Source organism: Phyllobates terribilis, unplaced genomic scaffold, assembly GCF_046119375.1.
Source record: "Phyllobates terribilis strain yellow unplaced genomic scaffold, ASM4611937v1 Scaffold_3__8_contigs__length_932513732, whole genome shotgun sequence".
Taxonomy (NCBI): domain Eukaryota; kingdom Metazoa; phylum Chordata; class Amphibia; order Anura; family Dendrobatidae; genus Phyllobates; species Phyllobates terribilis.
In genome coordinates, this window is record NW_027362763.1 from 864,340,355 (window position 1) to 864,412,443 (window position 72,089).

The window sequence follows — 72,089 nt, forward strand, 5'->3', positions numbered from 1 at the left end:
TATCAAGCGCTTTGCAAACTCTGGCAAGTGTATTAGCAGGTAGAAATCTGAGGGCATTATGGAGTATATGTCCCACTGCTAATTTCAATTAAAGTAGGATGATTTAGCCTTTGACAGCGACACTATCAGCATGCTGCTTAGTCCACCGTCTCCTCCCCAATAACAGTTAATTTTGTACAAAGCGGAATTTTCAATCCGACAATGACGCATTTTTCTATTCTGCCCCAATGACCCCTGATCCACAGCGCCCTGGGGCCTAAGGGACATAGTACACCAGAAAAACTTCTTCCAGTTGATATTTTTGAAGACATGAATAGTCAGCCTTTGTGCTCGAAGACATGGTGTGGAGGAGATGGACAATATGATTCTAATGCCAATCTGTGTGGCAGGCTGTACAAACCGAGGTGGTAGGGACACTGTCAGTGGTAGTAGAAATCTGAGCCAGAACACACTTCAGAGGAGTAGGAATCAGGTGGGGGCAAGGATTGCTGGCCAGTTCACACACAGAGGCATCTGTCAGCCGAATCATGAATGACAATGGATATAATGATAATGTTGCTGATGATTCAGAGTTGGAAAAAACTTGAGAACCAGACAGGGGTGGTGAGGAGTTGAGGTCATCAGAGGAGGTGGTTACTGGCATTGGCAACCTGTGTCAAAAACATCCTCTTGGGCCATATCAGCTTTTCCTGTTATCAGCTTTGGAGCACACGTGCTTTTGGTGGACGTGGCTCTACAGCACCTAAAAGGTCTGGTTGCATTGGTGGTGAGTCAAATGTGTGGGCCTCTCGTGTGTGGGAGTTCTTTGTACGTTGCCACCACATGATTCTTTGGCACTCTGCAGACTATACAAGAAGAAAATAAGCCATGGACATCCCGGCTCTTATAGACTAGGGACTACAGCTCTCCATCAGCACATGAAGCAACATCACCTGCTCATTTGGCAAAGTCAAGCCAGCCAGTAATCAGAGCCAGCCTCAAGTTGTCTTTCTGTCAGCCAAACTGCACCCTTACGTAGCACCTGTTTGATGTCATCATCAGCACGATCATCATTGTCATCCTCCTCTATTGCAAGTCAAACTCAAAGTGCACCTCCTTCTCTGTCGAAATGGAAAATATCCATCACCGACCGTGTGGTGAGGAAACAACCATACTCTCTGTAACGGGTCTGGGAGGAGGAACCTCTGAGCAACTATACAAAGGGGCAGTCCTTGTAAGGAAGCGGGTGGCTCCCAGGGAAGGTGGGCAGGTAGTCACGGCAAGTGACAGGGACAGTCTCTGGGTAGAAGGGCAGGAAGTCACGGCAAGTGACGGGGACAGTCTCTTGACAGGCGGATGGTCACAGCAAGTGACAGCAGGGTAAGAGTCTCTAGACGGGCAGGTGGTCACGGCAAGTGACAGTCTCTAGATAGGCTAGCAGGCAGGTAGCAGGTGAGTGCTCCCAGGTGAGCGGGCAAGAGTCTCTGGACAGGCAGGTGGTCACGGCAAGTGACGGCAGAGCCTTCAGGTAGGCTAGCAGGCAGGTAGCAGGTGAGCGCTCCCAGGTGAGTGGGCAAGAGTCTCAGAACAGGCAGGTGGTCACGGCAAGTGACGGCAGAGCCTCCAGGTAGGCTAGCAGGCAGGTAGCAGGTGAGCGCTCCCAGGTGAGCGGGCAAGAGTCTCTGGACAGGCAGGTGGTCACAGCAAGTGACGGCAGAGCCTCCAGGTAGGCTAGCAGGCAGGTAGCAGGTGAGCGCTCCCAGGTGAGCGGGCAAGAGTCTCTGGACAGGCAGGTGGACACAGCAAGTGACGGCAGAGCCTCCAGGTAGGCTAGCAGGCAGGTAGCAGGTGAGCGCTCCCAGGTGAGCGGGCATGAGTCTCTGGACAGGCAGGTGGTGACAGCAAGTGACGGCTAAGCCTCCAGGTAGGCTAGCAGGCAGGCAGGTATCAGGCAAGTATCTGGCAGGTACTTCCTGGTCCGCAGGCGGACTGATCCATAGACAGACTGGCAGGTGCTGGTAGGCAGACTGTCGGACCACAGGATAGCAAGCAGGTAAGCAGATATCAGGCAGGTATCAGACAGGAATCAAACAGGAATCTGGCAGGTGACTGGCAGTTAACTGGTAACGGGACCTGAGGGCTGAAGCAGAGTTGAAAGGCTTTGCAACAACATTGCTCGGGCACCTCCATTTTGGAGGAGGTGCCTTATATATAGTTACATAGTTACATAGTTAGTAAAGCCGAATAAAGACTTGCGTCCATCAAGTTCGACCTGTTAGTTCTGTAATTGCTAAAGTTGATCCAGAGGAGGGCAAAAACCCCAAATGATTTAGCCAATCTTCACCTGAGGAAAAATTCCCTCCCGACTCTGAAACCAGCAGTCAGAATAAATCCCTGTATCAACCTACTATTTTATTCTATTTTTAAGTATATGCAGAAATCTGCCTGGTATCTAGAAAAGCATCCAGTCCCCGCTTGAACTGGTTTAGTGAATCCGACATTACCGTCTCCTCACTCAGTGAATTCCATATTCTCACTGCTCTTACCGTAAAGAACCCCTTCCTATGCTGGTGCTGAAACCTTTTCTCTTCCAGTCTTAGTGAATGCCCTCTTGTTACCGTAATATCCCTCCTTTTGAACAAATCCCGGGCAAGGTCTCTATACTGTCCCCTAACATATTTGTACACATTTATTATGTCCCCCCTCAACCTTCTCTTTTCCAGGCTGAATAGTCCTAGTTTTGCCAACCTCTCTGGGTATTGCAGTCCCTCCATTCCCCTTATTAATTTTGTTGCCCTCCTTTGTACCTTTTCAAGCTCATTTATATCCTTTCTATATATTGGGGCCCATAACTGAGCACAGTATTCCAAGTGTGGTCTGACCAGTGCTTTGTACAGTGGAAGAACAATGTTCTCCTCCTTTGCAGCTATACCTCTTCTGATACATCCCATTACCCTGTTTGCCCTTACAGCAGCGGCCTGACTTTGGGCACTCCAATTTAGTTTGCTATCAATCAAGATGCCCAAGTCCTTCTCCATCTCTGAATTCCCCAATGATTTCCCATTCAGTGAGTACTGGTGACTTCCATTTTTCCTTCCCATATGTATGACCTTACATTTCTCCTCGTTAAACCTCATTTGCCATTTAATGCTCCACCTACCCAGCTTATCCGAATCCCTCTGTAGGTCTTCACTATCCTCTTTTGTATTAATTGTTTTACATAACTTTGTGTCATCTGCAAATATTGATATTTTACTATTTATCCCGTTGACTATGTCGTTAATAAAGATATTAAATAACATTGGGCCTAGTACAGACCCCTGTGGTACCCCACTAGTGACGCTTACCCAATCTGAGTATATTCCATTTATAACCACCCTCTGCCTTCTATCCTTTAGCCAGTTAGCTACCCACTTGCAGACATTTTCCCCCAGCCCCATCATTCTCATTTTGTATACCAACCTATTATGTGGCACGCTATCGAACGCTTTTGAGAAGTCGAGATACACGACATCCACTGGTTCCCCCTGATCTACTCGAGAGCTCACCTCCTCGTAGAAGTCAATCAGGTTAGTTTGGCAGGAGCGATTCCTCATGAATCCATGTTGGTTCGGGGTTAATAGATTATTAGCATCAAGATGCTCCATGATTGCCTCATTAATAAAGCCTTCAAAAATTTTGCCCACAACGGACGTCAGACTCACCGGCTGATAGTTTCCGGCGTCACTTTTCGCTCCCTTTTTGAATATTGGCACTACATTCGCCTGTCGCCAATCAAGTGGTACAGACCCAGTCTCAACAGAGTCCTTAAATATAAGATATAACGGTCTGTCTATCACATTACTTAGTTCCCTTAGTACCCGTGGGTGTATGCCATCAGGTCCTGGTGATTTGTTTATTTTAATGTTACTGAGGTGTTTCTGTACCCCAGCTTGGGTTAGATTTGTCATACTTAGTGGAGGATTAAGTTTGTCACTTCTCATTTCGCCTGTTAGTTCTTTTTCCTTTGTGAAAGTTGACGAAAAAAATTTATTTAATAGATTAGCTTTATCCTCATCTTTCTCTATGATTTTGCCTTCATCACTTTTTATCGGTCCAATATTATTCGATTTAATCCTTTTACTATTTATATACGTAAAGAACAGTTTGGGATTTGATCTACTTTCCTTAGCAATACGTCTCTCTGTTTCCTCCTTCGCTATTTTTATTTGTTTTTTACAGGTTCTCGTTTTTTCCTTGTAACACATTAGTGCCTCCTTGCTGTTTTCCTGTTTTAATCTCTTGAATGCCTCTTTTTTGCTATTTAACGCCCCTTTTACGTTCTTGTTCAACCATATTGGTTTCCTCTTATTTCTGGCCCTTTTATTCCCATACGGTATATACCTCTCGCACTGAGTATTCAGAATTCTTTTGAAGGTTTCCCATTTACTATTCGTATTTCCTTGATTAAGAACTTTGTCCCAGTCTATAAGTTGAAGGTTTTCTTTCAGCTGATCAAACTTCGCCCTCCTAAAGTTTAATGTTTTAGTTGTTCCCTTATTGATAACCCTACTGAAGGGCATTTTGAAATTGATAATATTATGATCGCTATTACCTAGGTGCCCCCCTATCTGTACCTCAGTTATTCTATCAGGCCTATTAGTCAATATTAAGTCCAACACTGCCTTCCCTCTCGTTGGTTCCTGCACTAGTTGGGAGAGATAATTATCCTTGATATTTGTCAAGAACCTTTTTCCTTTCTGCGATCTACAGGTTTCTGTTTCCCAGTCAATATCCGGGTAGTTGAAATCCCCCATTACAATCACTTCATTATGTTTTGCTACTTTGTCTATTTGTCCTAATAGCAGTTTCTCATTCTCCTCTGTTATATTGGGTGGCTTATAGCAGACCCCCAGTAATATTTTATTATTATTTTTAGTTCCCTCTATCTCTACCCACATGGACTCGACCCCCTCTTCTCCCTCTCCTATATCTTCCCTTAGTCTGGGCTTTAGACATGACTTTACATATAAGCAGACTCCTCCGCCCTTCCCCTGTTTCCGGTCCCTTCTAAATAAACTATAATCTGTTAAATTTACCGCCCAGTCGTAGCTATCGTCTAGCCAAGTCTCTGTTATACCTACGATGTCATACCTCTCCTCCGATATAAGCGCCCGCAGCTCATCCGCCTTATTGGTCAGGCTTCTTGCGTTGGTCAGCATGCAAGATAAAACTTTGGGGTTATTTAGCATCCTATTCTTCTCTAACGATCTAACTGTACTATCCCCACCCCCCTCTCCACCCTCATTATATTCACTTCTCCCCTTCCCCCTTGCTTGCCTCACATCCCACCTATTTCCTTGGTTTCCCCCCCCCGTCTCTAGTTTAAAAACTCCTCCAACCTATTAGCCATCTTCTTCCCCAGCACCGCTGCACCCTCCCCATTGAGGTGCAGCCCGTCCCTACGGTAGAGCCTGTAGCCGACAGCGAAGTCGGCCCAGTTCTCCATGAACCCAAACCCTTCTGCCTTGCACCAACTCTTTAGCCACTTATTCACCTCCCTAACCTCCTGTTGGCGCTCCTGTGTGGCTCGCGGGATTGGTAGTATTTCTGAGAAAACTACCTTGGAGGTCCTTGCCCTAAGCTTCCTACCTAGATCCCTGAAATCATTTTTAAGGAACCTCCATCTACCACTCACTTTGTCATTGGTGCCAATGTGGACCATGACCGCTGGGTCTTCGCCAGCCCCACCCAGTAACCTGTCAACCCGATCCGCGATGTGCCGGACTCGAGCGCCAGGGAGGCAGCACACTGTTCGGCGATCCCGGTCTTTGTGACAGATTGCCCTGTCTGTCCCCCTAATAATAGAGTCACCCACTACCAGGACCTGTCTAGCCTGCCCTACACTTCCCCCCTCCCCCTCATTACTGGAGCATACACTCCCCCGGCGGTCAGAGGATCTGTCGTGCTCCAATAATGCCGGTTCTGAACCAGCCTTCCTATACTTCTTCCCTCTATCCCTTCTAACTGTTACCCAGCTCCCTGCCTGTTCAGCCTGCGCTTCCCCACTAAGCTCCACCCCCAGTGTTGACCCATTGAGTGTCTGCTCGGTGAGCAGCAAACTCCGTTCCATGTTGTCGATGCTCCTCAGTACCGCTATCTGAGCACTTAGATCCAGGATTTGGGCTTCCAAGTGCACGATATGCTCACATCTCTCGCAGCAGTATGGATCCCTGGGCGGTAGCTCAGGGAATGCATACATTGCGCAAGATGTACACTGCACGGCTCCGGCCAACATGGACGTCATTCTAAATATGGGGATACAGTCAGTATATATGTACAAGTACAAAACACAATTATTTATATATAGGTGTATGGACGGGGATCAATTAGGGATGTGCAAGTGTATCGATTAGATATCGGCGCGGGATCAGTTAAGTATGGACGGGGGATCAATTAAGTATCAATTAAGTATGGACGGGGGATCAGCTGAGTGGGTCAGGTGGATTAATTAAGTGTGGACGGTGTGTCAATTAACTATGGACTGGGATCAATAAGTATGGACTGGGGAAATAATTAATTGTGGACTATATATGGCGAAGTCCTCCGGCCATTGGCCGGGGACTCCTTAGGACGGCGCGCGCGGCCCCTTTAAGAGAGGGGGAACGCGCGCGCCCTAAGCACAGATGCCAGGAAGCAGCGCGCGCTGCCAGCAGAGCGGGAGGAAGCCGCCGGGCACGGAGCGGAGAGGTGAGGGAAACGGCGTCCCTGCCTAGCAGGAGGCAGGGACACCGACGATACAGTACCCCCCCCTTAAGGCCCCCCCTTTTTTAGGCCGGAGAGAAATTTATCAAGGATGAGAGGGGCATGGATGTTCTCCTGGGGCTCCCATGTAGGAGTTAGGAATCCACAAATTGGCCGGGAGTTTCAATTTATAGGCCACCGGTTTGATCTGTTTGATAACTTCCAGTGGGCCGATGAACCGAGGCCCTAACTTGTAGGAAGGAATCTTGAGCCGGACATATTTGGACGAGAGCCAGACCTTATCTCCAGGACGGAATTGTGGTGGATCCAGACGTCTTTTGTCGGCCTGTTTTTTCATCCGTTCGGATGACTGAAGAAGTGCGGATCTGGTACTTTCCCAAATGGAGGAAAGTTCGTTAACGAGAGATTCCGCAGCTGGATTGTCCACCAAAGCGGAGACGGGAAACGGGATCCGAGGATGCTGACCGAAGACTACAAAAAACGGGGATTTGGAGGAAGATTCGCTCTCGTGATTATTGTAAGAAAATTTGGCCCACGGTAAAAGATCCACCCAGTCGGAATGGTGAGCATTAACAAAGTGCCGGAGGTAACTGGTTAAAATTTGGTTGATCCGTTCAACTTGGCCATTGGACTGTGGATGATAAGCAGAAGAAAAGTCCAAGGTGACCCCCAGCAGTTTACACATGGCTCGCCAGAAACGAGAGGTGAACTGAACCCCTCGGTCGGATACGATGTGGAGAGGAAGACCATGAAGACGGAAGACATGATGAATAAAGTCTTTAGCTAACTCTGATGCAGACGGGAGACCCGGCAGGGGAATAAAGTGAGCCATTTTGGAAAAGCGGTCAGCGACCACCCATATGACCGTACAACCGGCAGAGACAGGGAGGTCCGTAATAAAGTCCATAGCTATATGCTGCCACGGGGCAGCAGGTACAGGAAGAGGAAGGAGACCGCCGGCTGGCAGATGTCTCGGAACCTTGTTGCGGGCGCAGGACACACAGACTGAAACAAAGTCTATTACGTCCTTGTGCAGGGTAGGCCACCAGTAATGCAGTAAAATAAGCTGGAGGGTCTTTTCTGACCAGCGTGGCCAGCTAGCTTGGACGAGTGTCCCCAGTGTAGAACCTTCTCACGATCCGGAACAGATACGAACGTCTTACCGGGTGGAAGACGATATATATTCACGGGGGCCACCTGCATTACTTTGGCGGGGTCGATGATGTGTTTAGGCTCCTCCTCAAGATCAGAGACCAAAAAGGATTGGGATAAAGCATCAGCTTTGATGTTTTTGTCAGCCGGGCGAAAATGAAGAATAAAATTAAAGCGGGCGAAGAACAAGGACCACCGGGCTTGGCGCGGGTTAAGTCTCTGGGCACTCTGGAGGTAAGCCAAGTTCTTGTGGTCCGTGTAAATTATTACCGGGTGAAGAGCCCCCTCGAGCAGGTAACGCCACTCCTCCAGTGCCAGCTTAATGGCCAACAATTCTTGGTCTCCTATAGAATAATTGCGCTCAGAAGAGGAGAAGAGTTTGGAGAAGAAGCCGCAGGTTACCATTCTTCCGGAAGACGACTTTTGGGTGAGTACCGCTCCGGCTCCGGAGGAGGAAGCGTCCACTTCTAGGAAGAATTGTTTGTTGCCGTCCGGACGATTCAGCACAGGGGTGGAGGAAAAAGCTCGTTTCAAGGAAAGGAAGGCCTCCTCTGCTTCAGGCGGCCATTCTCTGGGATTAGCTCCCTTACGGGTGAGCGCCGAGATAGGGGCAGTCCGGGAAGAGAAGTGCGGAATGAAGAGGCGGTAGTAGTTGGCAAAGCCCAGGAACCGCTGAATAGCCTTCAACCTCTCTGGTCGGGGCCACTTCTGGATGGCAGACAGTTTCTCAGGGTCCATTTGTAGGCCGGTCTGAGTGATTATGTAGCCCAGAAACGGAAGCGAGGTCTGCTCAAAAAGGCACTTCTCATATTTTGCGTAGAGGTGGTTCTGCCTGAGCCTGAGCAGGACCTCACGAACGTCCCTCTGGTGAGTGAGAAGATCCGGAGAGAATACCAGGATGTCGTCCAGGTATACCATCACGCAGGAGTAGAGAAGGTCACGGAAGATGTCATTGACCAACTCTTGAAAGATGGCGGGAGCGTTACAGAGACCGAAGGGCATTACATGGTATTCATAGTGGCCGTCCCGGGTGTTGAATGCCGTCTTCCATTCATCCCCCTGATGGATACGGACCAGATTATACGCCCCACGGAGGTCCAGCTTGGTGAAGATTCTAGCCCCCCTCAGACGGTCAAATAATTCAGGAATGAGCGGAACGGGGTATTTATTCTTCACTGTGACCTGGTTAAGGCCTCTATAGTCTATACAGGGACGGAGTGAGCCGTCCTTCTTTTTGACGAAGAAGAAGCCTGCTCACGCCGGGGAGGTAGATTTCCGGATAAATCCCCGGGCCAGATTCTCCTCAATATATTCAGACATGGACCGGGTCTCAGCAGCGGACAAAGGGTAAATACGCCCACGGGGAGGAGTAGCGCCGGGCATCAGGTCAATTGGGCAGTCATATGGTCTATGAGGGGGTAATGTCTCTGCCTCTCTTTTATTAAAGACGTCCGCAAAAGACCAATAGGGAACCGGTAGGCCGGGTAGATTGGCTGGGGTAGGAGAAGGATGAGCAGGATGAACAGGAACTAAACAAGTCTTATGGCAGTCCTGTCCCCAGCGAAGAACTTCTCCGGTCTGCCAATCAAGCACGGGTGCGTGTTTCTGGAGCCAAGGTAGGCCAAGCAAGAGGGCGTGAGAGAGTCCAGGCAGAACATGAAAGAAGATGCTCTCAGAGTGCAGCATTCCCACCTACAAAGTTAAGGATTCGGTGATGAGTTGGATGGGATGAGGTAAGAGGCCCCCATCCACGGCGGTGACAGATAAGGGTACAGCCAGAGGTTTGGTGGGAATGCGGTATTTCTCTACCAGGGACTGAGAAATGAGATTTCCGGCAGCTCCAGAGTCAAGTTGAGCCAGTTCAAAATAACGGTTCTCCCCGCAGATGATAGAGACCGTCAGCATTAGAGATGGAGAGGGTTTATTTCTGTCTAGGGCGACCTCTCTGAGGGACCCTAGACACAGGCGTTTCCCGACCTCTCTGGGCAGGAACGGATCCGGTGCTCCTTACTGCCACAGTAGAAGCAGCTCCCCTCGGCACGGCGTAATTCTTGACGGGTCTTGACCATCTTGGTCTGGTCGACCTGCATAGGCTCGGGTGAGTGCGCCGGGGGAGTAACGGAGGAAGTGATGGGTCTCTGGAAGGTAGGGGCAAGGCGTGGAAACCTCCTCTCACGGGTGGCCTCTTTGGTGTGCTCCTGGAACCGGATGTCAATCCGAGTGGCAAGTGTAATTAAGTCGTCGAGAGTGGTAGGAATGTCCCGACCGGCGAGTTCATCTTTAATACGGCCGGACAGACCCTCCCAGAAGACGGACACCAGGGCGTCGTTATCCCAGGCAAGCTCCGAAGCAAGGGTACGGAACCATATGGCATATTGGCCCACGGTGAGACTTCCTTGGCGGAGGCGTAGCAGAGATGAGGCGGATGAGGTCCTCCGTCCTGGTTCGTCGAAGACCTTCCAGAAAGTCGTGAGAAAGGCTGGCAAGTTGGACACCAGGGGGTCTCCTCGCTCCCATAGAGGATTTAACCAAGCCAGCGCCTCTCCCGTGAGATGGGACATGATGAAGGCTACTTTGGCTCGGTCGGTGGAAAACTGGTGTGCCAACAGTTCGAAGTGCAGAGTACACAGGTTAATGAAGCCCCGTGCCTGTCCGGGATCTCCGCCAAAACGAGGCGGGGCGGTGAGGTGAGGACCGGGAAGAGTTACCATGGAATTGATGGGCAGCGGCGCTGCCGGGGTAGGAGTCGTGCGACTGGAAGCAGGTCCCGAAGAGGTAGTTAGTGTGTCCAGGCGGGAGTTAACACCATGCAGGTGGCTCAGGATGGACTCCCGTTGGGACCTCTGATGGGAAAGTTCATGACATAGGTCCGAGAGCGAGGGAGCCTGGGTGCCACCGGGTTCTAGGGCCCGAGCAAACTGTAACGGGTCTGGGAGGAAGAACCTCTGAGCAACTATACAAAGGGGCAGTCCTTGTAAGGAAGTGGGTGGCTCCCAGGGAAGGCGGGCAGGTAGTCACAGCAAGTGACAGGGACAGTCTCTGGGTAGAAGGGCAGGAAGTCACGGCAAGTGACGGGGACAGTCTCTTGACAGGCGGATGGTCACGGCAAGTGACAGCAGGGTAAGAGTCTCTAGACGGGCAGGTGGTCACGGCAAGTGACAGCAGGGAAGAGTCTCTAGATAGGCTAGCAGGCAGGTAGCAGGTGAGCGCTCCCAGGTGAGCGAGCAAGAGTCTCTGGACAGGCAGGTGGTCACGGCAAGTGACGGCAGAGCCTCCAGGTAGGCTAGCAGGCAGGTAGCAGGTAAGCGCTCCCAGGTGAGCGGGCAAGAGTCTCTGGACAGGCAGGTGGTCACAGCAAGTGACGGCAGAGCCTCCAGGTAGGCTAGCAGGCAGGTAGCAGGTGAGCGCTCCCAGGTGAGCGGGCAAGAGTCTCTGGACAGGCAGGTGGTCACAGCAAGTGACAGCTAAGACTCCAGGTAGGCTAGCAGGCAGGCAGGTATCAGGCAGGTATCTGGCAGGTATTTCCTGGTCCGCAGGCGGACTGATCCATAGACAGACTGGCAGGTGCTGGTAGGCAGACTGTCGGACCACAGGATAGCAAGCAGGTAAGCAGATATCAGGCAGGTATCAGACAGGAATCAAACAGGAATCTGGCAGGTGACTGGCAGGTAACTGGTAACGGGACCTGAGGGCTGAAGCAGAGTTGAAAGGCTTTGCAACAACATTGCTTGGGCACCTCCATTTTGGAGGAAGTGCCTTATATATGGTGAAGTCCTCCGGCCATTGGCCGGGGACTCCTTAGGACGGCGCGCACGGCCCCTTTAAGAGAGGGGGAGCGCGCGCGCGCGGCCTAAGCACAGAGGACGGGAAGCAGCGCGCGCTGCCAGCAGAGCGGGAGGAAGCCGCCGGGCACAGAGCGGAGAGGTGAGGGGAACGGCGTCCCTGCCTAGCAGGAGGCAGGGACGCCGACGCTACACTCTCCCAGTCATCCACTGGCTTGCAAATTAAACTTGCATCGGTTAAGTTGATGGTAATGTTATTGCTTCACTACCATTATTTCTCACAGAAAGGGTTGCCCGCGCTCCTTAATTTTTACTTCCAACCTTGTGAAAATACCATGTCTTCTTTCGTTTGCACCTGTTATGGATACCAATAGTATATGGAGATCTACAAAATGGCGATGGCTTCCTGCACCGCACCTATGCCATATGATTTTTAAGGAACTTACTTTATATTCTGCTTCTGAACATAAAAGGCAATAATTGCAGCTAACCAATTGTATTAAATATTACGCACCCTTGGAAATACTCTAAGAGACCTGCTATAAATGTTATGTACTTCCTCAATAAATTAGATGAACTTCTGTATTTGATCTGACTAGACTCAAATCATTAATTCTCTCTGTGTGCACACATTACTATACCTAATTTGGCAGTGGTAATAAAGAAGGATTTGCGCGTAACCATTGTGGTCAAAGCATCCAAATCATTTGGCGCCCAACGTGCAACGGCCAAAGCATCCAAATCATACCTCCTGTCTATAAACAATAGCAATACATGCATCTCCCCCTCCCCACAAACAGGATAATTTTTAGACTATTCATGCAATTTAGGTAGCTGAAAAAATCTGATACTGCAGTTTGTTGTTAAATATGCTGTTGGTTACCTCTTGTTACCATCCATTTTCACCTAGCCAGGTAGGTTGAAGTCATTTGGAGATTAAAAAGGCTGTGCTTGCATTACAAAGCTCAAAAGATTGATTCCACAGGGAACTCACAGTGTTCACAGTTATCTTCCAAGTAATTAAAGGTTTTTTAATAATGTGATTTCCCAAAATGTATTCTCCACAAATTAAAGTTTAGATGGATATTCAAAGAAGCCGGCAAATTTGAATTTCAAAAGATCTGATCATCTCTGCATACCACAGAAGAGAGCAGCAGGGCAGGATATCAAAGGACTTTAGCTATAGGACCTTCCATGATGTCACAGATGCGATTATTTCATGCCTGCAAGGATCTTCAAAGTGTGGGGAATGTGATAAGACAACTTCACACCTGGTAATGGACTACTTATGAGGTGCATACATGTAGTAGTGCTGAATGAGTCTGCATATCTATGCTGTAGAAAAGAAAAAAGAGGAAAAACCGAGATAGTGACCAGAGAATAAAAAATCATATTTTTATTGAGGGACAATTTAAATAAGGTATCTCACAATGAAACTACAAGTAGCAAAAAAGGGAACACATACATAGTAAGGGCATAAAATATATAGTTATATATGAATAAATACATCTGAATAAATGCAAAAATATTATATAATTATGAAAATATGTTGAAGGACCTGCTGTAAGTATAATATTACTCTGTATATGTCAATTGTTAAATAAGGTTACAATACAATTAGATATCTAATTTCAACAACAATTTTTTTTTCTCTCAAGATGTCACAACATAAGGCACCCATACATAAGATTATATCTTTAAAGAAAGGAAAAATGCAAAACATAAAATGCAATTGTGCAAATTCATAAAATATATAAATATATATACACTGCTCAAAAAACATAAAGGGAACACTCAAATAACACATCCTAGATCTGAATGAATGAAATATTCTCATTGAATACTTTGTTCTGTACAAAGTTGAATGTGCTGACAACAAAATCACAGAAAAATCATCAATGGAAATCAAATTTATTAACCAATGGAGGCCTGGAGTTGGCGTGACCCCCAAAATTAAAGTGGAAAAACACACTACAGGCTGATCCAACTTTGATGTAATGTCCTTAAAACAAGTCAAAATGAGGCTCAATATTGTGTGTGGCATCCACTTGCCTGTATGACCTCCCTACAACACCTGGGCATGCTCCTGATGAGGTTGCGGATGGTCTCCTGTGGGATCTCCTCCCAGACATGAACTAAAGCATCCGCCAACTCCTGGACAGTCTGTTGTGCAACGTTGGTGGATTTAGCGAGACATGATGTCCCAGAGGTGCTCAATTGGATTCAGGTCTGGGGAACGGGCGGGCCAGTCCATAGCTTCAATGCCTTCATCTTGCAGGAACTGCTGACACACTCCAGCCACATGAGGTGTGGCATTGTCCTGCATTAGGAGGAACCCAGGGCCAACCGCACCAGCATATGGTCTCACAAGGGGTCTGAGGATCTCATATCGGTACCTAATGGCAGTCAGGCTATCTCTGGCAAGCACATGGAGGGCTGTGCTGCCCTCCAAAGAAATGCCACCCCACACCATTACTGACCCACTGCCAAACCAGTCATGCTGAAGGATGTTGCAGGCAGCAGATCGCTCTCCATGGCGTCTCCAGACTCTGTCACGTCTGTCACATGTGCTCAGTGTGAACCTGCTTTCATCTGTGAAGAGCACAGGGCGCTAGTGGCGACTTTGCCAATCCTGGTGTTTTGTGGCAGATGCAAAGCGTCCTGCACGGTGTTGGACTGTGAGCACAACCCCCATCTGTGGACGTCGGGCCCTCATACCACCCTCATGGAGTTGGTTTCTCGCCGTTTGTGCAGACACATGCACATTTGTGGCCTGCTGGAGGTCATTTTGCAGGGCCCTGGCAGTGCTCCTCCTGTTTCTCCTTGCACAAAGGCGGAGGTAGCGGTCCTGCTGCTGGTGGGTTGTTGACCTCCTACGGCCCCCTCCACGTCTCCTGGTGTACTGGCCTGTCTCCCGGTAGCGCCTCCAGCCTCTGGGCACTACGCTGACAGACACAGCAAACCTTCTTGCCACAGCTTGCAATGATGTGCCATCCTGGATGAGCTGCACTACCTGAGCAACTTCTGTGGGTTGTAGAGTCCATCTCATGCTACCACGAGTGTGAAAGCACAACCAACATTCAAAAGTGACCAAAACATCAGCCAGAAAGCATTGGTACTGAGATGTGGTCTGTGGTCCTCACCTGCAGAACCACTCCTTTATTGAGTGTGTCTTGATAATTGCCAATAATTTCAATCTATTGTCTATTCCATTTGCACAACAGCATGTGAAATTGATTGTCAATCAGTGTTGCTTACTAACTGGACAGTTTGATTTCACAGAAGTTTGATTTACTTGGAGTAACATTCTGTTGTTTAAGTGTTCCCTTTATTTTTTGAGCAGTGTATATGAGTATTCACATGAAGCATAATGTGGATACTACACAGCTCAAAAAAATAAAGTAATTTTGACTTGTTTTAAGGACATTGTATATAAATTATCGATTAGTGATATATGTCATATCAAAGTATCACAGTATAAATATGCTTCGCAGTCTGACCATAAGGGACCATGTAAAATGCAATGTAGTGCAAGGGACCTAGGTAGAAAATGTCAAACTGGATGAAGACTGGTACAAAGTAATGTACAGTACTGAAAATTCAAGTAAGAAATTACAGACTACATTGATTTGAAACTGGATATCAAAATGGTATATACCTTACAGCAGGGTCTTCAGTACTTGTCCACCCTGATGCGCGTTTCAGCGTACCTTCATCTTCCCCTGTCACTATTGACCCTTTAACAAGCCTTGCAACATGACTTAGGATAAAAGCCAAACCAGAATCTCAATTTGAAGACATGGTGTTTCAGGGATATTGCCCCTTGTCAGTGCAAAGTATGAGATCTGATTTGGCTAGGTGAGAGGCTCTGGACTGATATTTCTCCTTGTGGAGAGTGACATACCAGCCCTGGCATGCCAATGTAAGTAAACTTATTTGCCGTGCAATGCTCCTCTGGGAAATTAGATATGCAAATTGCCTCTTCAGAGAAGCAGAGGAAGAGGATTAGAACTCTATAGCGTCACCTGTTTGAAGCAACCATCCTACAAAACACTGTGTTTACAAATTGAGATTTTGATTTGGCTTTTATACTAAGTTATATTGCAAGGCTCGTTAAAGGGTTCATAGTAACTTGTAGGATCGCTGTCTCCAACATATGGCGCTATAGAGTTCTAGTCCTCTTCCTCTCTGTAGAGGAAACTCGCATATTCAATTTCCCAGAGGAGCATTGCATGGCAAATAAGCCTCCTTACATTGGCATTCCAGGGCTGGTATGTCTCTCTCCGCAAGGAGAAACGTTACCCCTTAGACCTCAGTCCAGAGCCTCTCACCTAGCCAAATCTGAACTTATATTTTGCACTGATGAGGGGCAATACCCTGAAACACTGTGCCTGCAAATTGAGATTCTGATTTGGCTTTTATCCTAAGTCATATTGCAAGGCTCGTTAAAGGGTTGATAGTGACTTGCAAGATCGCTGCTTACAACACGTGGAGCTATAGAGTTATAGTCCTCTTCCTCTCTGAAGAAACAATTTGCATATTTAATTTACCAGAGGAGCATTGCATGACAAATAAGCCTCCTTAGATTGGAATGCCAGGGCTGGTATGTCACGCTGCACAAGGAGAAATGTTACCCGTTAGACCTTAGTCCAGAGCCTCTCTCCTAGCCAAATCAGATCTCATACTTTGCACTGATGAGTTGAAATAGCCCGAAACACTGTGTCTGCAAATTGAGATTCTGATTTGGCTTTTATTATAAGTAATATTGCAAGGCTCGTTAAAGAGTCGATAGTGATTTTTAGGATAACTGCAACAGGTGGCGCTATAGCGTTCTAGTCCTCTTCTTCCCTGAAGAGGCAATTTGCATATATGTTGTAGGTAGCATAGCTCTGTGTGTACCAGTGCTGTGTATGTACAATATATGTTCTATTAGGGCAGCAGAGGTGTGTGTGTGTTTGTGTAGATCTATTGATTGTGTACATAATGTAGATGCTGCAGAGCTGCGTGTGTATAGAAACACGAATAGGAGCTTGCTTTTATTTATCAACTCCTTAGAGTGTGAAAATTAGTGGTACATTGAACTATATACTTATTTAAACCACCCTGGTAGTTGAAATTAGTAGGAAACATGTTTTTCTGAGTTTATGATATCTAAACCTGGAATCAGTTTTATAGTAAGGTGCATCACAAAACTGAACCTATTTCAACTAAAATTTTGATCATTTAACCCCTTAATAGCCTATGACGTATTAGTACGCTATAGGCTATTACCCCCAGTTCAGCGCGGGCTCCGGCGCTGAGCCCGCACTGAACCAGGCACATGTCAGCTGATTCTTACAGCTGACATGTGCCCGCAACAGCCGCGGGTGGAATCGCTATCCACCCGCCGCTGTTAACCAGTTAAACGCCGCTGTCAATCTCTGACAGCAGCATTTAACAGCGCCGCGCCGGAAGCGCGTCACTTACACCGTCCAGCAGTGACCCTGTCACGTGATCTGCAGCATACCCCTGTGGTTGTCATGTCTCACTAGCTATGAGCGCCACCTAGTGGTCGGCGCTCATAGCACAGGAGCATTTCTCCTGCATACAGGCGATCTGCTTGTCGTCTGTATGCAGTAGAAACAATCAGGAAACTGCAGCTTCTAGTCTCCTATGGAGACTATTGAAGCATGCAGAAAGTGTAAAAAAAAGGTTTTAAAAATATAAAAAAAATCAAAAAAATATAAAAGTTTAAATCACCCCCCTTTCGCCCCATTCAAAATAAAATAATAAAAAAAAATTCCCACTTACACATATTTGGTATCGCCCCGTTCAGAATCGCCCAATCTATCAATATAAAAAAAGAATGAATCCGATCGGTAAACGGCGTAATGAGAAAAAAATTCTAAACACCAGAATTAAGTTTTTTTGGTCGTCGCAACATTGCAATAAAATGCAATAACAGGCGATCAAAACATTGGATTTATTCCAAAATGATATCAATAAAAACGTCAGCTCGGCACACAAAAAATAAGCCCTCACCCAGCCCCAGATCCCGAAAAATGGAGACGCTACTTTTTTTTTTTTTAGCAAACTTTGGATTGTTTTTTCACCACTTAAATAAAAAGTAACCCATCCATGTTTGGTGTCTGCAAACTCGTAATGTCCTGGAGAATAATAAATACAGGTCAGTTTTAGCATTCAGTGAACGTGGTAAAAAAGAAACTAAAAAAACAACTGTGGAATTGCATTTTTTTTGCAATTTCACCGCATTTGGAATTAATTTCCTGTTTTCCAGTACACGATATGGTAAAACCAGTGATGGCGTTTAAAAGGACAACTTGTCCTGCAAAAAATAAACCCTCACATGGCCATATTGACAGAAAAATAAAAAGGCTATGGCTCTGGGAAGAAGGGGAGCAAAAAACGAAAATGCAAAAACGGAAAAACCCAAGGTCCTTAAGTGGTTAAAAAAATTAATTGTAAGAAACTTTAAGGAAGAAAAGAAATTTGAAATATTAAAAATTATTAATATGATGATGACAATTTATAATCTGAGGAAAGGTTGTCTGTAGTTTTTTAATTTTTGACAATGTCAATATGTTGATATCTTGCAATATCAATCATATATGTTCTATTGTAGAACAACTGATGCCTTATATATATTATTTACATCAGCACTCATTGGTTCTTGGCACATAGCAAAGCTACCAGCATCTGAATGTAATCCCCAGGGACACTTTGCTGCTAGGAAGGAACATCACTAGTCATGCACAATGCACTAGACAGGCATATCAGGCATATTTGGCATTTGTTTTAAGTGCCCCATGCCAAATAGAAGTAATCAAAATATGTATTTTAGTTTTAGGCTTATTTATGTAGGATGTGGCCAAGTCGGAATAGTATCTTGGTTTCTGTATTTTTTCATTAATAAAACAATAAACAAAACAAAAAAATACAAGGGAGGAGCTGTTCCCTTGAGTATTCCCTTAAGTCTTGCATGATTTTTGGCTCAAAGCAATGTTTGTTCATTTGTAAAAGAATGTGAGATTTTGGAGTGGGGCTAGAGAGTGGCTTCATGCTGCAACTTCAAATGTATTATCCCAAAGAGAGCTTGTGCTTTTACTTCTGGCTCTCATTCAGAAAAGTCTGAACAAGTTAGTGAAGTGTTCAGAGCTACAGAGTAACATACAAGAGGAAAGGTGCCAACAAAATAAAGTAACTATGGTAATAAATAGTTTTCATCAAGATGTAGAAAAAAAACATGAATTATAGCTTTCACACAGAGTTAAGATTTGATTGCCCTTTTAACTCTAAAAATGTATTCTATATGTGACATTGTCAGAATGTGACATTGTCAAAATGTCGTAATCACACATGAGGAAGGTGTATAATGGAGAATGTAAACTTTTATCAAGAGTACTTGGAATTAACTACTATTTACTATTAACTTATAAAAGCTTGTTCAATGATTATTAAAGTCAAGTGTCAATTTTAATGTTGTAACCGGATGACTACTGTAACGGGTCTGGGAGGCGGAACCTCTGAGCAACTATACAAATGGGCGATCCTTGTAAGGAAGCGGGTGGTGACCAGGGAAGACGGGCAGGTAGTCACAGCAGGTGACCGGGACAGTGTCTGGGTAAACGGGCAGGAGGTCACAGCAAGTGACCGGGGCAGTCTCTGGGAGAACGGGCAAGGGGTCACAGCAAGTGACCGGGACAGTCTCTGGGTATAGGGTTGGTACGACCTGTGACGGCTGAGCCTCCAGGTAGGCTAGCAGGCGGATGGCAGGTGTGTGCTCCCAGGTGAGCAGGCGAGAGTCTCTGGATAAGCAGGTGGTCACAGCATGTGACGGCGGAGCCTCCAGGTAGGCTAACAGGCGGATGCAGATGAGTGCTCCCAGGTGAGCAGGCGAGAGTCTCTGGATAAGCAGGTGGTCACAGCTTGTGACGGCGGAGCCTCCAGGTAGGCTAACTGGCAGGTAGCAGATGAGCGCTCCCAGGTGAGCAGGCAAGAGTCTCTGGACTGGCAGATGGTCACAGCACGTGACGGCAGAGCCTCCAGGTAGGCTAACAGACAGGTAGCAGGTGAGCGCTCCCAGGTGAGCGGGCAAGCTGGTCCATAGACAGACTGGCAGGTGTCGGAAGGCAGACCGTCGGACCTCAGGCTAGCAAGCAGGAAAGCGGAAGACAGGCAGGAATCAGGCAGCAAACTGGCAGGAAACTGGCAGGCAACTGGCAGGTAACTGGCAGGTAACAGGCAACGGGACCTGAGGGCTGAAGCAGAGTAGTGAACAGTGCAACAACATTGCTCGGGCACCTCCATTTTGGAGGAGGTGCCTTATATATGGTGAAGTCCTCCGGCCATTGACTGGGGACTCCTTAGGACAGCGCGCGCGGCCCCTTTAAGAGGGGGGGAGTGCGCGCACGCGCGCCCTAAGCACCGTGGCCGGGAAGGAGCGCGCGCTGCCAGCAGAGCGGGAGGAGGACACCGGGCTCGGAGCGGAGGGGTGAGGGGAACAGCGTCCCTGCCTAGCAGGGGGCAGGGACGCCGACGCTACAACTACCGCATTATGTATGCAACTAAGCTACCATGGTGACTTAGAATTCTTAGTCACATCACTGTTCATGGTGTATCATTCAATGTTACTGGTAGATGTGCAGTTGTGGCCAAAAGTTTTGAGACCGACACAAATTTTGGTTTTCACAAAGTTTACTTTGTCATTGTTTTTAGATCTTTTAGACAGATGTTTCTATGGTTGCTGAAATACAATTATAAACTTTTCATAAGTTTTTAAACTTTCATTGACATTACATCAAGTTTATGCAAAGACTCAATATTTACAGTGCTGACCCCAATTTTTCAGAACTTCTGCAATTTGGAGTAACATGCTGGATATAATCTTCTGGGCCAATTCTTGACTGATGACAACCCATCCTTTCCTAATCAGCACTTGTAGTTTACCACAATTTCTGTGTTTATGTTTGTCCTCCCACATTTTGATGATTGTCCACAATAGGATACAGATTTGGACAGTTTCTTGGCCCTGGACCCAAGATTTCAATGTTTTATTCAGTGAGTCAGTTAGTTATCACTTTTGGCCTGTTGCAAGGTAGTTCGTTATGTTTGAAAGATTATTGTTAATCACCAAATAACTCCTGGATTGTTGGGAGAAGTTGCTTAATTCATGGCAGTGTTCTTAGGAAAAATTGTGAGTGAGCCTACTCCCTTGGATGAAAAGCAACCCCAGACATGGTCTTAAGATGCTTTACTGATGGCATGGCAGAGGGTTAATGGTAGTGCTCAACTTTTCTTCCCCGGACAGCCATTCTTCCAGATGTCCCAAAACGTCTGAAGGGGGCTTCATCAGACAAAATAACTTCACAATCCTTCATGAGAAGAGGTATATTTACGACACTCACCACAAATTTTCATTCAAGATTTCTGTCAATGAGCATTTGAGATACCATCTGAGGACATTAAACAGCTGTTAGCTGGTGCTTCATTCATGTACAGAATTGAGGTTCTGGTGCTATATTCATGTACTGATTGTGTTTCTGGAGCTGTATTCATGCACTAGCGGTTCTGGTTTTGTATTCATGTACTTATACCTGTTTTCGTGCTGTATTTACGAACTGATGGTGGTTCTACTGATGTATTCATGTACTGATGTTGTGCTTCTGGTGCTGTATTCCTGTACTGATGATGATTGTGGTGTTGTATTTATATACTGATGGTGATTCTGTTTCTGTATTCATGTACTCAGGGTGGTTCTGGTGCTGTATTCATGTACTTATGCCAGTTCTGGCAATGTATTTATGTACTGATGATGGTTCTAGTGGTCTATTTATGTACTTATGCCGGTTTTGTTACTGTATTCATGTAATATTGGTTCTGTATTCATCCACTGATGATGGCTCTTGATCTGTTTTCATGTTCTGAAAATGACTCTCGTGTTTTATTCATGTACTGATTATGGCTTTGTTGATTATGTATTCCTGTACTGATTGTGGTTCTGGTGATGCTTTTATGTTGTTGGTTCTCATGCAGTATTTCTGTACTGGTCATGGTTCTTGTAATGTATTCCTGTACAATTATTGCTTCTGATTGTCTACAGAACAGCAATTCATAACTGTTCAGATGCCAAGCTGTATGGCTATGTTAATAAAGAAGTGTGCCTCTGACAAGTTAAGAATTACTACATCTATATTTAAATTAGGAGCATTAAACCTTGTGTTTGAAGGCCCCCATAGCTGCCATTTCAGTTCTCCTGTGGCATGTTCTGAACTTCTTAATAGACAGTGATTTGTCCTATATTCTGCAGTAGTATTGCAGTATAAAGTATAAGCATTCAGATGAACGCAGGATCAAGTCTCCTTCTGGGTCTAAAGCAGTAAAACAATGTTTTGTTGTCTCTCTCTCTGCATATATATATATATTTACACAGTTGTGCTCAAAAGTTTACATACCCCGGCAGAATTTTTCCTTTCTTGGCCTTGTTTCAGAGAATATGAATGATAACAAAAAAAATTTTCTCCACTCATGGTTATTGGTTGGGTGAAGCCATTTATTGTCAAACTACTGTGTTTTCTCTTTTTAAATCTTAATGACAACCAAAAACATCCAAATGACCCTGATTAAAAGTTCACATACCCCAGTTCTTATGACCGTGTATTGCCCCCTCTAACATCAATGACATCTTGAAGTCTTTTGTGGTAGTTGTGGATGAGGTACTTTATTTTCTCAGATGGTAAAGCCGCCCATTCTTCTTGGCAAAAAGCCTCCAGTTCCTGTAAATTCCTGGGCTGTCTAGCATGAACTGCGCGCTTGAGATCTCCCCAGAGTGGCTCAATGATATTGAGGTCAGGAGACTGAGATGGCCACTCGAGAACCTTCACTTTGTTCTACTGTAGCCATTGACAGGTCGACTTGGCCTTGTGTTTTGGATAGTTGTCATGTTGTAACGTCCAAGTACGTCCCATGTGCAGCTTCCGGGCTGATGAGTGCAAATTTGCCTCCAGTATTTGCTGATAACGTGCTGCATTCATCTTTCCTTCAACTTTTACCAAGTTTCTTGTGCCTTTTGTAGCTCACACATCTCCAAAACATCAGCGATCCACCTCCATGCTTTACTGTAGGAATGGTGTTCCTTTCATCATAGGCCTTGTTGACCTCTCTCCAAATGTAACGTTTATGGTTGAGGCCAAAAAGTTAAATTTTGGTCTCATCACTCCAAATTACCTTGCTCCAGAAGTTTTGAGGCTTGTCTCTGTGCTGTTTGGCATATTGTAGGCTAGATACTTTGTGGCATTTGTGCAGTAATAGATTTCTTCTGGCGACTCGACCATGCATCCCATTTTTCTTCAAGTGCCTCCTTATTGTGCATCTTGAAACAGCCACACCACTAGTTTTCAGAGAGTCCTGAATTTCAGCTGATGTTATTTATGGGTTTTTCTTTCCATCCCAAACAATTTTCCTGGCAGTTGTGGCTTTTGTTGGTCTACCTGACCGTGGTTTGGTTTTTACAGAGCTCCTGATTTTCCGTTTGTTAATCACAGTTTGAACGCTGCTGACTGGCATTATCAATTCCTTGGATATTTTTTTGTATCCCTTTCCTGTGTTATACAGTTCAACTACCTTTTCCTGTAGATCTGTTGACAATTCTTTTGCTTTCCCCATGACTCACAATCCAGAAACATCAGTGGTTGGATGAAGGATGCAAGAGTCTGTCTGGATCCCAGAAACTCACTCAGCTTTTATGCACACTCACTGATTACAAGCAAACAGGTCACAGGTGAGGATGTTACCTTTAGTAGCCATTCAAACCCATTTGTGTCAAATTCTGTGCATGCTATCAGGCCAAAATCACCAGGGTATGTAAACTTTTGATCAGGGTCATTTGGATGTTTTTGGTTGTCATTAAGATTTATAAAGAGAAAACACAGTAGTTTGACAATAAATGGCTTCACCCAACCAATAACCATGAGTGGAGAAAAATGTTTTTTGTTTCTTTTTGATACTCCTAAACATTAAAATATATGAGAAGGGGGTAAACAAAAAGTACTGCATGGGACATAAGCCCTGCTTCCCATTATGCAAATCACTAGAATTAACTCTTTGCAGTCACTGATCTAACAAGGAATGCTGGTCACTTTCAGCACTTAAAGGGGCTGTGCCACCATATAACATATCGGTAATGCTGCAGACATCAATGAAAGAATCACTTTTGTAATATAAACCTATTAAAAATGATGCCCAGTTCAAATGATATGTAACTTTGATGTCTAGTATGGCGCCCCCTAGTTATAGCACCTCTGGGTTCTATGTCCGTCTATCTAACTCTCTTACTAACGGCTGAGCATGCGCAGTTCACTTTCCCTTGTAATGGCTGCTTCAGCAATGCAGGAGAATCCCTCCGCCTCAGCCAGCCGGCTCTCATCCAGCTGACTGAAAGCAGTTAGGTGCAGGGAAGCATCTGAAGTGACTGCTCTGTGCGCCTCCTGCCCCCTTCTTGATGAGGAGAGCTAAATATGTGTATATCTTTTCAATGGCTGCTGTAAGTGCAGAGCAGTACAGTTGTGATGTGGCAGGTTTCTAGTTGCTGCTCTGTACACAGGGAGCCTTCGATGTGACAGAGTTTTGTCTGACTGTTCTGTCATCTCGGTCACTGCCTTCACAGGCCGCAGCAACTAGATGATAAACTCGTCACAAGTGCTGTGCTCTCTGCACTGGCAGCAGCGATGGAGAAGGCAAACACTTACTGAATGCTTCACTTCCCCAGCTCCCGCTCCGGTTGCACAGGTCAGCCCCAACACCTCTTTCTCCACAGCTGTCTCCTCTGCTGATGGCTTCTCCCACATCTCCTACTGTCTATGGACTTCCCCCAGCTTCTCAGCAGGGAGCTGAATCAGTGAAGTGTTCAGCAAGTGCTTTGTCTGCTCAATGGCTGCTGCCAATGCACAGACCAACAGTTGTGATGAGTTTGTCACCTGGTTGCTGCTTTCAGCATGGAACGACAGAGCTGACAAAGCTCATTACATTGATAGCTTTATCATCTATGTCTATGCAGAAAGAGGCAACCAGATTACAAACTCATTACAACTGTTGTAGCACTTACTGATTTAGCATTTCTCTCCTCACACAGTGTCCCCATTCTTTGTACGTCCTCTCACTGATCCCTGCCTCTTCTCTCACTTACAGTTTTGTGAGACTCAGAGACTCGCTGGGAGAGATTTCCCAAATTTAAAAAAGTATACCCTTTTTATAAAAAAAAAATAATATAGTAAACTATTTTTTTTTAATAAACTAATATTATTATAAACTTTAATTTCTACATACTTTTTCTAACCCTAACTAAGGTTAGGACTAAGATTAGGATTTGGACTAAGATTCTGTAGCGGACATACCATTGGTGCAACCTGTGCAGTCGCACACGGGCCCAAGAGGTAAGGGGACCCATTTCCACCTCCAAAATATGTGGAATTATGGATAATAATGAGCTACTGGGCTGTAAAGGGATCATATATTGCCCCTGCACAGGGGCCCTCTTCTGTCTCTGTCCAACAGTGCTAGGATTAGAGCTAAGATTAAGACTATGACAAGGGTTAGGACTGAGATTAAGACTAGGGTTAATAAATGGATGAGGGTTAAAACTATTGTTATGATGAGGATAAGGACTAGGGTTAGGACTAAAGGTTTGCTCACACTTACCTATATATCGGACAAGTGCAATGCGAAAAAAAACATCGCATTGCACTCTGACCATTGTTATTCAATGAGTCAGTGCTGTTCTGCAAGTTTTTCCTAAGATGTAATTGTGGCACCCCAGGGGTCTGGTTTCCACAGTAACGGCAATGTTATGTCTGAGAGCAGGTGGGAGGTCTCTTGGTCAGGAATCCTATGCATGCCACACCTCCTGCCCAGTCCTGGGAGGGGAAGAACTTCCCCTAGATAAACCTGGGGCTGAGGCAGGGTTAGGGAGTTCAGAGGGAGAGTTCAGCCAGGAGGGCTGACAGGGAGCTGTGGCCCCGGCTGGGCCCAGCTCCTGGGCCATGCCAGAAGTAGAGAAGAGAAGCAGCATAGGAAGAAACAACAGGAGCTCTGTGGGAGCAGTGTTACAAAGAGTCAGGGGCTGGCAGCTGCAGAGCTCGCCCTGACTGAGAAGATTTCTTACCGGACCCGGAGTCCGAGGCTGTGGGGACTAACTCCTACCCAGCAGCAGAATCCGTCAGGCAGGGGATTTCAGGTCCTCTGGCCAAGAAACCCGAAGGCACGGTCACACGCATGGGACCAGCACCGCCGTCGTGGAGCGGAAGCTACTAGAAGGCCCCGAGTCACCGGCCATACGGGTGAGCACCACACGGTACACTCAGGGACGTGGGCTACTTATACTCGCTTCTAGCAAGGTAGCCAGAAGAGTATCGTTAGTTTGGGAGGCCTACAACTCCGCCTGGCCAGGGGAGATCCCATCTGCTCAAGGACTGACCAGGCCCCAACCGCTAGCCAGTACTCCGGGAGGGTCTATCCTTGTCACCAGTAAAGACCCTGAACTACACCGCATCGTCTCTGAGTGGTTCCTGCTACCCCCATCATCCACGTCGGCTGCCCTGAGGCCATACCCCTCCCGTTGGGGGTTATACCATCCACGCTGCACCATCCTTCCACCGGCCTCAGCGGTCTGCCCTGCAGCGGCAGCTCCATAGCTGCATTCAACGGGTGGCGTAGTCGTCCATCATCTACCGCTGATACAGCGCCACTTAGTCTGACTCCCTGGGCACGGACCGGGTCACCGCCACGAGACTACTACCCTCAACAGATCCGGCTCCGGGTAAGCTCCCGCGTGCGCAACGCTGCGCGACACAGGCCCAGGGGTGCGTCATAATCAGTTCCCATGCAGGTCTGATGTAGTTTATGGTGTTCCTACGATGATTGCCGAACCGACGTCCAAAGGCTATGGAGCCTTGTTCAGAGGCGAAGCTTCATAGGCTTTAATCAGCAGCCACTCCAGGTCTCGCGGTGTACCATGAGTCCCGGTGGCTCTGAACTGGGGTGACGTCAGTAACTATACCGTTCATCAGAGTCACAGAGTCACTCTGCCCCTATGAGTCTTGGCGTCTCTGACTCTCCGTATAGTTACTGACGTCACTGTTTATGACAGCCACTGGGTCTCGCAGAGCACAGCAGGACCCGGAGTGGCTGCTACTAAAGCCTATGGAGTTGAGGAAAAACTTGCAGATCCACACTGACTCACTGAATAACATTGGTCAGGTTGCAATGTGATTTTTTTCTCACATTGCAATTGTCCAATTTATACGCAGATGTGAGCGAGGCCTAAGGAAGGTATTTGCCAGGATATTTGCCAATTTTGGCAAATAAGATTTCCCCTTTACCCAGGAGCTTTCCTAACCTTGCAGGAATGTTGGCAAGTTTGGAAATATAAATAAATATATATCATGTACCAGAAAAATTCAGTTTCAAACTGATAATACTCATCTAATTGCTCACCATCCCTAGGCCACCCTACTGTCTACCGCCCAGTCCTCTTATTTCCACTGTCGTGCATCGCATCTCCGGTCTCTTTGCTATAGGTCAGGACTTCCCTCCATCTCTAGCTCTTGGAGATCACTGCACAGCATAAGGTCACGGCGCATGTCTTGCATTCATGACCTTAAAACACGCATTGACCTCCAAGGCCTGGACACGTCCGTAAGTCGTTGGCTATAGTGAAGAGGCTGGAGATACGGCACACGGTGGTGGATAGAAGAGGACCAGACAGGCTGGAGAAGCCTGTACATATGTTTATGTATATTTATCTATCGATAATTATCAAGCATCACACTTTTTTGCTATTACTTTTATTTACTCAAACTACATGCTGCTTATCTCATATCACTCCTTTATTTCACTCTCTCACACATTACATTTTGACTATTTTATTGATAAACTACCGACATGGCCACTGGACCAGAGTCCTTTCAATCTTTTTGCTCACATGCATACAGTATATATATATATATATATATATATATATATATATATATATATACTGCTCACAAAAATAAAGGGTACACTTAAACAACAGAATATAACTACAAGTAAATCAAACTTCTGTGAAATCGAACTGTCCACTTAGCAAGCAACACCGATTAACAATCAATTTCACATGCTGTTGTGCAAATGGAATAGACGATAGATTGAAATTATTGGCAATTATCAAGACACACTCAATAAAGGAGTGGTTCTGCAGGTGGGGACCACAGACCACATCTCAGTACCAATGCTTTCTGGCTGATGTTTTGGTCACTTTTGAATGTTGGTTGTGCTTTCACACTCGTGGTAGCATGAGATGGACTCAGGTCATGCAGCTCATCCAGGATGGCACATCATTGCAAGCTGTGGCAAGAAGGTTTGCTGTGTCTGTCAGCGTAGTGTCCAGAGGCTGGAGGCGCTACCAGGAGACAGGCCAGTATACCAGGAGACGTGGAGGGGACGGTAGGAAGGCAACAACCCAGCAGCAGGACCGCTACCTCCGCCTTTGTGCAAGGAGGAACAGGAGGAGCACTGCTAGAGCCCTGCAAAATGACCTCCAGCAGGCCACAAATGTGCATGTGTCTGCACAAACGGTTAGAAACCGACTCCATTAGGGTGGTATGAGGGCACGACGTCCACAGATGGGGGTTGTGCTCACAGCCCAACACCGTGCAGGATGCTTGGCATTTGCCACAAAACACCAGGATTGGCAAAGTCGCCACTGGCGCCCTGTGCTCTTCACAGATGAAAGCAGGTTCACAGTGAGCACGTGTGACAGACGTGACAGAGTCTGGAGACGCTGTGGAGAGCGATCTGCTGCCTGCTACATTCTTCAGCATGACCGGTTTGGCAGTGAGTCAGTAATGGTGTGGGGTGGCATTTCTTTGGAGGGCCGCAAAGCCCTCCATGTGCTCTCCAGAGGTAGCCTGACTGCCATTAGGTACCGAGATGAGATCCTCAGACCCCTTGCGAGACCATATGCTGGTGCAGTTGGCCCTATGTTCCTCCTAATGCAGGACAATGTCAGACCTCATTTGGCTGCAGTGTTTCAGCAGTTCCTGCAAGATGAAAGCATTGAAGTTATGGACTGGCCCGCCCGTTCCCCAGACCTGAATCCGATTGAGCACATCTGGGACATCATGTCTCGCTCCATCCACCAACGTTGCACCACAGACTGTCCAGGAGTTGGCGGATGCTTTAGTCCAGGTCTGGGTGGAGATCCCACAGGAGACCATCCGCAACCTCATCATGAGCATGCCCAGGCGTTGTAGGGAGGTCATACAGGCACGTGGAGGCCACACACAATACCGAGCCTCATTTTGACTTGTTTTAAGGACATTACATCAAAGTTGGATCAGCCTGTAGTGTGTTTTTCACTTTAATTTTGGGGGTGACTCCAACTCCCGGCCTCCGTTGGTTAATAAATTTGATTTCCATTGATGATTTTTGTGTGATTTTGTTGTCAGCACATGGAACTTTGTACAGAACAAAGTATTCAATGAGAATATTTCATTCATTCAGATCTAGGATGTGTTATTTGAGTGTTCCCTTTATTTTTTTTGAGCAGTGCATATAGAGAGAGAACAATAGAGCGTATTTGGAGAGGAAATAATGATCACACACCATTTTTAAGGAGATAAAAAAGATTTCTGTCAAGCTGGAATGTAGTAGGAGACTGAACACAGCAATGGGGAAGGAGACTATAAAGGCAGTGACGCTGCAGCCAATCGAGGACAGGCAGCAGCTCTCACATGGGCCTTCTTGTAATCCCTCCCACAATTTCTCCTGTTCGGTATGATATGAAGAGTGCACAAGCGAACCAGAAAACATATAAAAAGGTGTTATTTATTCAAGTTATCCACTCTAAACATTTTCTGTGATCATTTTGCACTTGGTTATTCGCTTTTAGTAGCAAAGTGTGTTGTGGCATAACCCCTTTAAGTGTGCAAAATAATGAATATGCAGTAGTGTTGGACTATAATACATTATATAAGTTCTGATGTACAAGGGGTAAAGTAATGTATTTACAATGATACTTAGATTTGTATGTAGAATCATTTTCAATGCAAATTATAAAATGCTGCTGAAGCCGGACATCCACATAAAGTAATAATAAATGTTATTTTCTATCACATTTCTAACCAAACGCAATTCCAGATTTTTATTCCTTTCACTAACAGGCCCAGCTTATTAAAAAAATATGATAATATTTGCAAATTATTTTGTTTTTTCCATTATTACCCGCATATAACACATTTCTGTTTGTTATCTCTCTGTAATATTCATTCTGGATCTGGATTTACAATAATCATTTCTGAAATAGCTCTGTTGAGAACCAGGGCACAGTGGCAGAAGACTTGCCAACAAATGCATGCATTGCTGTAAATTGTAAAAATATCGTTAAGTCAAAAAGCTACAGCAAATTCCGGGCTAAATTAGTCATTTAAAATGCATTACATCCTTATGCATTACAGCTCATGGGCATAAAACCATAGAATTGATATTGTATCCCTCTGAGTCTCATTTTAATACAGAAGCAGTGATTCTGCCTAATTGAAGATTTTGTGTGTAAGAGTGGGTTACCGTGACATTGGAGGTTAAATACATGCTGTTGCATACCTTATTTTTCCTATGCAGCTTACTAAAGCAGATGTCGCTAGGAAGCGTTCCTTATTGTAATTAACTTTACAGTATAGAAATGAGAAAGTCACACATCTCACATTAGAAACACAGTGTTTGATCTCTTGGAAATTCTGTTTTTAGGATGTAATCATGCCTCATTTTAGTGTTTTTCCAATTACACTACAAAATGCATAGAAAAAAAAAGCACTAAAACACTACAAATGAGGATGATACATTACATTTTCACAGTAATAACCTCTAATGATAATGCCATCTACAATATTGTATTTTTTTGTTGCTCCCTGGTGGCTGTGTTATTTCATTGCAAGAATATAAAAGATCCCTCCAACTTTAATTAAGGCAATGCTCACACATGCGCTGGAGGCTCCATCGATAATAATGTCAAATTTGACAGCATGAATAGTACAGAATGCAACACTCAAAACTAGCATCAAAACTGTGCCAACCTCGATGGGGATCTGTCCCTTCTGACAGCAGCATAATGTAGGGACGGAGACCCTAATTCCAGCGATGCATCACTTACTGGGCTGCTTGCTGTCTCCCAAAAGTTGAGTTCACTATAACCCCGCCCCCACTACTGATTGGCAGCTTTCTGCCCATGTACAGTGCACACATAAAACTGCCGATCAGTGGTAGTGGTGAGGTTATACAAAGCTAATGAATATGCTTGGCAACCTGGCAGCAGGTTTACTAGTCTTCTAATGATAATCTCCTGCTGACAGACAGATTTGGCATAGTGTTGTGGCTTCTGTTTTGAACGCCACAGCAAATATGTGTACAGAGACCAACATAAAAGAAATAACATGTCTATTTCATGTATGAGTTTAAGCTGTATGAATCTTCTTAACCTCATATAGATTTGAGACAGAGCCTTGTGAGCAATGAAAGCCACAGCATGGAGTGAAGAGAATGCACATAATAGGGGAAAGGGAAACAAAGAGATGCAGATGACCGGCCAGATAAACCTACAGCGTCCATGAAGGAGCAAATCGATCAAAAAGTACTGTATAATAAAATATTAATTTTATTGAGAATATATTAGAATGGATAATACATGATGGATAACTAAATAGACAATAAAATCACTTACACAAGCCATACATTACAGAAAATATAATATGAGAAGGTCACACTAAGTCATTACCACAGTATAAATTGCCTGTGGCCCAGGTAGAAATAAATCTCTATATTGCCATGCATATCACTATACACACTGGTTGACAATTAATGTATCATAATGAATACTGTACATCATAATTAATTACCTGTGGACATGATGTATACGGCTGCTAACACCTCAACGCGCGTTTCACCTCCGCCTGCAGTTTTGTCAGGAGGCAGCAGGTTGTGTGGGTGGCTGGACAGGTGAGCGGTGAAGAGAATATAATTTTTGTCTTACATCTTTTTATTATGCCCTAGGATCTGGAGAGATCCAAAAGCATAATGAAAAACTTTCAATTCAAATTGAACAACTTCACTGCAAATCAAATTTCCTTATAAAATCCCCCTGATTTGCTGAATCTTTGCAGATTCTATCATCTCTATTTATAGATTTAGAGGATTCTAATCAGGAGACAGATAATATTTTCATCATGATCCATTAATTGGACAATCTCTTTGCCATGTATGGAGGAAAAACATGTTTTGACTTATTGGAAAATTTTACCATAATAACATGGTTGTTTAGTAAGAGGTTTCCATAGACAGTAAAATTGTTTCACCAGTTTTATTATCTTTATGTGTGGCAAAACAAATAACTTTATAAAATGAACTTCTTCACCACCCAACCTTTATTTACCTTCCTGACCAGGCCAATTTTTTCGATCCTGACCAGTGTCACTTTATGAGTTAATAACTCAGGAAAGCTTCACATGATCCCAATGATTTTGAGATTGTATTTGTATTTAGGATGTTATATTTTTCATTTATTGATGAAAATATCAGAAATTTGGTGAAAATTTTGCAATTTTGAAACTTTAAATTTTTATGCCCTTAAACTAGAGAGTTATGCCAAACAAAATAGTTAATAAATAAAATTTTCCACATGTCTACTTAACATCAGCACAATTTTTGAAGCAATTTTTTTTTGTTAGAAAATTAGAAGGGTTAAAAGTTTATCAGCAATTTCTCAAGTTTCCAACATAATTTGAAGTGACACATTTGAAGTGACTTTGAGGGGCCTATATGACAGAAAATACCCCAAAGTGACACTATTCTAAAAACTGCACCCCTCAAACTGCTCAAAACCACATCAAAGAGGTTTATTAACCTTTCAGGTGCTTCACAGGAACTAAAGCAATGTGGAAGAAAAAAAATTACAATTTTACTTTTTTCCACAAAAATGTTTCTTTAGCCTCAAATTTTGCATGCACAATACAATTTGTTATGCAATTTCTCCTGAGTATGCCAATACCCAATAAGTGGTGGAAAACTACTGCTTGGGCGCACGGCAGGGCTGGAATGGAGTGAATTTTGGAGTGAAAATTGTCTAGAATAGATAGGTGCTTCACAGAATATTATAACATTGAGCTGAGGAAATAAAAAATCATATTTTCCCGCAAAAATGTTTTAGCCCCAAATTTTGCATTTTCAAAAGGGTAACAGGAGAAAAAGCACTGTATAATTTGTTCTGCATTTTCTCCTGAGTATGCCGATAACCCATATGTGGTTGAAAACTACTGTTTGGGTGCATAGCAGGGCTCAGATGGGAAGGGGCGCCGTTTGACCTTTTGAACGTAAAATTGGCTGGAATCGTTAGCGGACATCACGTTACTTCTGGAGAGCCCCTGATGTTCTTAAACAGTGAAAAAAAAAACATTTTGGAAACTAGACCCTTCAAGGAATTTATTTAGACATGTGATGAGCACCTTTAACCCACATGTGCTTCACAGAATTTTACAACGTTGAACTGTGAAAATGAAAAAATTGGATTTTTCCCCACACAAAAATGTTGTTTTAGCCCCCATTTTTTCCCCTTTTCACAAGGATAGTAGGAAAAATGGCCCCCAAAATTTGTTGTGCAATTTCTCCTGAGTATGGTGATACCCCATATGTGATGGGAAACTATTGTTTGGACACACTGTTGTCCTCTAAAAGGAAGGAGTGATGTTTGGGAACGCAGACTTTGATGGAATGGTCTGCGGGCATCATGTCGCGTTTGGAGAGCTTCTGATGTGCCTAAACATTGGAAAATCCCCATAAGTGACCCCATTTTGGAAACTAGACCCCTCACATAATTTATCTAGACATGTCGTGAGCAACTTGAATTCACAGATGCTTCACAGAATTTTACAACTTTGAACTGTGAAAATGAAAAAAAATGATTTTTCCGGGAAAAATGTTGTTTTAGCCTCAAATGTTTTCATTTTCACAAGGATAGCAAGAGAAATTGACCCCAAAATCTGTTGTGCATTTTCTAATGTTTGGACATACTGTAGAGCTCTGAAAGAAGGAGCGACGTTTTGGAACGCAGACTTTGTTGGAATGGTCTGCGAGCATCATGTTGTGGTTGGAGAGCCCCTGATGTGCCTAAGTAGTAGAAACCTCTCACAAGTGACCCTATATTGGAAACGATCTAGTGTTTCCCTGGTATGTGAATTTTATAATGTGGTGGCATACATAATTTGTGTAGAATGCATCAGGTTGTCATATGTGAGTTGCATAGAGTGCATCAGGTTGGCATATGTGAGTTGTGTAAAGTGCATCAGGTTGGCATATGTTAGTTGTGTAGATTACATCAGGTTGGCATGTGTGAGTTGTCTAGAGTGCATCAGGTTGGCATATGTAAATTGTGTAGAATGCATCAGGTTGGCATATGTGAGTGGTGTTAAGTACATCAAGTGGTGCAATAAATTAGAGTAAGTCAGAAATAAATGTAGTAGTCTGTGGATGAGTGGTAGACTTTAAAACATTGTTTTATACTCAGGATAGGTTTGTCTGGGCAGGTGTCGCATTGCCAAGTGGTATCCTTTCTTTTCCCCCTCCTGTAACACACTAGACACTTTTTTTGCGATCTTCCTTTCTCTGCAGTTTGAGGGACCTCACCTGGGAAATGTTGTCCTGGTACTATATGGGCACCTTCAGTTCCATAAGTACTGGGGCCAGTTCCTCCAGACTTCCAAATATTAGGGCCTTGATCACTACCACTTTGAACTGAAGAAAAGTGCTGGTCTAGTCTGCACATTGTGATAGCATGTAATCGTTAGACAATTCCATCTGCACGATATGCATGGCCAGCTTTTTGTACCACACCTTAGCACTCTGCCTGGCACTGTAGGACTGGAGGACTTGATCACAGAGATCACTCCCCATATTCTTATTGTACCACAGGCCACTGTCTGGTTTGTAGACATGTGTAGAGGTACCTCGTACAGTGGTGGGTGTTCTGCCATCACTATGTATTGTGGTCAAGAAAAGGACATCCCTCTTGTCCTTTGTCATTAACCACCAGAAGGTTGTTGCTACATTGGGATCTGCTCTCACCCTTTTTGAGTAGCTGCCCAACTAGTGACCTAGGGAGTCCTCTCTGTTTTTTGCGATCAGTGATGTGCATCACTGATCAGTGCTCGGTGGCTGTAAGACGCAGGCATGGATGTGGTGCAAAAAAGGGGAAAAATGGACAGGAGAAAAAATAAAGTCCTGACCAAAAGTGAACACGGATACTGATCAGTGAGTACGTCACTAATAAGTGGATCAGCGGCTGCAGGACATACACACGAATGTGGTGCAAAAGAAAGGAAGAAAATGGACCGGAAAAAAAAAGTCCTGGCCAAAAGCATGCACGGATAGTGATCAGTGATATGCATCACTGATCAGTGGCTCAGCGGCTGCAGGAGGCACGCACGGATGTGGTACAAAAGTGGGGAAAAAATGGACAGGAAAAAAGTCCTGTCCAAAAGTGAGCACGTACGCTGAGATGTGCGTCACTGATCAGTGCTTGGTGGCTGCAGGATGCATGCACGGAGGTAGTGCAAAAGAAAAAAAAGCCAAAAAAGCAGTGGTCAAGTTCTGATCAGCGATCAAGTACTTATCACTGCTTGGTAGGAGAATGGGGGGTGAGGAAGGGGTTAGAGAGAGGTACAAAGGAGGGAAAGGAGGGAGAGAGGGATTGTGGTGGACTGGAAAAGAGCAGGGGACAAGAACAGGACGGGAACATGAAAGGAAGATCTTCTTTCTTCAGTCGGCAACAGCACAAGAAGTGGTGGCACAGGCTTAAATCGTATGTGGCACCAGAAGTCCCAGCAGATCCAGTAGAAGAACAGCACAGTGACTGCTCTCCTCATGTTTCCAAGATAGAATGAGGCGGAGCAGAGCGGTCACTGTGAGGTCAGTCCGCATTTCTGCTCACTGATTGGTGTGATCGGATGTCATCATTCGATCGCTCCAATCAGTGCTGGGGCTGGTTACGCTGCCATTACCTAGTCCCAGCCTATGATCGATGGTGTTATAGGTCTGATCATAGCTTGACTTCAATGTTTTAGGCCATTTCATTTGCCTAAACATTGAAATCACTGTAATTGGCTGTTCAGATTTGAACAGCCAATCACAGCGATCGTAGATGCTAGAGGGCGGCAAAGCCCTCTGTTGCAATGAGCACAAGTGCACCTTCATGCGATCACCAAGGCATGGTGGCTGCATGATCGCCAGAATGTACTCATAAGTCCTAAGTCGGGAACATCTTCCCAAGCAGGATGTATGGGTACGTCTAAGGTCATGAAGGGGATAAAGAGAATCTGTCACCAGGTTTTTGTTACATCATTTCCGAGCAGCATAATGTAGGGAGATCTTTATTCCAGCGATGTATCACTTAGTTTACTTTGTGCAACAATTGTGACGCAATCAGAGTTTTAGATGCAGCATATAGCAGAGCTCAGAAAGCTAACCCAGCCCACACTACAGTTCTTTATGTACAGTACATTGTCTATTGACATTGTCTATTGACAGTAAGCTGCTTGTGACAGGAGGGGGCGGTGTTGGACTGCTGCTCACAGTCCTTGCAGTGATTATCTCCTGGTGATAAAACCTTCATTGTATGAATGCGCCGATGGATTGTCATGACAGCTGAAGGTCAGCTAAATACCCCCGTGCCCGTCATCACGATGCTCCTTTGAACGTCGGCCACTGGCATGCGTTCATAGATCGTGATTTTTGCTATACATTGCAGTGCTTGCACAGGCAATCGGGCGATCCCAGCTTCAAGTCTCCTAAGGGGAATATTAAGTACAGTAAAAAGTGAAAAAAAGTGTTAAAAATATAAAAAAAAAAAAAAAAAAACACAAAAGTTCAAATCACTCCTCTTTTGTCTCATTAAAAATAAAACAATTAAAAAAAAAATACACATATGTGGTATTGCCGCATTCAGAAATTTTTCAATCTATGAAAACATAAAATAAGTTAGTCTGATCTGTAAACGGCGTAATGAGAAAGAAATCAAAAGGCTGGAATTAAATTTTTTTTGGTCGCTGCAACATTGCAATAAAATGCAATAAGAGGCGATTAAAACATCGTATCTACCCTAAAATGGTATCAGTAAAGACATCAGCTCAGGGCACAAAAAATAAGCCCTCACCCAGTTCCAGATCCCGAAAAATGAGAAAGTTATGGGTCTTAGATTATGGCGACAGACGCAAAATTTATTTTTTACAAACTTCTGAATTTGTTTCACGACTTAATAAAAAAAACTATATATGTTTGATATCTGTGTAATTGTACTGACCTGGGAAATTACATTGCTAGGTCAGTTTTACCATATATTGAACATGGTAAATAAAAAAACTTCAAAAATCATTGTGGGATTGCACTTTTTTTTGCAATTTCACAGCACTTGGAAATGTTTTCCCATTTTTCAGTAGACTACAGTATGTCGCGGAATGAATGGTGTCATTCAAAAGTAGATCTCATTCCTCAAAAAAAAACAAGCCCTCATATGGCTATATGGCTGGAAAAATAAAAATGTAATGGCTTTTGGAAAAAGGGGAGGAAAAAAACGAAAATGGAAAATGGTCCCAGAGTGAAAGGGTTAAAGTTTGAATTTGCAAAATTTACCAAATTTTTCTAGGAAATCAAAAGTGCTCCAAAGACTGTAATTAGCCTGAAAAATGTGTATGACACTTTTCCTTGCATGGTAAACCATACTATCTGTACATTTTCTCATTTTCCTCAGTGTTTTATGGCTTTCTCTTTATGGCTAAGCTGTGACCTGTGACGCAGTCTCACTATCCAGATTCGCTTTCAAAATGGTTATTGGATTTCCTGCTTCTCTTTTTATATCTTAGTCCCTTCTGATTTGCTATGCTATATCATATAGTATGATAACTGCAAGCCCACTTTAGGTCATGAGATCCTTCTCTGGCTTATGTCATCTTCTGTGAAATGTGAATATGTCTCTTCATTTTAAAGTAATCTTCTCAGCTGGCTTCTAATAAACTTACATAGGAATTTTGTTAACAAGAAGTTAGCAACACCTCTCCACCGGATAGGTGATAACTTCTAACCCACAGAAATCTCCAAAATTGTGCACTTTCGTACTCTTTTTCAAATGAATAGGCTAGCAGTGCACATTCTCGAAAACTACTTAATTTATTCTCTTTGTGACTTTGCAAGATGTGCTGTTGATGACTATCTCGGCAGTCCCATGGCGCAGCAGTCAAGCATGAGCACTGCCTCTTTACTCAGATGGGTGGCACCATTCTGGCACTGAGCCGGGTTGGGTATACACTGATAAATACAACTATCATTGACTTACTGTATGCAACTTAAAACTAGGAGTCCCATTCCTGTACCGCTTGTGATTTGGAACTTCAGTGGCCAATCCTAAGCAATACCTCTGTACATCACCTGCTTTAATTGTTGAATTGTCTGTGACAGCCACTGTATTTGCCAATACCAATTACTGAACAGCCTACAATATGCACTAAATTGTTTTCAGAGCTTAATTAACTGCCTAGAACATCTGATGACTTTCCTAAGCATTTACTGAACTGTCTATATTGTACGCTGGACTGCCTACAGTGTTTAATGGATGGCCTCCAGTGCTTACTGAACTGCCTATAATATCTACTGGACTACCTACAGAGTTTACTGAATTACCTCTAAAATTTACTGAACTGCCTATAGTACTCAGTGACAGGGGCGGACACAGACTGTAGTGGGCCCCTGTGCAAGAAATTTTGGGGGGCCCCCCCTGCCCTTCATAAGGCAACAAAGTTATGTAAACATAACCCCCCATGTGCATCTCTCACCCCCCCATGTGCAGCTCTCATCCCCCCCATGTGCATCTCTCATCCCCCCCATGTGCATCTCTCATCCCCCCCATGTGCATCTCTCATCCCCCCCATGTGCATCTCTCATCCCCCCCATGTGCATCTCTCACCCCCCCATGTGCATCTCTCACCCCCCCATGTGCATCTCTCACCCCCCCCATGTGCATCTCTCACCCCCCCATGTGCATCTCTCACCCCCCCCATGTGCATCTCTCATCCCCCCCATGTGCATCTCTCATCCCCCCCATGTGCATCTCTCATCCCCCCCGTGCATCTCTGATTCCCCCCACTCCTAGTTAATTAATTGTATTTAAAAAAAATAAAACTTGTTATACTTACCCCCATGCAATCCCTGCAGAATCCTGGCGCTCGTCCACGTCGCTGCCACCAGGTTCTCCTGACGTTCGGCCATGTGACGGCGCCACATACATAGCCATCAGCTTTTGTTTTGGCCAAAAGATTTTTAAAGCCGCCACCACGATAAGGTAGACTCTTCTGGGCGGGCCCTACTCTAACCTATTAAAATTTTCTTAAAATATCCAATACTCTTTTTAGATATATTTTTATTTAGTTTTCTTTAAGGGAATGTGTCATATACATTTTTTTTTTAAATGACCAATAATACCACATACAGGGAATACCGCCACACCATGACCAGACCACATATTACCACAACATAGTGACCGAATAATACCACACAGAAGGGAGAAAAACTGCCACACCATGACCAGACCACATATTACCACTACATTACTAATATTACCACCACATTACTAATATTACCATAAGTGTCATTATACACGGGAGCTCTATACATGGTATGTATAACGTAAGTGTCCAGGTAATCTAGTGATCACCAGTGAAATTATACACAGGAGCTCTGTATATAGTGTCAATGTACAGGTAATACAGTGACATTATACACAGGAGCTCTGTATATAGTGTACAGGTAATACAGTGATCATCAGTGACATTATACACAGGAGCTCTGTATATAGTGTCAGTGTACAGGTAATACAGGGATCACCAGTGACATTATACACAGGAGCTCTGTATATAGTGTCAGTGTACAGGTAATACAGTGATCACCAGTGAAATTATACACAGGAGCTCTGTATATAGTGTCAGTGTACAGGTAATACAGTGATCACCAGTGACATTATACACAGGAGCTCTGTATATAGTGTCAGTGTACAGGTAATACAGTGATCACCAGTGACATTATACACAGTGTACATGTAATAGACTAACTCACCGGTGACGTCTCTACGTGAAGTCCTTCATCTTCGCTTTTCTCCTTCATCCAGCACAGACCGCCATCACGTCTTCCAGCCAGGACTCGTCTCTGCATAAAATAACACAGTTATCTAGAGCACATTCCCCAACTTCTACATTACGCAGCTGAATACAGACGTGCATCCACCATCAATATATGGTTAGTTATTAGGCAACCTACCATTCCAAATATAAATTGTAATCCACCACTGTGCCCCCATTAACTGTAAATAGGCACTTAATATATAATTTAATTAGAACCTCTACTCTTTCCGCCAATTTGTTACCAGTCACACTCCTGCATCCGCAACGCCCCCTACTCTATACTTCCTGCTCCCCGCATTCAATATTTACATGCACCCCCTGCCCCAATTCATTATATCATGTCCGTGCTCTCACCACCCCATCATCATTTATCATTTACTCTCCCCCACCCCACATTCGTTATGTGCAGCTCATTATCCCCCTACTCCCAATTCCCCCATGTGCAGCTCTCAAACCCCCCCATGTGCAGCTCTCATCCCCCTCCATGTGCCCCTCTCTCACCCCCTCCCCCCCACATGTGCCCCTCTCTCATCCCCCTCCCCCACATGTGCCCCTCTCTCATCCCCCTCCCCCACATGTGCCCCTCTCTCATCCCCCTCCACCACATGTGCACCTCCCATCTCCCCCCCCCACACATGTGCATCTCCCATCTCCCCCCCCACACATGTGCATCTCCCATCTCCCCCCCACACATGTGCATCTCCCATCTCCCCCCCCACACACGTGCATTTCCCCCCCACACATGTGCATCTCCCATCTCCCCCCCCACACACGTGCATCTCCCATCTCCCCCCCCACACACATGTGCATCTCCCATCCTCCCCCCCACATGTGCATCTCCCATCCCCCCCCACATGTGCATCTGCCACCCCCCCCCACACACATGTGCATCTCCCATCCCCCCCACACACACATGTGCATCTCCCATCCCCCCCACACACACATGTGCATCTCCCATCTCCCCCCCCTACACACATGTGCATCTCCCATCTCCCCCCCTACACACATGTGCATCTCCCATCTCCCCCCCCTACACACATGTGCATCTCCCATCTCCCCCCCTACACACATGTGCATCTCCCATCTCCCCCCCCCACACACATGTGCATCTCCCATCTCCCCCCCCACATACATGTGCATCTCCCATCTCCCCCCCCACACACGTGCATCTCCCATCTCCCCCCCCCCCACACACATGTGCATCTCCCATCTCCCCCCCCACACACACACATGTGCATCTCCCATCTCCCCCCCCACACACACACATGTGCATCTCCCATCTCCCCCCCCCCACACACATGTGCATCTCCCATCTCCCCCCCCACACACACACATGTGCATCTCCCATCTCCCCCCCCACACACACACATGTGCATCTCCCATCTCCCATCTCCCCCCCCCCACACACACATACACACACACATGTGCTTCTCCCATCTCTCCACTCCTAGTTAATTGTATTTTAAAAAAAATAAAACTTGTTATACTTACCCCCATGCGATCCCTGCAGAATCCTGGCGCTCATCCAAATCGCTGACAGCAGGTTCTCCTGACTTCCGGCCATGTGACGGCACCGTCACATGACCGGAAGTCAGGGGAATCATGAAGGCGCTGCTGCAACAGCGCAGCTCAGCGCTGAAATGTCCCGGACCCGGCGCATAGCATGGGGCCGGGGGCCCCATGAGGAGAGAGACGCACAAGAGGGGGGCCCCCGAGGGGGCCCCTACCGGCCGGGCCCCATACTGGAGTCAGGGCAGTCATGCCCTGATGGCGGCCCTGCTGGAGGCTGGAGGGGCCCCCTCTCCCTCGGGGCCCCCGTTCAATGAACCGGCTGCACGGGCGGTAGTTCCGCCCCTGCTCAGTGAACTGCCTATAACTTCTGCTGTACCGCATCCTGGACCGCATATAGTAAAGAACTGCCTAGAATATTTATTCAACTGCCTATAATTTTATTTGCCTAAAAGATCATATCCAGCAGCCTTTCCTCTGAGTACAGTGTGAAAGTCTTTTTTGTCCACCTTACCTTTTAAGGTACTTTCAGTTAACCCTTTAAACTCTGGAATACAATCAATCTGATTCAGCAGCATTTGACCAGAGATGGAGACATTGCTTTACCCTGCTTGTATCATCTGGGTTTTAGATGTACTCTACTGCTGCTAAAATGTTTGTGGACCCTATGTACTGTGCAGAGCAAGAAAACCTAAATTGCTAGCAGCATGCCATTGACAAGATAAGAACGAATACAGCGCCTAACAGAGCTGTAATTGTCCATGTTTTACATCAACTGGGCATATTTATTAAACTAATTGAGCTGGAATCATTGCATACTTTGTACCAAAAACTGTCTTTAAGTATGTGCACATCTTTTAAATTTGGGTGAGCGCACCAAGTTTTTTAAACAGAACCCAGATTAAGAAACACTTTTTTGTGGCGTTTTTGAAATGTCACAAAAGATGCCAGGCATCTTCTGGCTGTTCTCTATTTAGTGTGTGGAGTCTTCGAAGCTGAATAATGGTTTCTTATTTTAAATGCTTTGCTTCTTTTGACACTTGAATTGGTTTAAAGGCATTTACAGTAATAGCTTGAACATATGGACAGCCACTCTTTTTGACATAGAAAGCATATGTTCAATCTTTTCAGCCTCTTAGGGCACTTTTTCAGGAAGGGTTGAGAGTGGAACCGCCTGAAAAGATGCCTTGTACACATACAATTTCATGACCTGCATAATGTTTCTGATGTATTTTAGATGCTTACTGTGCCTTGTCTAACAAGGGGAGAGTTAGCTTGTTGGTGAGGAGTATGTTTCATCAGAAAGGGGATGTGGCCCAAACTATGACATTGCACACTAAGGCCTCTTTCACAGGTCCCTGTCTTCAGTACCTGTGGTGACAGTTTTCACACGTAGTGGAGACACTTACACAGGTAGACCCATTCAAATGAATGGGTCTGCACTAGTGTTGAGCGAGCACTAAAATGCTCGGGTGCTTGAAGCTCGGGCCGAGCTCACCGTGATACTCGGGTACTTGACCTGAGCTACGAGCCCAATGTTAGTCTATGGGAGACCTGAGCATTTTTGCGGCGGCACCCCCGGCAGTCTGTAGAAAGCCTAAGAAGTGCCCAAAACGATAGTGACAGTGTTCAAATGACATGGGGACAGCATGGGGATCGCCAAAGGAAGCATTTCTGACCCCCAGGTCACTGCTGTCAACAACGTGGTCAAAGGTATTAAGCCACTTTTACGGGCTCACAATAAAACGTTCAAAAACGAAACTGAAACGGTTTTCCTGTGAAATATGTTAAGAAACTTCCTTTCCAGGGTAAAGACTTGTGTATAAGGTAAAATAAATAACCAAAACCAAAAATATTCCTCCACACCTTGGACTATGTTCACAAGTAGCATTTTTTATGCATTTTTGCACTTTTGTATTGCTTTCAACCGTGACAAATGCATTCACCGGGAAATGTCATTTTAACATTTTACAACCTTATCTGGCCATGTGCTGTGTGACACATGCATACAGTGCTGAAAAGACATGGGAACAGCATGGGGAAGACCCCTGGAAGCATCTCTGACACCCAGGTCACTGCCTAAAAGTGTGCCCTTCAGAAGTGATCCTGGCCGCATCAGAAGATGCAGACTTGCAACTATCCCTGTGCAAGTCCTTGTCCCAGGGCAGTGTTCAATTGTACCTCCCCCATTCCTTGCAATGCAAGTGCAAGTATGCAGCCTGCCACCCACCCCCAGGCTGCAATACCATACTGCTTGCTTGCTTGCACTTGAAATTGGGCCTTTTGGGCATGTGGAGGCCAAATCTGGCCACCACGTCATGGCTGCGTCGGCGGCCTGGTATCCATACTCAGTCCCCAGCCGCCCGGCGGCCGGGTGTCCACGCTTGGTCCCCAGCCGCCACGGGCGGCCGGGTGTCCATAAACGGTCCCCAGCCACCCCTATTTGAAGGACAGCCTAACCACAAACACATGGACATGTGAATGTGGCCAGGGACGGTCCATCTGACTGACACCTTCACACTGGGTTAATATTGTGGAAGCCGGGACACAGTTGGACACTGGGATGCAACACGTCCTCCAGACATAGAGGATTGCGGGTCCTGGGTCAATCAGGCTTCAACACAAAGTTCAGAAGGTACACAGCAGCAGTGGTTGGCCTCCTACACAACGAGTAAATTATTCATGATCATGATGCCATCCTTCTCCTTAGCTTTGTGTTACTTGGAATGCAAGCGCATGTATGTAGTAGTGGCTAGGCCTGAGGTGGTCAGCGTTTTGGCGCATATCCTACCTCCTCCGAGGATTGCTGGATGTTTTCCTGCTACTAACCCAGTTCTATGACTCCCGTTAAAACAAAGCTTCAGGTGATGAATGATGGATGAGGTGGTGGCAAAGGAGAAAGAGCAGGAGGAACAGGGACCATTCACATCAATATCAGGCCAGTCAACCACACATGTCTTGTAGGATATGTTTCTGTACCAAAAGGAGCGGTTTGGCTACACAGTTATAAGGCATGCAGTGAGTGCAATGCCTACCAAAAATTTCGAGACACTCCAATGCCCCTTGGAAGTGACATGGAGGTCAGAGGGCCTTAACTAAACCGTTTTTTCCATTTATAGCAACTGGGTCTCCTGTACACTGTTGGCCTAAGCAGTGAATGGAAGGCTTTCCAAAAATTATGAGGAACTCCAATGCCCCTTGAAACAAACGTGGATTACAGCGTACTAAAAACCTTCTACCCATTATTGGGGAGTGGGTCTCCCTTATTTTTCGCCCAGGCATTGAAAAGCAAAAGCTGACTAAAATTAGGAGGAAATGCAATGCCCGTTGGAAGAGTCGTGGAGGTTAGAGGTAATTAAAAACAACATTTCAATGCTCCTTGGAAGAGCTGTTGGGCTCAGAGTGGTTTAACAAGACGGTTTTAATGCCCCTTGGAAGAGACGGGGAGGTCACAGTAGCTTAAAAGGACAGTTTTAATGCCCCTTTGAAGAGTGGTGGAGGTCGCAGTGGAATAAAAAGACAATGTCAATGCCCCTTGGAAGAGTGGTGGAGGTCACAGTAGCTTAACAAGACGGTTTTCATGCCCCTTGGAATAGCTGTGGACTTCAGAGTGGTTTAACAAGACGGTTTTAATGCCAGTTGCAAGAGCTGAGGAGTTCAGAGTGGTTTAACAAGACGGTTTTAATGACCCTTGGAAGAGTGGTGGAGGTTGCAGTGAAATAAAAAGACAATATCAATGCCCCTTGGAAGAGACGTGGAGGTCACAGTAGCTTAACAAGATGGTTTTAATGCCCCTTGGAAAAGACGTGGAGTTCAGAGTGGTTTAACAAGACGGTTTTTATGTCCCTTGGAAGAGACATGGAGGTCACAGTAGCTTAACAAGACAGTTTTAATGCCCCTTGGAAGAGTGGTGGAGGTCGCAGTGGAATTAAAAAGACAATATCAATGCCCCTTGGAAGAGACGTGGAGGTCAGAGTAGCTTAACAAGACGGTTTTAATGCCCCTTTGAAGAGCTGTGGAGTTCAGAGTGGTTTAACAAGACGGTTTTAATGCCCCTTGGAAGAGATATGTAGATCACAGTGGCTTAACAAGACAGTTTTAATGCCCCTTGGAAGAGTGGTGGAGGTCGCAGTGGAATAGAAAGACAATATCAATGCCCCCTGGAAGAAACCTGGAGGTCACAGTAGCTTAACAAGACGGTTTTAATGCCCATTGGAAGAGTGGTGGAGGACGCAGTGGAATAAAAAGACAATATCAATGCCCCTTGGAAGAGACGTGGAGGTCACAATAGCTTACCAAGACGGTTTTAATGCCCCTTGGAAGAGACGTGGAGGTCACAGTAGCTTAACAAGACAGTTTTAATGCCCCTTGGAAGAGCTGTGGATGTCGCAGTGGAATAAAAACACAATATCAATGCCCCTTGGAAGAGTGGTGGAGGTCACAGTAGCTTAACAAGACTGTTTAAATGCCCCTTGGAAGAGCTGTGGAGTTCAGAGTGGTTTAACAAGACGGTTTTAATGCCCCTTGGAAGAGACGTGGAGGTCACAGTAGCTTAACAAGACAGTTTTAATGCCGCTTTGAAGAGTGGTGGAGGTCGCAGTGGAATAAAAAGACAATGTCAATGCCCCTTGGAAGAGTGGTGGAGGTCACAGTAGCTTAACAAGACGGTTTTCATGCCCCTTGGAATAGCTGTGGACTTCAGAGTGGTTTAACTAGACGGTTTTAATGCCCCTTGCAAGAGCTGAGGAGTTCAGAGTGGTTTAACAAGATGGTTTTCATGCCTCTTGGAAGAGCTGTGGAGTTCAGAGTGGTTTAACAAGATGGTTTTAATGCCCCTTGGAAGAGTGGTGGATGTCGCAGTGGAATAAAAAGACAATATCAATGCCCCTTGGAAGAGACGTGGAGGTCACAGTAGCTTAACAAGACGGTTTTAATGCCACTTGGAAGAGCTGTGGAGTTCAGAGTGGTTTAACAAGACAGTTTTAATGCCCCTTGGAAGAGACGTGGAGGTCACAGTAGCTTAACAAGACGGTTTTAATGCCCCTTGGAAGAGTGGTGGAGGTCGCAGAGGAATAAAAAGACAATATCAATGCCCCTTGGAAGAGACGTGGAGGTCACAGTAGCTTAGCAAAACAGTTTTAATGCCCCTTGGAAGAGACGTGGAGGTCACAGTAGCTTAATAGGACGGTTTTCATGAACCTTGGAAGAGCTGTGGAGTTCAGAATGGTTTAACAAGACGGTTTTCATGCCCCTTGGAAGAGCTGTGGAGTTCCGAGAGGTTTAACAAGACGGTATTAATGACCCTTGGAAGAGTGGTGGAGGTCACAGTAGCTTAACAAGACGGTTTTAATGCCCCTTGGAAGAGCTGTGGAGTTCAGAATGGTTTAACAAGACGGTTTTCATGCCCCTTGGAAGAGCTGTGGAGTTCAGAGTGGTTTAGCAAGACGGTTTTAATGACCCTTGGAAGAGTGGTGGAGGTCGCAGTGAAATAAAAAGACAATATCAATGCCCCTTGGAAGAGACGTGGAGGTCACAGTAGCTTAGCAAGATGGTTTTAATGCCCCTTGGAAAAGACGTGGAGTTCAGAGTGGTTTAACAAGACGGTTTTAATGTCCCTTGGAAGAGACGTGGAGGTCACAGTAGCTTAACACGACAGTTTTAATGCCCCTTGGAAGAGTGGTGGAGGTCGCAGTGGAATTAAAAAGACAATATCAATGCCCCTTGGAAGAGAGGTGGAGGTCAGAGTAGCTTAATAAGACGGTTTTAAAGCCCCTTTGAAGAGCTGTGGAGTTCAGAGTGGTTTAACAAGACGGTTTTAATGCCCCTTGGAAGAGATATGGAGATCACAGTGGCTTAGCAAGACAGTTTTAATGCCCCTTGGAAGAGTGGTAGAGGTCGCAGTTGAATAGAAAGAAAATATCAATGCCCCCTGGAAGAGACTTGGAGGTCACAGTAGCTTAACAAGACCGTTTTAATGCCCCTTGGAAGAGTGGTGGAGGCCGCAGTGGAATAAAAAGACAATATCAATGCCCCTTGGAAGAGACGTGGAGGTCACAATAGCTTACCAAGACGATTTTAATGCCCCTTGGAAGAGATGTGGAGGTCACAGTAGCTTAACAAGACTGTTTTAATGCCCTTTGGAAGACCTGTGGAGTTCAGAGTGGTTTAACAAGGCGGTTTTCATGCCCCTTGGAAGAACTGTGGAGTTCAGAGTGGTTTAACAAGACGGTTTTAATGCCCCTTGGAAGAGATATGGAGATCACAGTGGCTTAACAAGACAGTTTTAATGCCCCTTGGAAGAGTGGTGGAGGTCGCAGTGGAATAGAAAGACAATATCAATGCCCCCTGGAAGAGACTTGGAGGTCACAGTAGCTTAACAAGACGGTTTTAATGCCCCTTGGAAAAGTGGTGGAGGACGCAGTGGAATAAAAAGACAATATCAATGCCCCTTGGAAGAGACGTGGAGGTCACAATAGCTTACCAAGACGGTTTTAATGCCCCTTGGAAGAGACGTGGAGGTCACAGTAGCTTAACAAGACAGTTTTAATGCCCCTTGGAAGAGCTGTGGATGTCGCAGTGGAATAAAAACACAATATCAATGCCCCTTGGAAGAGTGGTGGAGGTCACAGTAGCTTAACAAGACTGTTTAAATGCCCCTTGGAAGAGCTGTGGAGTTCAGAGTGGTTTAACAAGACGGTTTTAATGCCCCTTGGAAGAGACGTGGAGGTCACAGTAGCTTAACAAGACAGTTTTAATGCCGCTTTGAAGAGTGGTGGAGGTCGCAGTGGAATAATGAGACAATGTCAATGCCCCTTGGAAGAGTGGTGGAGGTCACAGTAGCTTAACAAGACGGTTTTCATGCCCCTTGGAATAGCTGTGGACTTCAGAGTGGTTTAACAAGACGGTTTTAATGCCCCTTGCAAGAGCTGAGGAGTTCAGAGTGGTTTAACAAGATGGTTTTCATGCCTCTTGGAAGAGCTGTGGAGTTCAGAGTGGTTTAACAAGATGGTTTTAATGCCCCTTGGAAGAGTGGTGGATGTCGCAGTGGAATAAAAAGACAATATCAATGCCCCTTGGAAGAGACGTGGAGGTCACAGTAGCTTAACAAGACGGTTTTAATGCCCCTTGGAAGAGCTGTGGAGTTCAGAGTGGTTTAACAAGACAGTTTTAATGCCCCTTGGAAGAGACGTGGAGGTCACAGTAGCTTAATAGGACGGTTTTCATGAACCTTGGAAGAGCTGTGGAGTTCAGAATGGTTTAACAAGACGGTTTTCATGCCCCTTGGAAGAGCTGTGGAGTTCCGAGAGGTTTAACAAGACGGTATTAATGACCCTTGGAAGAGTGGTGGAGGTCACAGTAGCTTAACAAGACGGTTTTAATGCCCCTTGGAAGAGCTGTGGAGTTCAGAATGGTTTAACAAGACGGTTTTCATGCCCCTTGGAAGAGCTGTGGAGTTCAGAGTGGTTTAGCAAGACGGTTTTAATGACCCTTGGAAGAGTGGTGGAGGTCGCAGTGAAATAAAAAGACAATATCAATGCCCCTTGGAAGAGACGTGGAGGTCACAGTAGCTTAACAAGATGGTTTTAATGCCCCTTGGAAAAGACGTGGAGTTCAGAGTGGTTTAACAAGACGGTTTTAATGTCCCTTGGAAGAGACGTGGAGGTCACAGTAGCTTAACACGACAGTTTTAATGCCCCTTGGAAGAGTGGTGGAGGTCGCAGTGGAATTAAAAAGACAATATCAATGCCCCTTGGAAGAGAGGTGGAGGTCAGAGTAGCTTAATAAGACGGTTTTAAAGCCCCTTTGAAGAGCTGTGGAGTTCAGAGTGGTTTAACAAGACAGTTTTAATGCCCCTTGGAAGAGATATGGAGATCACAGTGGCTTAGCAAGACAGTTTTAATGCCCCTTGGAAGAGTGGTAGAGGTCGCAGTTGAATAGAAAGACAATATCAATGCCCCCTGGAAGAGACTTGGAGGTCACAGTAGCTTAACAAGACCGTTTTAATGCCCCTTGGAAGAGTGGTGGAGGCCGCAGTGGAATAAAAAGACAATGTCAATGCCCCTTGGAAGAGACGTGGAGGTCACAATAGCTTACCAAGACGGTTTTAATGCACCTTGGAAGAGACGTGGAGGTCACAGTAGCTTAACAAGACTGTTTTAATGCCCTTTGGAAGACCTGTGGAGTTCAGAGTGGTTTAACAAGGCGGTTTTCATGCCCCTTGGAAGAACTGTGGAGTTCAGAGTGGTTTAACAAGACGGTTTTAATGCCCCTTAGAAGAGCTCTGGAGTTCAGAGTGGTTTAGCAAGACGGTTTTAATGACCCTTGGAAGAGTCGTGGAGGTCGCAGTGGAATAAAAAGACAACATCAATGCCCCTTGGAAGAGACGTGGAGATCACAGTAGCTTATCAAGATGGTTTTAATGCCCCTTGGAAGAGATGAGGAGATCACAGTGGCTTAACAAGACAGTTTTAATGCCCCTTGGAAGAGTGGTGGAGGTCGCAGTGGAATAAAAAGACAATATCAATGCCCCTTGGAAGAGACGTGGAGGTCACAATAGCTTACCAAGACGGTTTTAATGCCCCTTGGAAGAGACGTGGAGGTCACAGTAGCTTAACAAGACTGTTTTAATGCCCTTTGGAAGACCTGTGGAGTTCAGAGTGGTTTAACAAGACGGTTTCCATGCCCCTTGGAAGAGCTGTGGAGTTCAGAGTGGTTTAACAAGACGGTTTTAATGCCCCTTAGAAGAGCTCTTGAGTTCAGAGTGGTTTAGCAAGACGGTTTTAATGACCCTTGGAAGAGTTGTGGAGGTCGCAGTGGAATAAAAAGACAACATCAATGCCCCTTGGAAGAGACGTGGAGATCACAGTAGCTTAACAAGATGGTTTTAATGCCCCTTGGAAGAGACGTGGAGTTCAGAGTGGTTTAATAAGATGGTTTTAATGCCCCTTGGAAGAGATGAGGAGATCACAGTGGCTTAACAAGACAGTTTTAATGCCCCTTGGAAGAGTGGTGGAGGTCGCAGTGGAATAAAAAGACAATATCAATGCCCCTTGGAAGAGACGTGGAGGTCACAGTAGCTTAACAAGATGGTTTTAATTCCCCTTGGAAGAGATGTGGAGGTCACATTAGCTTAACAAGACTGTTTTAATGCCCCTTGGAAGAGCTGTGGAGTTCAGAGTGGTTTAACAAGACGGTTTTAATTCCCCTTGGAAGAGACGTGGAGGTCACAGTAGCTTAACAAGACGGTTTTAATGCCCTTTGGAAGAGCTGTGGAGTTCAGAGTGGTTTAACAAATGGTTTTCATACCCCTTGGAAGAGCTGTTGAGTTCAGAGTGGTTTAACAAGACGGTTTTAATGCTCCTTGGAAGAGCTGTGGAGTTCAGAGTGGTTTAACAAGACAGTTTTAATGCCCCTTGGAATAGCTGTGGAGTTCAGAGTGGTTTAACAAGATGGTTTTAATGCCCCTTGGAAGAGTGGTAGAGGTTGCAGTGGAATAAAAAAACAATATCAATGCCCCTTGGAAGAGATGTGGAGGTCACAGTAGCTTAACAAGACTGTCTTAATGCCCCTTGGAAGAGACGTGGAGTTCAGAGTGGTTTAACAAGATGGTTTTAATGCCCCTTGGAAGAGACGTGGAGGTCACAGTAGCTTAACAAGACGGTTTTCATGCCCCTTGGAATAGCTGTGGACTTCAGAGTGGTTTAACTAGACGGTTTTAATGCCCCTTGCAAGAGCTGAGGAGTTCAGAGTGGTTTAACAAGATGGTTTTCATGCCTCTTGGAAGAGCTGTGGAGTTCAGAGTGGTTTAACAAGATGGTTTTAATGCCCCTTGGAAGAGTGGTGGATGTCGCAGTGGAATAAAAAGACAATATCAATGCCCCTTGGAAGAGACGTGGAGGTCACAGTAGCTTAACAAGACGGTTTTAATGCCACTTGGAAGAGCTGTGGAGTTCAGAGTGGTTTAACAAGACAGTTTTAATGCCCCTTGGAAGAGACGTGGAGGTCACAGTAGCTTAACAAGACGGTTTTAATGCCCCTTGGAAGAGTGGTGGAGGTCGCAGAGGAATAAAAAGACAATATCAATGCCCCTTGGAAGAGACGTGGAGGTCACAGTAGCTTAGCAAAACAGTTTTAATGCCCCTTGGAAGAGACGTGGAGGTCACAGTAGCTTAATAGGACGGTTTTCATGAACCTTGGAAGAGCTGTGGAGTTCAGAATGGTTTAACAAGACGGTTTTCATGCCCCTTGGAAGAGCTGTGGAGTTCCGAGAGGTTTAACAAGACGGTATTAATGACCCTTGGAAGAGTGGTGGAGGTCACAGTAGCTTAACAAGACGGTTTTAATGCCCCTTGGAAGAGCTGTGGAGTTCAGAATGGTTTAACAAGACGGTTTTCATGCCCCTTGGAAGAGCTGTGGAGTTCAGAGTGGTTTAGCAAGACGGTTTTAATGACCCTTGGAAGAGTGGTGGAGGTCGCAGTGAAATAAAAAGACAATATCAATGCCCCTTGGAAGAGACGTGGAGGTCACAGTAGCTTAACAAGATGGTTTTAATGCCCCTTGGAAAAGACGTGGAGTTCAGAGTGGTTTAACAAGACGGTTTTAATGTCCCTTGGAAGAGACATGGAGGTCACAGTAGCTTAACACGACAGTTTTAATGCCCCTTGGAAGAGTGGTGGAGGTCGCAGTGGAATTAAAAAGACAATATCAATGCCCCTTGGAAGAGAGGTGGAGGTCAGAGTAGCTTAATAAGACGGTTTTAAAGCCCGTTTGAAGAGCTGTGGAGTTCAGAGTGGTTTAACAAGACGGTTTTAATGCCCCTTGGAAGAGATATGGAGATCACAGTGGCTTAGCAAGACAGTTTTAATGCCCCTTGGAAGAGTGGTAGAGGTCGCAGTTGAATAGAAAGAAAATATCAATGCCCCCTGGAAGAGACTTGGAGGTCACAGTAGCTTAACAAGACCGTTTTAATGCCCCTTGGAAGAGTGGTGGAGGCCGCAGTGGAATAAAAAGACAATATCAATGCCCCTTGGAAGAGACGTGGAGGTCACAATAGCTTACCAAGACGATTTTAATGCCCCTTGGAAGAGACGTGGAGGTCACAGTAGCTTAACAAGACTGTTTTAATGCCCTTTGGAAGACCTGTGGAGTTCAGAGTGGTTTAACAAGGCGGTTTTCATGCCCCTTGGAAGAACTGTGGAGTTCAGAGTGGTTTAACAAGACGGTTTTAATGCCCCTTGGAAGAGATATGGAGATCACAGTGGCTTAACATGACAGTTTTAATGCCCCTTGGAAGAGTGGTGGAGGTCGCAGTGGAATAGAAAGACAATATCAATGCCCCCTGGAAGAGACTTGGAGGTCACAGTAGCTTAACAAGACGGTTTTAATGCCCCTTGGAAAAGTGGTGGAGGACGCAGTGGAATAAAAAGACAATATCAATGCCCCTTGGAAGAGACGTGGAGGTCACAATAGCTTACCAAGACGGTTTTAATGCCCCTTGGAAGAGACGTGGAGGTCACAGTAGCTTAACAAGACAGTTTTAATGCCCCTTGGAAGAGCTGTGGATGTCGCAGTGGAATAAAAACACAATATCAATGCCCCTTGGAAGAGTGGTGGAGGTCACAGTAGCTTAACAAGACAGTTTTAATGCCGCTTTGAAGAGTGGTGGAGGTCGCAGTGGAATAAAGAGACAATGTCAATGCCCCTTGGAAGAGTGGTGGAGGTCACAGTAGCTTAACAAGACGGTTTTCATGCCCCTTGGAATAGCTATGGACTTCAGAGTGGTTTAACAAGACGGTTTTAATGCCCCTTGCAAGAGCTGAGGAGTTCAGAGTGGTTTAACAAGACGGTTTTAATGCCCCTTGGAAGAGATATGGAGATCACAGTGGCTTAGCAAGACAGTTTTAATGCCCCTTGGAAGAGTGGTAGAGGTCGCAGTTGAATAGAAAGACAATATCAATGCCCCCTGGAAGAGACTTGGAGGTCACAGTAGCTTAACAAGACCGTTTTAATGCCCCTTGGAAGAGTGGTGGAGGCCGCAGTGGAATAAAAAGACAATATCAATGCCCCTTGGAAGAGACGTGGAGGTCACAATAGCTTACCAAGACGGTTTTAATGCACCTTGGAAGAGACGTGGAGGTCACAGTAGCTTAACAAGACTGTTTTAATGCCCTTTGGAAGAACTGTGGAGTTCAGAGTGGTTTAACAAGGCGGTTTTCATGCCCCTTGGAAGAACTGTGGAGTTCAGAGTGGTTTAACAAGACGGTTTTAATGCCCCTTAGAAGAGCTCTGGAGTTCAGAGTGGTTTAGCAAGACGGTTTTAATGACCCTTGGAAGAGTCGTGGAGGTCGCAGTGGAATAAAAAGACAACATCAATGCCCCTTGGAAGAGACGTGGAGATCACAGTAGCTTATCAAGATGGTTTTAATGCCCCTTGGAAGAGATGAGGAGATCACAGTGGCTTAACAAGACAGTTTTAATGCCCCTTGGAAGAGTGGTGGAGGTCGCAGTGGAATAAAAAGACAATATCAATGCCCCTTGGAAGAGACGTGGAGGTCACAATAGCTTACCAAGACGGTTTTAATGCCCCTTGGAAGAGACGTGGAGGTCACAGTAGCTTAACAAGACTGTTTTAATGCCCTTTGGAAGACCTGTGGAGTTCAGAGTGATTTAACAAGACGGTTTCCATGCCCCTTGGAAGAGCTGTGGAGTTCAGAGTGGTTTAACAAGACGGTTTTAATGCCCCTTAGAAGAGCTCTTGAGTTCAGAGTGGTTTAGCAAGACGGTTTTAATGACCCTTGGAAGAGTTGTGGAGGTCGCAGTGGAATAAAAAGACAACATCAATGCCCCTTGGAAGAGACGTGGAGATCACAGTAGCTTAACAAGATGGTTTTAATGCCCCTTGGAAGAGACGTGGAGTTCAGAGTGGTTTAATAAGATGGTTTTAATGCCCCTTGGAAGAGATGAGGAGATCACAGTGGCTTAACAAGACAGTTTTAATGCCCCTTGGAAGAGTGGTGGAGGTCGCAGTGGAATAAAAAGACAATATCAATGCCCCTTGGAAGAGACGTGGAGGTCACAGTAGCTTAACAAGATGGTTTTAATTCCCCTTGGAAGAGATGTGGAGGTCACATTAGCTTAACAAGACTGTTTTAATGCCCCTTGGAAGAGCTGTGGAGTTCAGAGTGGTTTAACAAGACGGTTTTAATTCCCCTTGGAAGAGACGTGGAGGTCACAGTAGCTTAACAAGACGGTTTTAATGCCCTTTGGAAGAGCTGTGGAGTTCAGAGTGGTTTAACAAATGGTTTTCATACCCCTTGGAAGAGCTGTTGAGTTCAGAGTGGTTTAACAAGACGGTTTTAATGCTCCTTGGAATAGCTGTGGAGTTCAGAGTGGTTTAACAAGATGGTTTTAATGCCCCTTGGAAGAGTGGTAGAGGTTGCAGTGGAATAAAAAAACAATATCAATGCCCCTTGGAAGAGACGTGGAGGTCACAGTAGCTTAACAAGACTGTCTTAATGCCCCTTGGAAGAGACGTGGAGTTCAGAGTGGTTTAACAAGATGGTTTTAATGCCCCTTGGAAGAGACGTGGAGGTCACAGTAGCTTAACAAGATGGTTTTAATGCCCCTTGGAAGAGCTGTGGAGTTCAGAGTGGTTTAACAAGACGGTTTTCATGCCCCTTGCAAGAGCCATGCAGTACAGCATATTAAAAACCTTATTCCCATTATTGGAGAGTGGGTTTCCCATAGTCTTTGCCTATGCCTTCCAAGCAAAAGCTGCCAAAAATTAGGACGGAGGAACTTGCAATGCTGCCAAACAAGAGCCATGCAGTACAGCATATTAAAATCATTATTCCCATTATTGGGGAGTGGGTCTCCAATAGTCTTTGCCTATGCCTTCCAAGCAAAAGCTGCCAAAATTAGGACAGATGAACTTGCAATGCTGGCAAACAAGAGCCATGCAGTACAGCATATTAAAAACATTATTCCCATTATTGGGGAGTGGGTCTCCCATAGGCTTTGCCTATGCCTTCCAAGCAAAAGCTGCCAAAAATTAGGACGGAGGAACTTGCAATGCTGGCAAACAAGAACCATGCAGTACAGCATATTAAAAACATTATTCCCATTATTTGGGAGTTGGTCTCCCATAGTCTTTGCCTATGCCTTCCAAGCAAAAGCTGCCAAAAATTAGGAAGGAGTAACTTGCAGTGCTGGCAAACAAGAGCCATGCAGTACAGCATATTAAAAACATTATTCCCATTATTGGGGAGTGGGTCTCCCATAGTCTTTGCCTATGCCTTCCAAGAAAAAGCTGCCAAAAATTAGGACGGAGGAACTTGCAATGCAGGCAAACAAGAGCCATGCAGTACAGCATATTAAAACATTATTCCCATTATTGGGGAGTGGGTCTCCCATAGTCTTTGCCTATGCCTTCCAAGCAAAAGCTGCCAAAAATTAGGACGGAGGAACTTGCAATGATGGCAACACGGATCACGGTCACCCTTGTGGTATAGTGATGGTGGAGGCTGAGGATAAGGAGAAGAGCAAAACACAGCCGAAATGAGGAAGCGTATACCCATGTGTGGGTGTGAAGCGGTGCATGGGAATACACCTCCCAAAATAACACAGTGGATTTGACTTTATGTTACTCTGCTGTCATTTGGAGGTGATGAGAAGTCTGGCTCAATCCAGACCTTGTTCATTTTGATAAGGGTCAGCTTGTCAGCATTGTCAGTTGACAGGCGAGTGCGCTTTTTAGTTATAATTCCCCCAACGGCACTAAAAACACGCTCCGATAACACGCTAGCGGCAGGGCAGGCCAGGACCTCCAAGGCGTACAGAGCGAGTTCATTCCAAGTGTCCAGCTTGGATACCCAATAATTAAAAGGCACAGAGGAATCACGGAGGATGCTGGTACGGTCGGCAAGGTACTCCCTTACCATCTTTTGAAACTTTCCACTCCTTGTGAGAGTACCCCACGCCTCAGGGCCTGTAAGCTGGGCGGGTCTCAGAAAACTGTCCCAGAACATTGACAGTGTTCCCCTGCCTCTGCTGGATTGGAGTTGCGTCTCTCTCACCTGTACGCCTTGGTTGGGCAATGAACTGTGACCTCTGCCGCTAGAGTGTTCAGATGGGAATTTTTTTAACAGTTCTGCAACAAGGGCCTTCTGGTACTGCCCCATTTTTGTAGACCTCTCCACCTCAGGAATAAGAGAGTGAAAGTTCTCCTTGTAGCGGGGGTCTAAAGTGTCACCAACCAGTAATGACTGTCACCCAACATTTTGACAATGCGAGGGTCACGGTTAAGGCAGCGTAACATAAAGTCAGCCATGTGTGCCAGACTGGTAACGGGCAAGACTTCCGTGTCCTCACCAAGATGACGACTGACCATGCTCTCCTCCTCCTCCTCCCCCCTGTCCTCAGGCCACCCACGCTGAACCGATGGTATGACAGTTGTACAGGTACTACCGTCTACAGCGCATGATACCAGCTCCTGTTCTTCCTCCTCCTCCTCCTCTCCCTCATTGTCCCCCAATGCATGTTGGGATGAGATGAGGCTGGGCTGTGTGTAATCGCCCGTTACGGCTTCTTGATCCATCTCATCATACTCTGGCTGCAATGCCTCATCTTTAATTCTCTGCAGAGAGCATTGCAAAAGACAGACAAGTGGAATGCTGACGCTAATGATGGCGTCATCGTCACTCACCATCTTGGTGGACTCCTCAAAGTTTGTCAGGATGGTACATATATCAGACATCCAGGTCCACTCCTGAGGTCTTATGTGTGGAGTCTGACCTGAATATGGACGGCCTTGTTGCAGCTGGTACTCCACAACTGCTCTCTTCTGCTCACAAATTCTTTGCAACATGTGGAGGGTAGAGTTCCAACGTGTGGGGACATCACATACCAGTCGGTGTGCCGGAAGCTGCAAAAGCTGCTGCAACACAGCAAGGGCGGCGGAAGCTGTAGCCGACTTCTGAAAATGAGCTGACAGTCGGCGTACTTTGACGAGCAGATCTGGCAACTCGGGGTACGATTTAAGAAACCGTTAAACCACGAGGTTAAGCACATGAGCCAGGAATGGTACGTGTGTGATCTTGCCTCGCCTCAGAGCCGCCACCAGGTTACGGCCATTGTCACACACAACCATGCCTGGATGTAGGTTCAGCGGTCTCAGCCACAGATCTGCCTGCTCTTTCACAGCTATCCACAACTCACAAGCAGTGTGAGGTTTATCACCTAAGCTTATGAGTTTCAGCACAGCCTGAAGCCGCTTGGCTGAGGCAGTACTGCAGTGCTTCCAGCTTGTAACTGATGTGATGATATCTGAGATGGAGGCTGAACATGAGGAGGAGAAGGATGATGCGCAGGAGCTCTACACTGTGGGGGCAACTCTGACTGACATAGGGCCCGCAATCCTCGGTGTGGGGGGAGGATGTGTTCCGTCCCAAGGTCCGACTGGGTCCCGGCTTCCACTATGTTTACCCAGTGTGCTGTCAGGGAGATGTACCGTCCCTGGCCACAAGCACTTGTCCACGTGTCCGTTGTCAGGTGGAATCTCCCAGTAACTGCGTTGTTGAGGACACGGCAGATGTTTTGGGACACGTGCTTGTGTAGTGCGGAGGGACGGCCACCGCCATAAGGTTGCGGAAGGGTCCGTCTCCACCAGCCTAAAAGGCAGCATTTCCAATGCAAGCTGTCGTGAAATGTGCGAATTTAGGACTTTGGCCTGTGGGGCGCTGGCTGCGAATTTTCGCTTTCGTTCAAAGGTCTGGGATATGGACAATTGAACGCTGCGCTGGGACGTGGACGTGAACGTTGATGCTGTTTCTTGAGAAACTGCCATAACAAGTGAAAACTGAGAGGAGGGGGCATCTTTGCATGCAGTATGGACAGGGGATTGCCTTGCACGCACAACAGGGGGTTCTCTTACATGCACAACAGCGGAAGAAGCAGTGGTGACACCCTCTGACACTGGTCGTGGACCCTGGGGTTCGCCCCACAAAGTCGGGTGCTTTGCTGACATGTGCCTGATCATGCTGGTGGTAGTCAAGCTGGTAGTTTTGTCTCCCTTGCTGATGCTAGCATGGCAGGTGGTACAAATGGCCTTTTTGGGGTTATCAGCAGAGTCTTTAAAAAAATTCCAGACTCTGGAAGACCTACCGGTTGTACTGGCAACGTCCCTCGTGTTGGTGGTGCGGGGAACTGTTGCCCGCCTTCTGTGTGCGGCCACCACACTGCTTCTTCCTGCCTGTTGGGGTACTCTGCCTCCCTCCCCCTGTGTGCTGCTGGTCTCGCTCTGCGTGTCCTCCTGCCATGTTGGGTCAGTTACTAGATCATCCACCACCTCCTCCTCTTCCACTTGCGCACCACATTCCTCCTTCTCACTTCGTGGCAATTGTGTCTCGTCATCGTCCACCTCTTGTGACAAATTGCCAGGGTCGACTTCCTTTGGCCGTGGCTGTTCAAATATTTGGGCATTGCTACATGGGATCTCCTCTTCCACCACTTCAAGCGGAGCAGGCGAGGGGCACAAATATAGAAATGGACCAGTGAACAGCTCTTCAGAGTGTCCAACTGTGGGATCAGTTGCTGTCTGACGACTCTCGGCATGGTGGGAGGAAGGAGCATCAGGGTGAGGAGGAGTATGCGGTCGAGACTCACGGCTACTAAAACTTGACCGTGTGGAAGACAGACCGGAGGTGGTGGTGGCCAGGTAACTGGAAGTATTATCTGCTATCCAATTAATAACCTGTTCACACTGATCAGTTCGCAATACTGGTGTTGATCTGTGCTTCCCTAGTAATTCGGTCAAGAAGTGGGAGCGAGAAGATGTGGCTGTTGGTTGTGGCACATTTTCACCTTGGCCACGGCCCCATCCTCTACACGCACCATCACCAGAACGTCCAGTTCCACGTCCCTTGCCACGCGCCTTGCCCATTGTAAATTAAGTAAAATAGCTTTCACTCGCACTATCAATGGAAAAAGGGTAATAAAAAGGAGATTAGAACCGTGGAAGAGGAAAACCACAGTTCTATTTCTCTGGTCTACACCAGAATCTTTTAAACAGGTATATTTTTGTCTGAACACTGAGCGAGACACTCAATTTTGTTTTTTATGTGAAAAAGGCAAAAAGGTGGATAATACAGAAATTTGAACCGTGTACTGTAAAACCACAGTTCTAGTTATCTGGCCTTCACCAAAATCTTTTAAACAGATGTATTTGTGTCTGAACAGTCAGGGAGACACTATTACTGTTTTTTTTTACGGAAAAAAGGCCAAAAGCTGGATAATACTGAGATTTGAACCGTGGAACTGCAAAACCACAGTTATAGTTATGTGGCCTACACCAGAATCTTTTAAACAGATATATTTGTGTCTGAACAGTCAGGGAGACACTATTACTGTTTTTTATGGAAAAAAGGCCAAAAGCTGGATAATACAGAGATTTGAACCGTGGAACTGCAAAACCACAGTTAAAGTTATGTGGCCTACACCAGAATCTTTTATACAGATATATTTGTGTCTGAACAGTCAGGGAGACATTATTACTGTTTTTTTTTTATGGAAAAAAGGCCAAAAGCTGGAAAATACTGAGATTTGAACCATGGAACTGCAAAACCACAGTTATAGTTATCTGGCCTACACCAGAATCTTTTAAATAGATATATTTTTGTCTGAACAGTGAGGGAGACACTATTACTGTTTTTTTACGGAAAAAAGGCCAAAAGCTGGATAATACTGAGATTTGAACGGTGGAACTGCAAAACCACAGTTATAGTTATGTGGCCTACACCAGAATCTTTTAAACAGATATATTTGTGTCTGAACAGTCAGGGAGACACTATTACTGTTTTTTTTACGGAAAAAAGGCCAAAAGCTGGATAATACTGAGATTTGAACGGTGGAACTGCAAAACCACAGTTCTAGTTATCTGACCTACACCAGAATCTTTTAAACAGATATATTTGTGTCTGAACAGTCAGCGAGACACTATTACTGTTTATTTTTACAGAAAAAAGGCCAAAAATTGGATAATACAGAGATTTGAACCGTGGAACTGCAAAATCACAGTTATAGTTATGTGGCCTACACCAGAATCTTTTATACAGATATATTGGTGTCAGAACAGTCACAGACACACTCAATTTTTATTTTTTTTTTGGGGGGGGGAATACCGAAAAGTTAATAAGATGCGTATTTGTACAGTCTGACTGAGGAAAAAAAAAATACAGGATTTAGATGAAAAAAAAAGACCGGGGGATGTCTAGCAAATTTGACCAGCGGGAGCACACAGGACTGTAATGCACTGTTTGTTTGTATAACCACTGCGTCTCCTATACATTCTGCCTGCCTGATATCTGGGATGGATATTAGTCCTGAGAAGGACTGTTTGTTTGATTTGGCAGGCTTCAGAGACCCTACACTACCTATTTCGCACTATATATCTCTCCCTAACTCAGCAGCACTGACCCTACATTGTCTGATCCCGGGCGACTGTGTCCAAGATGGCGGCGCCCGGTTTTAAATACTCGAGGTGACGCTGTGTGGCCAGCCAATCACTGTAATGCCCACAAACAACACGGCTGCGGCATTACAGTGACAAGCTGGCAATCCCTGCATGTTAATTTGCTCTGTAAAGAGCGCCAAGCGTGCAGGGCGAAGACCCGAGCTCCCGCCCGAGTAACCCGGAAATGCTCGGTGCTCGCCGAACATCCCGAGTAGAGAGATGCTCGGGCAAGTACCGAGCAGTGTCGAGCATGCTCGCTCAACACTAGTCTGAACACACGTCATTATGTTTCCATGGACCAGGTGACCTTGTGATTCTGTGATTCTAATGTGGCACACAAGCGGCACACGATTGCCACATGTATGACACACAGGTATACAAGGACACGGATATTTCAGATAATGTTTTTTCCAGTACTGGAAATATCAGGATGCGTGAAAGAGGCCTAAGGTATGGCACAAAGTCAGCCAACTAATATGTGATATAAACTTAGATTAAGCAGTCTTAGGTTAAGTTCAGACGATGTGGAAATTCTGCGAAAACGCTTGTAATAGGTCTGTCAGCTGTAGCAACGGTAATCCAGATGTGCTGTGCACATGTTGCAGAAATTTCCGCTCCGGATTACCATTGCGGTAAAAACCGCAGCATGACCATTTCTTGTGCGATCCCACCGTGAATTTGTGCCCATTGACTTGCATTGAACCACAGCAAACCCGTAGGTATAATATCTATTTGCGATATTTGCGGCGGAAACGCGGTGCGGGCGGCGATTCTCTCCTCCCAGGAGCCGGCGGTACACTGCGGGAGCGCACACGCTCCAGCAGTGTACCGAGCTGCCAGGACCTGCGGTGACGTGACCGATCAGCTGATCGGTCACGTGACCATCAGCTGATCGGTCACGTCAGCGATCAGCTGATCGGTCACGCGACAGATCAGCTGATGCTCACATGACCTGACCCTGGGAACATTTGTAAGAATGTTCCCAGGACGGTAAGCTCACTGAGGCTGATCAGCTGATCTTCAGATGATCAACCCCAGTGACCTCACTACTGCACAGCAATGTACACTGATAGGAGTGATTTTACTCTCCTTGTCAGTGTACAATGCTGTCTTCTAGAGCAGTGACCTCAGTGATTTATGATGTCACTGCTGTAGAAGTGACCCACATCGCCGTGGGGCACTCGGCTTAATTGTGGACTATGTTGGCGGCTGACAAGTGAGGATATGGTTGTTTGTTATTTATGTTTTTTTCAGGAGATCGATGGCTTCTCGGATAAAGGGTAATAAAAAAAATTGTAGAATCGTGTGTTTTTTATTTAATTAAAATACTTTATTCTGGCAGTGTCTTTTATTGAAAAAGCGGTGACCATTTTACTACACGGTTAGTAATGGGGGCGTCATGTAGACGCCCTCCATTACTAACCTGGGCTTCACGTCAGCGGCCAATACAAGGCTGACATGCACCCCAACCCCATTACCCCACTCGCCACCACTACAGGGCAGTGGGAAGAGCGGAGGCTAAGCGCCAGATTTGGCGCATCTTATGGATGCACCATTTCTGGGACTGCTGATGGGTGATATTTTTATCCGCGGAGGGGGCTAGTATTCATGGCCCCTTATCTGGCTATTAATATCAGCCCGCAGCTGTCCAGTTTAGCCTTTGCTTGTTAAATTTTATAGGGGGGCCCCATGTCAATGTTTTTCTGGGGTCCCCCTGTAAGCTAGCCAGGGAACATTGTTGGCTAATGGCCCCTTTCCCGGCTTCTAATTAGTGTTGAGCCACCCCCGTAGTGTTCGGGTTCGGTTCGGTTCGTCGAACACCGGGATGTTCGAGGAACTGTTCGTCGAACTGTTCGTCGAACACCTTAGAACACCGTCGAACACCGTTAAAACCAATGGCAGGCAAACAAAAACACATAGAAACACATAGAAAACACCTGCAAAGGTGTCCAAAAGCTGACAAACTGCTCAGAAGACACTTTCTTTAAAAAAGCCGGCCGGCAAATTCAGCAGCGGCATACACCGGTACCCGACAATTTAGACAAGAAGGAATAGAGCATCACACATAGATTAGATAGATAGAAACATGTCAGTCACACATATCAGAAGCACAGTGACAGTGTTGGTTACTGCACTTGTCATTTAGTGTAAAGGATTTATTAAAAAAAATATTAGTGTTTTCATGCACCGTCTCTTTAAAAAAGCCGGCCGGCAATTCAGCATCTGTACCCGACAATTTAGAACAGAAAGAATAGAGCTTCACACATAGATTAGATAGATAGAAACATGTCAGTCACATATATATGAAGTACAGTGACAGTGTTGATTACTGTACTTGTCATTTAGTGTAAAGGATTTATTTAAAAAAATAATAGTGTTTTCATGCACTGTCTCTTTAAAAAAGCCGGCCGGCAATTCAGCAGCGGTACCCGACAATTTAGAACAGAAAGATAGAGCATCACACATAGATTAGATAGATAGAAACATGTCAGTCACATATATATGAAGTACAGTGATAGTGTTGGTTACTGTACTTGTCATTTAGTATTAAAATAAAGGATTTATTATTAAAAAAATTGGCATGGGGTTCCCCTTAATTTTAGGCTCTAGCGGAGGTTAAGCAGACGGCTGGGGCAGATGTTTGAAGCCTGGGAAGGGGGTAATACCCACGGAGCTTCCCAGGCTACTAATATCAGCCCCCAGCTGAATACATAGCCTTTACTAGCTATTAAAATGGGGGACCCCCCCAAAAAAATGACGTGGGGTCCCCCCTAATTTAATAGCTAGCAAAGGCTAGGCAGACAGCTGGGGGCTGATATTAATAGCCCAGGAAGGGAGCCATGAATATTGGCCCCCTCCCAGGCTAGAAACACCAGCCGTCAGCCGCCCCAGAAATGGCGCATTCATAGGATGCGCCAATTCTGGCACTTAGCCTCGCTCTTCCACGCTGCCCTGGTGCGGTGGCAGGGGGTAATAGGGTTGGGGTTGATGTCAGCTTATAATGCCAGCTGACATCAAGCCCAGGTTAGTAATGGAGAGGCGTCTATAAGACACCCCCATTACTAACCCCATAGTCAAAGTTAAAAAAAACACAAACACCCAGAATAAAGTCCTTTAATTGAAATAAAGACACAATCCTTTATTGTTCTAAATTAAACCATACTTACCATCACGCCCATTCCAGCTGAAGCCAACGATCTCCTGCAATAAAAGAAAAATAATAAAGCAACCTCATCCTTACCTTTCCATGGTTCCCACGACAGCTTCAGCTCTGCTACATCGAGATGACAGGCTGGACCGCAGCAGAACGCTGCCATCCAGCCTGTCATCCCGCAGACACTGAGAAGCGCAGGCTTGCTTGCGCTGCTCAGCGTCTCTCTGTGACGACATCCAGAGGAGCCGAGTTCATGTCCAATGAACTCGGCTCACCTCATGCACGTCACTGACAGCGTGGGAAAATTCTCACGCTGAAGCGCTGATTGCAGGAGAATTTTCCCACGCTGTCAGTGACGTGCAGGAGGTGAGCTGAGTTCATTGGACATGAGCTCACCTCATGCACATCACTGACAGCGTGGGAGAATTCTCCTGCACTCAGCACTTCAGCGTGAGAATTTTCCCACGCTGTCAGTGACGTGCATGAGGTGAGCCGAGTTCATTGGACATGACCTCGGCTCATCTGGATGCCGTCACAGCAAGACAGTGAGGAGCGCAAGCATGCCTGCGCTTCTCAGTGTCTGCGGGATGACAGACTGGATGGCAGCGTTCTGCTGCGGTCCAGCCAGTCATCTCGATGTAGCAGAGCTGAAGCTGTCATGGGAACCATGGAAAGGTAAGGATGAGGTTGGTTTATTATTTTTCTTTTATTGCAGGAGATCGTTGGCTTCAGCTGGAATGGGTGTGATGGTAAGTATGGTTTAATTTAGAACAATAAAGAATTGTGTCTTTATTTCAATTAAAGGACTTTATTCTGGGTGTTGTGTTTTTTTTAAATACTTTACTAGAAATTCATGGCGGTCATGTCTAATACTGGCGTGACCCCATGAATTTTGGGCTTGGGGCCAGCTGATAATACCAAGCTGGCCCTAGCCCCTTTATTACCCAGTGAGCCACCGCACCAGGGCCCTGGATGAGTTGGGTACAGCGCCAGAAGATGGCGCTTCTATGAACGCGCCATTTTCCGGGGTGGCTGCGGACTGCAATTTGTAGCGGGGGGGGCCCAGAAAGCTTGGGCCTCCCTGCGCTGCAGATTCCAGCCCCCAGCTGCCTAGTTGTACCTGGCTGGACACAAAAATAGGGCGAAGCCCCACGTATTTTTTTTTAATTATTTCATGAAATTCATGAAATAATTAAGAAAAAAAGGCCTTCCCTATATTGTTGTGTCCGGCCAGGTACAAATAGGCAGCTGGTGGTTGGGGGCAGCCCGTTCCTGCCTGCTGTACCTGGCTGGACACAAATATAGTGCGAAGCCCCACTTCAATTTTTTTTAATTATTTCATGAAATTCATGAAATAATTAAGAAAAAAAGGCCTTCCCTATATTGTTGTGTCCGGCCAGGTACAAATAGGCAGCTGGTGGATGGGGGCAGCCCGTTCCTGCCTGCTGTACCTGGCTGGACACAAATATAGTGCGAAGCCCCACTTCAATTTTTTTAAATTATTTCAGGAAATTCATGAAATAATTTAAAAAAAATTTGATGTGGGGCTTCGCACTATATTTGTGTCCAGCCAGGTACAGCAGGCAGGAACGGGCTGCCCCCAACCACCAGCTGCCTATTTGTACCTGGCCGGACACAACAATATAGGGAAGCCCTTTTTTTCTTAATTATTTCATGAAATAATTTAAAGAAAATTGATGTGGGGCTTCGCCCTGTTTTTGTGTCCAGCCAGGTACAACTAGGCAGCTGGGGGCTGGAATCCGCAGCGCAGGGAGGCCCAAGCTTTCTGGGCCACCCCCGCTGCAAATTGCAGTCCGCAGCCACCCCGGAAAATGGCGCGTTCATAGAAGCGCCATCTTCTGGCGCTGTACCCAACTCATCCAGGGCCCTGATGCGGTGGCTCACTGGGTAATAAAGGGGTTAGGGCCAGCTTGGCATTATCAGCTGGCCCTAAGCCCGAAATTCATGGGGTCACGCCAATATTAGACATGACCACCATGAATTTCTAGTAAAGTATTTAAAAAAAACACAACACCCAGAAAAAAGTCCTTTAATTGAAATAAACACACAATTCTTTATTGTTCTAAATTAAACCATACTTACCATCACGCCCATTCCAGCTGAAGCCAACGATCTCCTGAAATAAAAGAAAAATAATAAAGCAACATCATCCTTACCTTTCCATGGTTCCCACGACAGCTTCAGCTCTGCTACATCGAGATGACAGGCTGGACCGCAGCAGAACGCTGCCATCCAGCCTGTCATCCCGCAGACACTGAGAAGCGCAGGCTTGCTTGCGCTCCACAGTGTCTCTCTGTGAGGGCATCCAGATGAGCCGAGTTAATGTCCAATGAACTCGGCTCACCTCATGCACGTCACTGACAGCGTGGGAAAATTCTCCTGCACTCAGCGCTTCAGCGTGGGAGAATTCTCACACTGAAGCGCTGAGTGCAGGAAAATTCTCCCACGCTGTCAGTAACGTGCAGGAGGTGAGCTGAGTTCATTGGACATGAGCTCACCTTATGCACGTCACTGACAGCGTGGGAAAATTCTCCTGCACTCAGCGCTTCAGCGTGGGAGAATTCTCACGCTGAAGCGCTGAGTGCAGGAGAATTCTCCCACGCTGTCAGTGACGTGCAGGAGGTGAGCTGAGTTCATTGGACATGAGCTCACCTTATGCACGTCACTGACAGCGTGGGAGAATTCTCCTGCACTCACCGCTTCAGCGTGAGAATTTTCCCACGCTGTCAGTGACGTGCATGAGGTGAGCCGAGTTCATTGGACATGAACTCGGCTCATCTGGATGTCGTCACAGAGAGACGCTGAGCAGCGCAAGCAAGCCTGCGCTTCTCAGTGTCTGCGGGATGAGAGGCTGGATGGCAGCGTTCTGCTGCGGTCCAGCCTGTCATCTCGATGTAGCAGAGCTGAAGCTGTCGTGGGAACCATAGAAAGGTAAGGATGAGGTTGCTTTATTATTTTTCTTTTATTGCAGGAGATCGTTGGCTTCAGCTGGAATGGGCGTGACGGTAAGTATGGTTTAATTTAGAACAATAAAGGATTGTGTCTTTATTTCAATTAAAGGACTTTATTCTGGGTGTTTGTGTTTTTTTTAACTTTGACTATGGGGTTAGTAATGGGGGTGTCTTATAGACGCCTCTCCATTACTAACCTGGGCTTGATGTCAGCTGGCATTATAAGCTGACATCAACCCCAACCCTATTACCCCCTGCCACCGCACCAGGGCAGCGTGGAAGAGCGAGGCTAAGTGCCAGAATTGGCGCATCCTATGAATGCGCCATTTCTGGGGCGGCTGACGGCTGGTGTTTCTAGCCTGGGAGGGGGCCAATATTCATGGCTCCCTTCCTGGGCTATTAATATCAGCCCCCAGCTGTCTGCCTAGCCTTTGCTAGCTATTAAATTAGGGGGGACCCCACGTCATTTTTTTGGGGGGGTCCCCCATTTTAATAGCTAGTAAAGGCTATGTATTCAGCTGGGGGCTGATATTAGTAGCCTGGGAAGCTCCGTGGGTATTACCCCCTTCCCAGGCTTCAAACATCTGCCCCAGCCGTCTGCTTAACCTCCGCTAGAGCCTAAAATTAAGGGGAACCCCATGCCAATTTTTTTAATAATAAATCCTTTATTTTAATACTAAATGACAAGTACAGTAACCAACACTATCACTGTACTTCATATATATGTGACTGACATGTTTCTATCTATCTAATCTATGTGTGAAGCTCTATTCTGTCTGTTATAAATTGTCGGGTACAGATGCTGAATTGCCGGCCGGCTTTTTTAAAGAGACGGTGCATGAAAACACTATTATTTTTTTTGATAAATCCTTTACGCTAAATGACAAGTACAGTAAGCAGCACTGTCACTGTACTTCATATATATGTGACTGACATGTTTCTATCTATCTAATCTATGTGTGATTCTCTATTCTTTCTATTCTAAATTGTCGGGTACAGATGCTGAATTGCCGGCCGGCTTTTTTAAAGAGACGGTGCATGAAAACACTATTATTTTTTTTGATAAATCCTTTACGCTAAATGACAAGTACAGTAAGCAGCACTGTCACTGTACTTCATATATATGTGACTGACATGTTTCTATCTATCTAATCTATGTGTGATTCTCTATTCCTTCTATTCTAAATTGTTGGGTACCGCTGCTGAATTGCCGGCCGGCTTTTTTAAAGAGACGGTGCATGAAAACACTATTATTTTTTTTGATAAATCCTTTACGCTAAATGACAAGTACAGTAAGCAGCACTTTCACTGTACTTCGTATATATGTGGCTGACATGTTTATATCTATCTAATCTATGTGTGAAGCTTTATTCTTTCGGTTCTAAATTGTCGGGTACAGGTGTATGCCGCTGCTGAATTGCCGGCTTTTCATGTTTCACTGTTGGCACTGTTCCCATCGATTTGGGCAATCACTGTAATGCCACAACCACCATGGCTGTGGCATTACAGTGAGTGGCAGACAATCCCTGCATGATTGGTGCTCTAAATAGCGCCAGACATGCAGGACACGCTTTTGGTGCACGAACAGTTATCGAACATAACCTCGAACAGCCGAATTTTTTGCAAATCGTTCGGGTTCGTCGAACAACTCGAACACCGCCCAAAACAGCTCGAATTTGAGATTGGCGAACAGTTCTAGTCGAACACCGCTCATCTCTACTTCTAATATCAGCCCCAGCAGTCGGCTTTCCCTCTGCTGGTTATAAAAATGACTGGGAGCCCGCGACATTCTTTTTTAAATTTTAGGCTCTGTGCCCACGATCTGGACGTATCAGCGCTTTGGATGCATATTTTCTTCTGCGTTCAAAACATTGCATACAATTGAACACGGGTAAATCCACATGTGTTCACTGAACTATGCAGATTTACCGCATTCTATACAGTCTAGTGGTCAAATTTCTGTTGCCAAGACTAGTGACTTCGCAAGAGAATTTGTCATGCTGCGGTCCTGAAAGATGCGCCGCATGTTAGTATCCACTGGTGATTCGCAGCCTCTGATGCACGCATAGTGGACATGGAATTCCTAGAGATCCCATCCACTATGCTGTAACATCTGGATGCTGCAGGTTTGACGCTGTATAAACACGCAGCTTCAAACCTGCAGTGGCTCCTGATCGTGCTGATGTACCCAAACTCACCTGTAGCATGTGAATTTCTGTAGCGGACACGCCAGTCTCCGCTGCAGATTTTGACTGATTGAAGTGTCATTATATGTGGTGGATTCACATATACCGACAACAAAAGTGCGGCATTAGAACACCGCGTTTTGGATGCAACAAAAATGCGCTGTGTCCAAAGCGCTGCTGAGTGCTGATCGTAGCGGCTAACAAACCGGCTGTGAGATGTTAGTTATGGCCAGGGATCATGTTTGCAAATTACGCCTTCCCAGGCTAAAAATACCAGCTCACAGCAGCCACATAAATTACATGAATAGAAATGCTAATGAAGATTGGGTGAATGGGAATAGCTGACACCCAGCTCTTTTGTTTGGTGATGACAAGGTGTCCATCAGACTTTTTCATGACCAAAACTAATTAAAGTAAAGTAAAGAGTTAAATAAACACACAGACACAGAGCAAACACTTTATTTGAAATACAACAGACACATTCTTTAATCATTCAAATTAACCAATATACTCACCCCAGTTCTGATGGTAATCCAAGGGTTTAAGCAATATCCCACCAAATAACTTTATTTAGCTCCAAAAGCATTCATTAATGTATAAAAACGCTTCAAAAAATGCATCTAAAGCGCCCTGCGTTTTTCCTGCCAAGGAGATGCATAAACGCTCAGGAAATTTCTGCTTCAAATTCTGATCATGCGCACATAGCCTTAAAATTAGACAGAATTATCAAACAGCATATACCGCTATGTTAAACTGGTTCATTTTAAGACTGTCTACTCTAAGCTTGCACTGTCTAAGAATTAGTCATTATTGATAAATATGCCCGTTAGAGTTTTTTTTCACACAGATTCTATAAGATTTAAGCATGAGAATGTGAGAATAGATTGCTCAGTGGGAAAAACAAGATAATCTTGTAGTTATGATACATTTTAATGGCTAACAAAAATAAAATAAATTATGTTACAAGGCAAGCTTTCGGGACAACTGAGGTCCCTTCCTCAGGCATGATATGGCAAGGTATATGAAGAAACACAAATATATGCACACAAAGAAAGAAAAAAAAGAGAGAAAAAAAAAGGGAAAAAAAAAAAGGAAAAGCAGATGCATGACATAATACATTGACATTTAAAGGGGTATTCCCATCTCCAAGATCCTATCCCAATATGTAGTATGTGTAATAATAATAATATTAGCAAATATCTCCAATTAGAAATGTAGTATAGTATTTTTGATTCGCTATCTCTTACCTCATGTGCAGGCATCACAGGACCTTAGGTATCCATGGTTACGACCACAAGCAACTAGTTAACTAACTGTGACTTTATCAGTGGACGTAACCATGGATACCTAAGGTCCTGCGATGCCTGCACACGAGGAAAGAGATAGTAAATCAGAAAAAATATACTACATTTCTAATTGGAGATATTTGCTAATATTATTATTATTACACCTACTACATATTGGGATAGGATCTTGGAGATGGGAATACCCCTTTAAATAAACAAACAAACTGAGCTTGGAGAGTGAGTCCTTAATTGGATTAGTGATGTGAAAATTTTACTGTCCCAATATCCATGTAAGATCATAGGCCTGGTGCCCTCACTGTCTCTGGAGCAGATTCCTCAGATTTTGTAGTGAGACATAAATCCTCCTGACAGATTTATTCCTGTGTGGAGAGTGTTAAAGACCCTTATCAGTTTATATTCCCAGACCCTTCGATGATTTTGTGATTTAAAGCTGCCTTTTAATATGACAACTTTCATATTGTTAATGTTGTGTCCTGAATAGAGATGAGCGGTGTTCGACTCGAAATGTTCGCCAATCTCAAATTCGAGCTGTTTTGGGCGGTGTTTGAGCCGTTCGGCGAAGACGAATGATTCGAAAAAATTTTGGCTGTTCGAGGTTATGTTCGATAACTGTTAGTGCACCAAAATCATAACTGGATTTTTTCTCAGTAATGCTGAAAATTAATGTTAATACGCAATTTGAGTGTACAGCGGGGCGGGGGGAGGGGCAGGGGATGGATCTCTACAGGAATAATGAAGATCTCCATTTTTTTTTCTCTTTCCCGCATTTACAGTGGGGAGGTGCAGTCTGTCAGCCTATCAGCAGCGCACACACCAAGCGAACTGCTTTTTTTCACACAAGCAAGGGCATGTGTCATTGGCAGTGTATGTCACATGTCCTTGCCCTACAAGACCCAGCCATTTTCCCCGTCGCCACCATTTTCTCACTGCTGCAGCTGCGTGTTAGACGGCACCGCTGTTGCTGTGTGCGCTATACTTTGTTAATTTCAAGCCAATTTTCGCACAAATCTACAGAGAGCTTGGGAGTAGGGAAGAGTTGTGATTGCAGTCCTTTTAAGGACTAGGTTACATCATTTCCTACGACTTTTATCAGGCAGGTCTGTGCTCTTAAATAGATAGGTTGGGAGTAAAGACTAATTGTAATTGCAGTCCTTTTCAGGGCTAGGTTACATCAGTTCCTATCACTTTTTGCCAGGCAGGTCTGTACCAGTGCTGTGCAAGTTTTTTTCACAGCATTTTTCTAAATCTAGCAAAGCAAATCCTTTTTGGCCTATTGCAGAGTGTGTTAGTCAGTGGAGTAGCCTATCTGTGTTGCAAGCTACACCACCTGTGTATAGAATACAATTTTTTTTACTGCACCTAGTGAAGTAAAACCTTTTGGGCATAGCATCATTCTATTAGTCCATCTATACTAACCTCCACCAGGTTGCAAATTCAATATAATATTTTTCTGCATCGAGCTCTGAAAAAATATTTAGGCTTCTAGCAGTGTGTGGGACTTGTTCTATTAGTCCATCTATACTAACCTCCATCTGGTTGGAAATTCAATATAATGTTTTTCT